General features: G+C 34.2%; 3 protein-coding genes across 7 annotated transcripts; 2 read left to right on the top strand and 1 right to left on the bottom strand.

Annotated features, from left to right (window-relative positions):
- The first annotated feature begins 4111 nt into the window (after positions 1-4111).
- LOC108330118 (uncharacterized) lies at positions 4112-7979 on the top strand. Its single transcript, XM_017564631.2, has 2 exons — positions 4112-4274; positions 7582-7979. The coding sequence occupies exons 1-2, from the start codon at positions 4152-4154 to the stop codon at positions 7675-7677; spliced, it is 219 nt and encodes a 72-aa protein (XP_017420120.1). The 5' UTR covers positions 4112-4151; the 3' UTR covers positions 7678-7979.
- Positions 7980-19848: 11869 nt separating this feature from the next.
- On the top strand, positions 19849-22873 carry LOC108330653 (growth-regulating factor 2). 5 transcript variants are annotated; one of them, XM_052877254.1, is made up of 4 exons: positions 19849-20419; positions 20649-20807; positions 21134-21575; positions 21920-22873. In XM_052877254.1, the coding sequence occupies exons 1-4, from the start codon at positions 20041-20043 to the stop codon at positions 22680-22682; spliced, it is 1743 nt and encodes a 580-aa protein (XP_052733214.1). In that variant the 5' UTR covers positions 19849-20040; the 3' UTR covers positions 22683-22873. The 5 variants fall into 5 exon arrangements, with proteins under 5 accessions (XP_052733214.1, XP_017420647.1, XP_017420649.1 ...); XM_017565158.2 differs by having other exon boundaries at positions 20649-20831; XM_017565159.2 differs by having other exon boundaries at positions 19852-20419; positions 20646-20807.
- A 5445-nt stretch (positions 22874-28318) lies between these two features.
- LOC108330274 (probable LRR receptor-like serine/threonine-protein kinase At3g47570) lies at positions 28319-31867 on the bottom strand. Its single transcript, XM_017564768.2, has 2 exons — positions 29290-31867; positions 28319-29142 (listed from the first exon to the last, which is right to left on the bottom strand). Exons 1-2 carry the CDS (start codon positions 31865-31867, stop codon positions 28742-28744), a joined length of 2979 nt encoding a protein of 992 aa, XP_017420257.1. The 3' UTR covers positions 28319-28741.
- Between the last annotated feature and the right edge of the window lie 22040 nt (positions 31868-53907).

Below are 53907 nucleotides of genomic sequence, written 5' to 3'. Positions count from 1 at the left end.
ATTTACATATTATTGACTAATTTTGATTTCTTAATAAACTTTTATTGATAAATTTTGTATTTCTAGTAATGGTTTATAGTTATATTATTTTATATTTATTAACTGCTTTATTAATTATTTAAAATATTTATTTTATAATGTAGTTTATCATTTTACAATTTATAAATTAAAAATGTATCCATTAAGATATTTTATTCTGATTAAGCATTAAGTGTGGATTTGAAATTGACATTTGTTAAGACATTGTAAAATTATCATATTCGATATATACAGTTGCTTTTGGAATTGAACATTCATCTATCAACTTAGGAGAGTTACTCCCTCCACCACTATACACTGCTTTATGTACCTCTCCATTCTCTTTTAGCTCTTCAGTAACCCATTCTCTTTTAGCCCTTCAGTGATATTTAATAACTGTTTTTATTTTTTTACCCAACAACCAACCACTTCATTAATGGTCCCCACTATTATATCAATGCACCTCCATAAATTAAAATAAAATTATGGATGAGAGATGGGAGGTCGGAGTAAACCGATCTGGAGAAAGAGAGATATTTAGAATTTTCGTAAAAAAAAGTTAAAAAGTAAAATGTTAAAATAAAAAGAGTAATTTTGTAATTAAAAAAAATTTAAAGAGGTGTAGGGAGTTGTTGGGGTGGTAGAGGGAGCACACACTCAACTTAAACAGACACAAGGAACTCTGAAATAAGCCCATGGACTTTGAAACTTTTTAAAATTGATTTTCTATATTTTTTATTTCTAGTTATAAAACCAACCCATTGCTTGCATGGTATGCAAAATGGAAGAGTGTTTCACCCTACACTTTCAACATCTCATTTGCACCTCTACAAATTTCATTTTTGACCTTCTAATATCTCATCCTCCACCTCTAACTTTTTCAAAAATTTTATTAACTTTAATAAATATATTTTCATTTTCTTCTCTTTCTTATTAAAAAACACTCTGTACCACCTTAAAAATAATTTAATTTAATTTAAAATTTAAATATTATTTAATATAATTTTATATTTTAATAATTATTAAAATATGATTTACATTATAATAATAGTTATATTAAAAATATAAAAATAAAATAATAATAATAAAATAATAATAATATAATTTGATTTAATATATTCAAATATATTAAATTATATTGAAATATTAAAAAAATTAAATAATTATTAAATTTTAGATAAAAACCAAAATTTTAAAAAACTTGTTTATCAAATATTAAAATCTGTAATAGTTTTGCTTTTTATTTAAAATTTAATAAATATTTAATTTACTTTAAAATTATAATATTATTTTTTATATTTTTATATTTTAATAATTATTAAAATATGATTTATATTTTTATAATAGTTATATTAAAAAAATTAAAATAATAATAAGTAAAATAAGAGTAATAATAATGAAACTAAAAATAATATTTAAAATCACATTTAACATTTAAGTATATTAAATTATATTAAAATATTAAATTAAATTCAATAATTATTAAAATTAGAAAAAAAACAAAATTTTGAAAAGATTTTGTTAATCGGATATAGAAATCCGATAAGTTAGGTTACGGATATCCAATAAATAATTGATTTTAAAATTTTACTTTTTATTTAATTTTTAATAATTATTTAATTTAATTTAATATTTTAATTTAATTTAATATATTTAAATATATTAAATATTTTATTTAATATACTTTTATTTGATATCTCATAAATAATCGTTTTTAAAATTTTTCTTTTTATTTAAATTTTAATAATTATTTAATTTAATTTTATATTTTAATATAATGTAATATATTTAAATGTATTAAATATTTTATTTAATATAATTTTATTTTTATTGTAACTATTTTATTTTTATATTTTTAATATAATTATTATTATTATATAAATCATATTTTAATAATTATTAAAATATAAAATTATATTAAATAATATTTAAATTTTAAATTAAATTATTATTAAGGTGGTGTAAAATGTTTTAAATAAGAAAGACAAGAAAGTTAAAAAAATATTATTAAAGTTAAAAGTAAAACTTTTGAAAAAATTGGAGGTGTATAGATAAGATATTTTTAAAAATGAAATTTTTGTAGGTGGAGGAGGAGATGTTGGAGATGAGGATGAAACACCCAAAATGGACAGAAAACCTCTATTCGTGAGCTGATCCAGCTTGTCAGAATAATGGGCCTCAACCTAGCATGGCTGTGTATTCCTCACTATACGTGTTCCGTTTTTTGTTTCCCCTAAAAAAGCATCATTTCTTTCCATTTAATACAAATCAGCCTTAAAGTACATGTTTTTGGAAGATTTCTTTTTCCCAGTATTAAGGATATTTGTTAATATTCTTGCAATATTAATTTTTTATCATGTGTTTTTAACTTTATATTTTTAAAAATAAAATATTATTTGTGGTAATTTTAATTAATAATATTTAAGACTCAATAAGCACGAATGTGTATAAAAAAAGTTTAATAGTGCATTTGCTTTCTAAGAGAATTTGAAGTGTTACAAAAGTATCTTGGATAAGAAATTTTTGAAAGAAATCAAATTTTTAGAATTTTATTAGATTAATTGGATTACTTAAAACTGAAAGGTTTTCAAATTTCACATAAAATGTAAGATTTTTAAATTTCTAATATGTTCAAATTCATATTTTTGGTCTTTAGGTCAATCTTTCTTACCATATTTTTTAACTTTTGATATTTTTTTAAAATAAAATATCATTTTATGGTGATTTTAATAAATGGAATAATATTTAAGACTCAGTAAGCAAGAATGTATAAAAAGAATTTAATAGCGTATTTGGATAAGATATTTTAAGAAGGTTATTTGTTTTTTTAGCGAATTTGAAGTGTTATGTAACATAATATCTTTTTCGGACATTTTTTTTTTTAAGAAATTGATTTTTTAGAATTTTATTAAAGTAATTGAGTTACTTAAAAATAAAATAATTTTAAATTTCACATAAAATATTTTATATTTTTAAATTTATATTTATAGTATTTGTAGTTTGGGTAAATCTGATTTAAGTAAACTCTTTTAACTTATCATGAGATCGACTCAATTTAGTTTGATATAGTTATGATAAGATATTTCAGTTTAACAAAGATCTTATATATATATATAATGAAAAAAATCTTAAAAAAAAAAAACAATATCAATGTGTAAAAGATTATTAATATTACTATTTTCTTAACAATTATTTGATTATTATTTGATATGATGTTTCAGTCTAACATAGATTTTACTTTATTTGACCAAATCTAACTTAATATCTTTAAATCTCATCTGGACTTAACCCAACATGAATTCATCTGAAACTAGATTCGATCGAACTTAACTTAAATATGAATCTAACTCATCTTGACTTGATCTAGATTTAAGTTAACTACGCTTAAGCTTGGGTTGATTCAACTCTGCGAGACTCAACTTGTCTTAACTTGGTTCAACTTTAGTCTACATTAACTTTGCTAAATTTGGACTCGAACTAATTTGATTCGACTTAGATTCGGGTCAACTTACCTCGATGGTGGCCTAAACCTAATTAGATTAAGCTACTATCAAATCGTCTCAATTTAATTTGAATTTGATTTAGGTTTGACCTAATATTATCTTACTTAGTTCTCATTAGAAAATTTTATTTGATATAAATTAAATATTATATATATATATAATGAAAAAAATCTTAAAAAATAAAAAAAAAAAGACAATGTAAAAAGATTATTAATATTACTATTTCTTAACAATTATTTGGTATTTAAATGTTTTTTTAATTTGATTATTGTTGAACTACTTTATCTAAATAAAAAATAAAATTCATTAAATTTAAGTTATTTTATAAATGTTTAAAAAGTAAAATAATTTTAAATAAAATGAATTCAAATTTAATATATTTAAATGTCTTAAAATTACATAAGTTGACAAATTAGAAAAATGTTTTGAGAAGTAAATTATATTTTTGATTAAAAGAGTAATCAACTGAGGAGAAGAAACTCCTTCGTCTAATGTAGTGAAGAGAAAACGACGTCGTTTAGATGCACGTGGTTTAATCTCATTCGGCGTCGTTTTAGCCAGCATCTTTGAAAGGGGTTATTATTTTTGTTACCTGTGAGGCTGTAACATAGAGAAGGAAATTGGGGCAAAATGGGGTATGTGATGAGAGTGAGATTGGCGTCGTTCTTCGCCGGGGCTGCAACTGCGTCGTTTGCGGGTCTCTACATCCTCCACAGGGATTACAAGGTGGCATACCAATCTTTTTCCCAACAGGTACTCGCAAATAACCTCGTCATTTTCTCCCTTTCTTTTAGTTATTATTATTTTGGAGTTTTCGATTTTTTTTCTCGGTTGATTTATGTTGCATTTAGTATTTTTGTTCCCCTAATAATGTCATTTGCGTGAGCTGTTAATCGAAAGCGCTTCTAGGTGTTGATTACATTATCGTTTTTGGAATTTTGGTTAGAAAGAGGGATACTATTGATATGATACGATGATGAGTTGATGACAATTATTGTGGAGATAAATGGGTTAGAAATGTCGCCAATGTTTGTAAAAAAATTTCAATTTGTATGGGCTTCTGTTTTCCACATAAATTTGTTTCCTTCTTGCCGTAATGTTAAAGTCTTCAACAATGGTTGCAGCGATACTGTTTTGTAGCTGATTTTTAAAGCTATTCTACTTATCATGAGCCACAAAATGGAGGGAAGGTGTCCATTTTGTTTCTTATTATTTAGATGATTGTATTTTGTCTTTTCATTGATGGAATGAGGACTGTGCAGAGGAAAGCGGGCTGCTTCATTTCTGTATCCTGCATTTGTATGAATTGAATTGAAAGGAGATTCGCCAAAAATTGGAAGGGAGAGATTTAGGTTGGTCTCCCTTATTCCTTCCTCTCCCTTGCCAACTTCTGTACAAGGATAAAGATCCCCACCCTCGTCTTTTAATTTGAGTTTTAGTCTTATTTTAGTTTTCACTCATTTTCACTTTCTTTCACTTAACTCAAACAACTTCATTTTCTACTCATTTCCTGTCTCTTTCTCTCTTACATCCTTTCCTTTCTTCAATCTTCGCCTTATATCATTCCATCCAAACAAAGGCTTATGTTCCATCAAGGATAATCTTCTGTTCCATTTCAATTTTAATAATACATCTTTTGTCTGACCTGACCTGAGCAGAGGTGGATTTGTGTTTATTCAATATAGTAAAACTATGTATGGAATTAATCTTCCTTGTATTGAATATATATAAGGGAACTCTATTTATAATAGAAGAAATATGAGCTAAACTTAAAATACAAATAAAGAATAATAACAAACTAAGTAAAGATAAAATATAAAGATATGATATTTTTATAAAGTATCTAAATATATCTAACACTCCCTCTGAAGTTGTGCATACAAATCGTATGTACTAAGTTTGTTACAAATATAATCAATTCTTTGTCCCTGTAAAGACTTAGTAAAAATATGTGCTTCTACCCTCGAGTGATACCAAATTGTTAATTTACGAAGACGACATAGAAGATGACATATCAGCGCAGAAGACTCCCTTGAACAACAAATCTGGGAGGTTGTTCCATATAAATCTCTTCTTGCAAATCGTCATTGATATCTAGTTGATAAAGAGGTCATTGTTGAAGAGTCATCATGGCTATAAATAAACTAACAAAAGACATCTTTCCCATTGGAGAAAACGTATATATGGACGGGTCAGACGCACCGGTGACAGAAGAGAGGTCAGAAGAGACAACAACGGAAGAAGCCAAAGATGAACAGGAGAGAGAAACCCTAAAGATTCAAGATTCTCCAATCAAGGCGCCTGAAAGAGCAAAGAGAACAACCTCGACGCTTTGAATCATTGCCTGGAGGAGATGGGATACGCCACCACGTGGAGTAGATCCACAACTTTGAAAGACGCTAAAAGCGCGTAGGAGCTCCGATGAAGGTGTCGTGGAAGGCATGGCGGTTGCCTAGCCAAGATGATCAAAACTGTGTGATTGCCGGTTGAAACTGGAACTACGACCACGACAGGTGCAATGACAAAGGCAACCAAAATTTTTTCCTAAAAGAACAAGGCTCTAGATACCATGTTCAATATAGTAAAAACTATGTATGAAATTAACCTCTCTTGTGTTGAGTATACACATAAGGTACTTTATTTATAATAGAAGAAATATGTATTAAGTCCAAAATACAAATAAGGAATAACAACACGCTAAGTAAAGACAAAAGATAAATATATGATATCTATATAAGATATCTAATAATCTAATATATCTAACAAGGTTTGTACACACTTAATTGGAATTTTGGATAATTGAGAGGCAGTCATGGTATGATGTTGATATTTACATGTTTACAGAATGAACAATAGAATAGATATCCAATATTTATATCTCGGTGCCTCGTGTAATAACCTAAGGCTTACTTTCTTAACACCAGATATGTTGGAAATGTTCAATAGGATTATTGTTTATTCCTTGGATGTCTACATGTATTTTATTTATTTTGCGGTTGCTTTTAGTTAGTTTGTTTAATGCAAAGACTGGTCTTGCTGTTGTAGGTTTGTTATGTGTATTTTCCTCCCAACGTTGACCTGTTTCTCCTTAGCCTTTTTAAACTATTATTAGGGTCTCATGAAATTCTCTGTCCGTGAATTTGTGAATAAACATTTATTGATATTTTTGTTCTCTACAAGATCTCCTCGACATCTCTAGTGCATTTCCATCAAGTGTTTTCCTGCCTTACCTTCTTGGATGTATGCAAACTGGTTTTATCAGTAATAACTTAGTCTTGTTTGTTGATAATTAGAACGGGATAAATTTTCTTTGGTGGTTCTTCTAAGGACTTTCAAATTAAATAGTGGATGAATATTGTTATATTCAATATAGCTTTTTGGAGGCATGTGGAAGTTTTTGCTTGAATGAGGAATACAATGGGAGCTGCAAACTACCATCATACTTTGTTGCTGTCTCGAATGAATGTCTCTTCTCTCATGGTTTTAAATTTTTGTTTATTATCAAATTTAGAAAATGCAGATGGTTTCTTTTCTAACTGTTCTTACGGTAGAACATTTTTTGCTGCAAATTTTATTTGGAATTTCTCTATTTGAATCTTAAATCCAAATTATGTCTACTCCTGGAATTGAGCCATATTGTTCCGTGCTATTTGGAAATAACACCGGTTTGGATAACTTTTTTTCGTAAACATTTCTAAGAAAACAAAGATAAGAAGGAAAAACAGAAGAAGCATATCTATAAGCTAAAATTAATTTATTCACAAAGATGTAGTTTTTTTTGTTTAAACTAGACTTCTAATTTATACATAAGCTAGTAAAAACTTATTTTATTTTCTGATACTAATATTTTTGAAGTGTTTACTGAGAAGTTTATAAAAATAAATCCATAATAGATTTGTCACACATTTGTAGTGATACCACGTATAATGGCAATCATCTCTTCACTCCATTTTCTTGCATGGGAAAGGAATGAGTTAGGTTTTGTTTGAAAAGTGGCATTGTAATTTTTACAACTCGTGTGCTGCTCCACTTGATAAACGAACTTTCCTTGCTTTTCCAGATGAATGGCCTCCACAATTCACTAGAAAGTCGAATTTCTGCCTTGGAAAAACTGAAACAAACGGAAACTTCTGAACAGGTTGAAGCACCAGAATAGACTCCAGACTGAGCATCCGTTACGGAAAAAAACTGATTCAATGTACTTACTATGAAAAGTGTCTTTTGGTTTGCTTTCCTCAGGAATAAGTTCAAGTTGACTCATTTTATGGCACCTCATCTCACTGACTTTTTCGTCTAAAGAATACGGATCTGTGTGCCACCAAATGTAGTGTGGATTATTTTTCGGCCATGAGCATTTAGCTTTCGCCGCGGTTGTACGTGGTAATTGAGTAATATTTGAGTGACTTGTTTTTATCTTTTTAAATATGAAAGTTGTGTTTTCTTTGTTGTTTCTATTCACTACATATAGCTTGAAAATAAACTTTATGTTCTGCTTAAAGAATATTTTGTGTAATAGTTTAACCACCATTCTAATACACAATATTGTAACGTACTATTCTGATAATCCTTAAATTAATGAAATTAAAAAGGTAAAACTGTGTTTGTTCCCATAAGTTGACATATGAAAAAAGAAAGATAAATTAAGTGGACTCCATCGTCCTTTCTCATACAGTTCTCCTATCTATCCCTGATTTAAGTCGGAGGTTCTTGGAGATCCACACGTACCCTTGGAAACACTATCAATGAGCACAAATAAGGTCCCAAAAATACATTAATGATTTTTTTCTTGTATTGGTGTATGTTGAATTTGATCTGTGATTTACATTGTTAAGAAGGTAACACAACTTCTGTGGATGAGTTTTCATGTTGTGCATGTGTTTGTTTGACACCAAGATCACGTTGTGCATAGCTTCTTTGGATGAAATATTGTTATTGATCGGCCCAGGGAAACAATATCATTTATGAGTGGAGCATGGTCGATTACCCTTTCTATCATAAGCGATTATGTTAAACTATTTTGCATCTCAATTTGATTATTGCACATATGAATTTAATAGAGTGATAGTTGGGATTAAAGTATTTACAATAGGGTGGAAGAGTTTAGGATTGAAAATATGAAAGTATTATTTATTTCATTTTGAGATAGAAGACCACTTCTGTAGTAGTTATTAAAATGTTGAGAATGCTCACCTTAAGACACCAATCCGTGGCTCAAAGATTGGGAATTAAAATGGTTCCGTACATGCAATGAAAAGTGACACTCAACGGATGCTCTGTCATTGTTCAACGTCAAATCATTCACAAAAATGGTTGCTCAATAGTGAAAAAGGACACTCAACAGTTTGAAGTTTCTAAACTTGCACAATTAAACTTGCACTCAACACCACACCTATACCTCTCAACGCCGTAACAGAAAGCAACCAACTCAAATATGTGATTTGGAGAATCAATGACATGTTCAAATGATCAAATTGGTATACTTGACTTAGTACTTTGTTCAAAAACAATTTTTAATGACATTGTGTGTATCAACTTATTCAAATGATGAGATCCTCAATTCTCTCAATCACCACAGTCTAAACACAAACCAAACACTCAAGTCAATCAATCAACCATATCATTCAATTTAGCACAAATAACAATCATATTCAATATACAAATTTAATTAGCAATATCCAACTAATGCACATTAAAACATTTAGCTTCCCTTACATGAAAGATTATTAACTACATCTCAAAGATCCCAAAAACACTCTTAAACATACAAATAGCTCAAATTTCTCTTGTGAACAGCTCAAAGACGTTCATGGCATATCATTAAAATCACTAATTAACAAATACTCAAAAAACGAGCACAAATACTACATGCAAGCTGAACAAACACCACATGTATAGGAAAGACCAACCAACCAAGAAGAAGACAAAAAATCAACTTACCCTATTAAAGAAACTATTATGATGATTTTGATAAATTCACCGATATAAAGAGATATTAAGGTCTCTGATTTTCAAAAGAATAAATAGTTTGTGAAATATGAGAAAGGATTTTTAAAAAGAATTTATAGAGAATATATGTCTTTAAAAATTATTTATATTTTAGACTTTTACTATAAAAATAATATAGTTTTATATTCTAATCACACTATTAATTATAAAACACAATTTTTTATATTATCACAAATTAAATATTTTAATATTTTAAAATGAAACAAACATAATTAGAAGAACAAATATGTTTATATCTAGTCTCATTTGGATTTAAAAATTTAAACATTTTTATACTCCATATCAATCAATTCAAAAGTTTTTCATTACAAACGGATTTATTATCATTAAACCAATATTTTATTAACATTAAACCAATTTGATCTCATCACTTACACTCTATTTGAATATATCAAAAGAAAAAAAAAGACAAAATTTAAAGACCTTAGCTATTTAATAATTGAAACAATACAAATTTAATAGAAAAAAAATTCCTTCTTCACATAAGACTGAAAATTTACGTAAAAGTAGAATCATAATTATTCACTATATATTTACAACATAATCGTGTTATACATTAAAACATGATTAATTTTGTTGTTAATTTTTAATAATATTTATGTATTTATTTATTATAATAAATTAAATTTATTATAATAGAAAAAAAAAGTTAAATGTATTTTTAGTCATTTAATTTACAGTAAAAATTAAAATCAGTATATTTTTGAAATTTCAATCCAATTTAGTTTCTCAATATTAGAGATGTATAAATTTAGTTTTTTCAACTAAACTTTTTTAAATTTATTTAACATTTTAAATATTTTTATGATAATATTTAAGTTGTTTAAATTATTAAATACATTTTTATTAAATAAAACTTAAAAATTTGGTTAAAAGAATTTAATTCACATATTTATAAAACTTGAATACTAAATTGATCAAAATTTTAAAAATGAATTAATTCTAATCTTTATTAGAAGTTAAGAAAAAAATTTAACAAAAAATAATAAAATGCAATCTTTTTCAATCAGATCTATTCCAGTTTTTCCTCACATTCAAACAAATAAATTTTAACCAGTGACAGAGCTTTGTAAACTTTGAAGCTACTTTAACCTTCCAGATCTTTTCTATATATTTATATATTAATATATAAAAATAGTTTATTTTAGTGTATTTTACAAATCATCTCAAAGTTTTGTAAACTCCTGCAAAACATTCTTTTAAAAGATCTGTCATTGATTTAATCTCTCTTTCCACCTCTTCCCTCCAATAAAAGAAAACATTAAACTTGAGTCGGTGCCTCTTACTAACTTGATTTCTGTGTAAATACACTAAGAATACGTGTACAATACACAGTACAGACCAAAGTCCAGATACAGGTTGGAATAAATTGAATAGAAGAATCCAACCAAATAAGTCAAGGGAAATGGGCCATTTCAACTCTTGTGTTCAATTAAGTGGGGCCCACACAATGCTTTGTCCCTATTCATGTCTTGTCCAACCCATTTCAAATGGGTCGCGGAGCCGAAATAGAAGTAAATGCTTTATTTATTTATAACACAATTATCAAATATTGGAACAGAATATCGTGAAAAAATCCCATATTTTGTAGCGAATAAAAATCCACAGAATATTACTAAAAATAATAAAGAGATTAATTTGAACGTAACAAAAAATAACAAGATAAAAATATAAAAGAACCCAACAAAATACAACTCGTTGAAGGAAAAGAGCATAACCTATGTAAGCCAGATATGCTCCATCTCTGAACATGGCAATTGCACAACACCGACACCAACTAAAACCATTTATGTATATTTGACATGGTTCAATAAAACATTTTATAAAAGAGAAAATAAAAATATAGTCTTAATCAATTTATGTATAAGTCAACTATAAGATATTGGACAAATTCATTTCTACAAATTGACTTATTTATAATTACTCCTTTTATGATAATTTTAGGCTAACTACTTTTCTTAACAAATATGTTTCCTAACCATACCAAATCACGAAATAATTTTTTTCTGTAAAATTAACAAATATGTTGATAATCTATTCTAATACTATATTAAAAAAAGTAAATTCAAATTTAATAAAAGTAAATTAACTTTAATTTCTACGAAGCTACTACACTATGATTTGATTTTGGCGTTTTTGAGCTGGTGTTTTAGTTGAGGCTAGGGTTTGGGTTCCAGGATGATGGGGAGGTTGTGGTGAGGGCTTATCTTTGACATTGATTGATTCGCCCTTGCAACTCTCATAGATGCTATATGTGGGAAGACTCACTTTCTTCACTACTCCAAATTTTAATTAATCTAAACTGATTTTTAACATTGACGTAAATATCTTCTCTATTCTATGTTAACTTTTGAAACACTTTCCTTCCATGCATAAATTATTGTTTGATATAAAAGTAATCATACATATTTGATTTAGAAATGAAAATATTTTAGAATGAAAAGAGGGAAAGAAATGATTTGAAGAGTTTTTTACGTTACACACATTGGGAAGGGAAAGAATATTAATCCATTTTCCTAGGAAAACAAAGAAAGAAAGGTGTGTGTGTGTGTGTGGATGGGCCATTGCATGGTGAGAAGAAGATGATAGAAATAGAAATGGTCCCTCCGTAGTGAAAAAGAAAAGCAAATTCTAAATTATGAAAAGGGAAAAGGCAAAAAGAAAAAGAAGAAATAATTCATTTCAGAAAATCATTGCTTAGTCGGTGTTTCCTTGACGGTGGTAGCTTTGGAATCAACAACGGACAAAAAATCAGCTGAGATCCCCACCACCCTCTACCCTATTTACTCTTTTTGCTTCCTCTATACAACACCTATCGTTACTCCTTTATAATTATAAAATAATACTTCATAAACAAATATTTAAATTCACAAATCTATAATACCGTCTTTTGATCTCAGAGATATTTCATTATAAAAAAGTAAAAGAGATAAGAAGTATATGGAAAAAGTGAGGTTGAGTAAAAACCAATAATTTTTATGTTGATAAATGAAGAATAGAGAGGAATGGAGGATAAGAATTCTATTAAAGGCAAAGGTTGTGTGCGTTTGGGATTGGGATTGTGTGCACGTGAAGGATAAGGGTTAGGTATTTAGAAAAGGGATTAAACAGGGAAGGGAAGGAATTTGGAGTGGAATTAAGGCAGTGTTTGGGAATGGGGTATGGTAGGAAGAAAAGTAAACGTGGATTAGTTAAAGTAGAGAGAGAATGTGTAGTTTGGAATGGTAAATGTTTGGAGAGAGTGATGTGACAGACCGCTTCTAATTCTATTCTACAGCTGTCTACCTCTTTCGCTTCTTCTTTTTACCTATTTTCACCTTCATAAAATATGTATTTGATACAGTGACCATATTCAACTCTTTAATTTATGCATGTCTAATTACATAAAATCAATTAGGTTAAATATTTCGGTTATAAGTCTGAGTCGCTAAATACCTTTATTATTTGTCTTTCTTCATCTTCCGATTTTGGTCTTTATGTCTCTTGTCCATTAGTCTGGGCGGATATACCTATTAAAGATACTTTGATGTCAAACTCAGTAATCGAACTGTCCGATTATCTAATACGACAATGACAATAATAAATTCATAGTAATTGCCTCTACCAACCTGTTATCTTTGACTTATATTTATAGTTTTCGAGCATGGGCTTAAGATTAGCGATATTTTAATCTCGGTCCAATCCTGGTCCAATACCCTTAAACGTGATTTACTTTAATCTCTTTAACATTAATCATTTATGCTTATGAGGCCGAACCGGCAAATTTGTCTTCTTTGTTGGTCGTTCGATCATGTCTTCATTATGAACTTGTGACGATCGTCCAGTCATATGATACATTAAATATTGGAGAATGATTTCTTAAATATAATGAGCTAATTACTTGAAATCAATTGGGTTAGTGACAGGAGAATTAAATTGTTTGTTAATGAGATTGTTACATAGATGAAGAGGAAATTGAAAGAGAATTGTCATGAGAAAATAAGGAAAAAAAGATAAGATATAAAGATAAAGAGAAAATGTTTGTTAAATATTCTAAAAGGCATGCTCGTACTATGATGAAATAAAAAGAGATATGGAGAAAAAGAAAATTAATGAAGAAAATAAAATAAAAGAGGAGATATCGAGAGAGAAAGATAATAAAGAGGAGTTGAAAGAAAAGAATAAAGAGAAGAAGTTTAGAGAAAAAGAAAATAAAGAGTATGAGATTAAATAAAAAGAAAATAAAGAGGAGTTTGAAAATTAGATTTAAGAAAAAAAATAACATAGAAGAAAAGAAAAAAGAAGAAATAAGTGAGAAAATAATAACTAATAAAGAGGGGTGGAAATGATAATAAAGATGATGTCTTTTATGATTATGATTGTGCAAGTATTATTACTTTGTCCATTCAACAATGTAGAGAAGAATTTCTTTATGAGATGTCTCAACAACAATGCATCACTTGGCATCAATCATGTATCCATTAATAAGCTGTTTTTGCAAGTATTTTTTTTTTCAGATAAAAACAATCAAAGGCAAATCTTTGATCTTAATATCATCATGTTTGTTTTTTGGAATAAGTGTATTCATGGCATTCAAGAACAAATGCACATGAAGAAGGAAGAAGGAATGATTTAATCTTTTTGTTTTGAATTTTTTTTTGTAATTTTTATCTTTTAATTAAATATAGGAAACAATGATTCATATAATGGGATTAAATATAACATTAGTGAATATTAAATATTAGTTATTGAGAATTATTATGGAATGTAATTTTTTTTGTCTAATTCATCCTATAAGAGGATAAACTTGTAATACAAATGAATATATGATATATGAATTTGATAGAAAATTGAATTTTCTATTTTTGAGAATTTTTTTAGAGTTTTTGGCTATAAAAACCCCAATTTTGATATTACTAAGGTGATTTGTGATGATCAACTCCATGACTTATCACTCACATTCTCATCTTTCTTGAGTGTAGCGTCAATATCTTTTCTAAATGTTAGAGTGAATGACATCAAATGGAGAAGTACTCTTTTTATGACTAATATGATAATATGCTCGATAGTGTTATGACAACTAACAAATATCACAATTAAAAGACTCAACAGACTTCTTAGCAAACAAATGGAGAAATAAGGACTTGATAGATTGAATGAAGGATGCCTAAGTCTTTTATGATGCAACCATATTTAGGAATTTGTCCACGTCTCAGATGTAGCTTGCTGACTCATGATTTTTGTTTTGCTTTGGTCATCAGACTCCAAAGATACAACCCACTATGCTCCTTAGTAGTTAAAATCGTCTTCACCTTGGCAAGGTTCTGAAAAACATAATAAGTTGAGAAAAATGTTATTGAACAATTTAAATCCTTTGTGTTTTTGCACAAATATAAGACTATTTGCTAATTGTGGAACATGTAAAACATCCCTTAATACAATAAATGTGTCCAAAATTATATTCCCAAAGTCGTATATAGGTATACACTAACCACTCGCAACTATAATAAGTTGTTCTCTATTTCATTTACCATATGAGTCGAATGACACACGAAAATGTGTCATATGATCAGTTGCTCCTGAAGCACGCTTAACCATGGAGTTCTTATGGGTCAGGCTACCGAAAAGTAAATGCATTTTGGTGATATGAGTAGTCAAATCAATTCCTTTAAGATATCCTTCAACTGTATAGTCCCATACCTACACAGTCTCCAGATCCCTCTCATTCCGGTGTATGTCCGATTCGTCCATGTACCCCTTCCACCCGAAGCTGCCAGGAGCCGCTCCTTGTCTGTGCCCCCTGCACCATGCCTCTTGCACCGGCGTCACTCCCCGCCCTCGTCTGTAACGCCCCGGCAACTCACAGGGACCATCGACTGCCCCCACAGATCACCACCAGGCTTTCCAGTGTGCTTTGTCCTCACTCGCACACTTTCTGGGAAAACTTCCCAGAAGGTCACCCATCCCAGAATTACTCCAAGCTAAGCACGCTTAACTATGGAGTTCTTATGAGTCAGGCTACCGAAAAGCAAATGCATTTTGGTGATATGAGTAGCCAAATCAATCCATTTAAGTTATCCTTCAACCGTATAGTCCCATACCTATACAGTCTCTAGATCCCTCTCATTCCGGTGTATGTCCGATTCGTCCATGTACCCCTTCCACCCGAAGCTGCCAGGAGCCGCTCCTTGTCTGTGCCCCCTGCACCATGCCTCTTGCACCGGCGTCACTCCCCGCCCTCGTCAGTGCCCGGATGTCACATCCGCTCCTTGTCTGTGCCCCCTGCACCATGCTTCTTGCACCAGCGTCACTCCCCGCCCTCGACTCCGTGCCCGGGTGTCACAGTACATGATCCAAATGGCTTACTCATTGATTTATCCATTACTTTCAAGTGCTCAAGTTTCGCTTTATAAGCTTTCATATCAAGATTTGGTGATGGTGAATGACTATATTGATTGATTGCTTCATGTTGGTAGTATGATTTACCCATCTTTGAACAGACCCTTTGCTGTTTCTCATGCGCTCGAGAACATTATTTCTTCCATGGAGTTTGAAGCATATATCCTTGGTATGTCCAGATCTTTTACAATATGAACAATAGTCTCCACGATTAATTTTTTCAAACCACTTTCCCCCAATATTTGTTCCTTTGTGGACTTCCTTTCTTGTTGTCATGGCAGAGCATGTGTTGGAGATCCCCCATCAAACATGACAATTCTCCGAGTTTCTTCTCCTTTTACCATAAAAAAAAACTTCTGATAGAGATAATAATTTTTCTCTTGATAAGATTTGTACCCGGATTGAGTCGTATTCATGATTCAGGCCATGAAGAAATTTGAAGATTCTTCCTTTTTCCATGGCTTCAAGATGTGCGAAGATATCTCCAAAGTCCATTTGAGATTATGTGATATTGTGATACGGAAAGAGAGTCATATTTTGTATTAAATATCCTGCTTTCAATATCATAGCATGCAGGAAAATATTATTTTAATGAAAAAGTACTCTATAAATCATCCTATATCTCTTTTGACAGAAGAATAAGACATATAATTTTGATTTATCTAAAGAATCATGGAATTTCACATCCAAGTCATAATTAGTGAATCTTTATTGTCTCAAATTGGAAAATAAGTATTGTCTAGTCCTGACCCTCTTCCATTAATGTGGTCTAGTCTTGAACGTCCATGAAGAATCCTTTGAATGTATTGGGTCAATTGTAAGAAATTACGACCATCAACTTATAGACACCCATGATATTTGGAAGATCATTAGGACTCAAAGAAATAATTTTTATTTCAGATATCACTTGAAATACAATCAGATGTCTTTGGTGACCTCATCCAAAAGGACGATGACGTGTGGGTTACACTAAAAAAAAGAAGAAGAACTTAAAATCCATATCTATTGAAATATAGACCAAATTGAAAGTCATCAACTCGTGAAACAGACTCAAGAGAGTTCAACGACCCTTCTGTGACAATGATAGCGAGTAAGTCTTATCAGAGCTAGGTACGTGGGCTACATGCTACCACAATAAGATGAAACAAATGCAGAGAAAAAAAGGAATGAGAAGAGAAAAAGAGAAGGAGTATGATATGTGTTGCGGTTAGGGTTTTTAACCCTCAATTTTTCAATAAAACTTGATCAAACATTGTGCTAGTCAAAGGAGGGTAGGACGATTTTTACATCAGTAACAAAATTTTCACGCTGGAGTATATTGGGCATTTAAGAAATATTTGAAAACGGAGGAAAAGATATTTGGAGTTGCAGGAAAAAATTTCCTTAAATAACGTCAATAGTTGAAACTTTTTACATTTAAAATGTTTGGAATCAATATAGATGAGTTTCTTTTTCATACATTAGAGATAAGAGGGAATACACTAAATTTATTCTCTCTATCTTGGTGTAAAGGAAAGATGATCAATACATTTTAAAAATTTATTAGTTAAAAATTAATTAAGTGGAATAAGTCAGATGATAGGTCCCACTTAAGGATAAATTTTAAAAATATTATAAATTATTAATAATTTTTAATTACTTACTGATATTTCTTTTAAAACAATGATAATTAGTTAAAACAGTTTTATATTAATTTTTTTATAAAGAGACACGGAAAGTATAACTAAATATATTAATTTTATAAAATAGGATATGTTGTTTTGGTTAATCCATTAGGTTTCAAGACCAATTCTATTCGTTTTCTTACTTTTAAAATTAATTTAATTTTAAAGAGAATAATCATTTGAATCATTCAAGCCAATGTGATCAGTTTAAGGTAGTTATTAGCCACACCGTAGTTACTTCACATGAATTATAGTCACATTATACGTTAGAGAAACATTAAAACCAAACATTTGTAAATTTAAAACGAGCAAAACTAATTCTTATGAAACTAGTTCTTATGTAAGAAAAAAATATGAAAGAATTTTTAACTTATATATATATATATATATATATATATATATATATATATATATATATATATATATATATATATATATATATATATATATATAATTTGCAATTTTTTATGGTAACAATCGTCATATTTACTCATAATCAAATCCTCACCAACTAAGATGAATCTAATTGTTAGCGGTGGAGAATTTAATTCATCTTAACTAAGGTCCCATATAGATTATCAAATTTAGGGAAAACAAAATAGATGAGCAGAATCCGGGAAAATTTCCATGCCTGAGTTTGGCAAAAATTTGAAGATCTAAAGATACTAAAGTCGCTGATTTTAAGTTTTAAAGGAAATAGAATGAATTAAAATTTGACAAGGATTAAATAAAAAACTCTCATTTTTTTGAAGATTAAAGACATTTAAATATAAAAATTATTATTATTATGGATTTGACAATCGTTCGAAGTTTCTCAGGAAGAAAAGTGATGTGAAGATTGGTTAGAAGGTGAATAAAAAGTTTGGGGGGTCAGTGAAGATGGGTTAGAAGGGGAGGGTCATGTGTGGGGTAACCTGTTCGATAAAATGCCACTGACAACATTAAAGATTTAGTTTCAAAAACCTGACTCTGGAGGATAATTTATTAGGCCCTGCTTCACTTTTTTATCAAGTATGGCCAAACAAGCCCCTCAAGAAGCCGAACTATTTTAACAAAATTTGGTGCCCCAAATTAGGACAAGTACTTTTCATTTTAAACATGAAGAAAAACAGGGCACTTCCCCTTCCCTCACTTTATCTCATACCTACCTGAATGGGGTCAGCATAGTATTCAATTATGACTAGTATTATTAATATTATATTTTAATAACAAATTCTTTTTCTTTATCATATTTTTTTTTCCTTTTATCATTTCCATTCATTAACCATTAACTCACACAGCCATACTATCTGCCTATTCCTTTTTTTCCTTTTTCTTTTTATTATATATGTTTTATGCAAGATTTTGCACCTGATATAATTCTCTTTGATTTGATGAATACCCATGTGGCTGTCCCATGTCACCATGCTGTAGCAAGTGCTTTTAGAACAAAATAATTAATTCAGAAGTCAAACATCAGACATAGACTTTACCTAGCAACTCAAAAATGTTTATTAGGGTATAAGAGGAAGAACGACACTTGTGGCAAGAATATCGGAGAATGCTCATCCAGCAACCTTGATTATTGATTATTGATATGTGTAATTTTTTAATGAAAACGATGATTATCGAATTCTTCTTTTTACACGTATTTGGGAATCGGAATGTAGTAGAACCATGATTTTAGAATTTAGCCTTGTCTTCCTTATTCTCGTGTAAGAGCTGTTAACGGAACGTGGCTAACAAAAGGTTGGCACTTCCGAAAAGAACTTTGATGACTGAAATATATGTTTTTGAATAAAAGTGGTATGATAAAAGGAGAAGAAATAGTATTTTACATTGGTGTGTAAATATTGAGAGGAAAAAAAAGATGGCAGAGAGTGGGCAAAGTGTAGCATGTGTAGGTGTAGGGTGTGTTTGTTATCTCGTTGTGTGGTACCTTGGTTTCAATATCCCAATAAACTCGATGTGGGATAAAAGTATCTATCTCCAGCGGGGTCTAGCCATACATGCAGAAAGGGATAGATACCACAATAATGATGATAGATAAAAACTTAAAAACGGACAACGAAGAGAGAGAAAGGGTGAAAAGAAAGAAACAAAAACGGGTCACCTTTTTACTAATTTGTCTGCTAGCGTGTGGTGCGAATGTTGGAAGCATGGAAGCAAAGCAAAGGCCGAGAATGGCGGCAACCCATAACTCAATCATAAATCCCACATCAACCTCACTCTTTCTCCATTACAACACCTGGCACTCGAGGAATACCATTTTTTATTTTTTATTATCTTCACTGTACCATTTACTGTTTACATAGATAGATAGACACAACCCAACGCAAGACATCCCAATGCCATAAACAGCACTTTCCTCCCTTACCTGAAAAGTTGTTTTTCTTATTCTTTTTTTTTCCTTCATGGCAAAGTGGTTCCGGAGTTTGAGCAAAACTGGTTGGTTTTAATTTATTTGACTTAACTTAATTATCGTATGAGTAATGGGTGAGTTTGGCGTTCCCCACATGAGAAAAAGAAGTAGCAGCGACAACAGTGGTGGTAGCTTTGTTGGGTTGGATGTGAGAGTGCAGAGCCCTGAAGCATTATTCCATAATAAGATGACGATGATGGCGCATCATAATCATCACCACCGTCCATTGTCATCACCCTTTGATAATGATTCCTGTGCTGGTGATGGCGATGGTCCCACGGCTTACATGTCTTTTACTAATCATATAAACCTTGTTAGTGGAGCTTCTGTTCTCGCTCCTGCTATTGATGGTGGCTGTGGTGCTCCTGCACCTGTAAGGACTTTGCAGCCTTTTGACATTTCTCCTTATACTTCTCCCACCACCACCTCTTCTACCTTCAAACTCTCAGGTTTGTGTTTTAATTACTCTGTCCCCCCTCATTGCTGTGTGTGCTAAGCTTAGGTTTCATTCCATCTTTCTCACTAATACATCCCAAAGATTGCGTCTTTTTACTAGAATAAAAAGAAAGTAAAGGTGGGTCAAAAGAGAGAGAGAGTGTGTGTAGGTGCTTTGGGGTTTCTGTCCTGTCTAAGACTCTGAACATACTTGTGTTGTGTCTTGGTTGTGTGTTACAGCAGGTGGGATGGCGGCTTCGTTTGGGTTCCCTTTCACAAGTGCACAATGGAGGGAGCTTGAAAGACAAGCCATGATATACAAGTACATGATGGCTTCTGTTCCTGTTCCACACGATCTTCTCATCCCTACTTCACTCACACCCTCTTCACGCTCTGCCTGCAGTATGAATGACCCTTTGCTTTCTCGTGCGTCTTAATTTCTAATTTTCTAGTCTCATTTTCATAGTTCACGCACAGACACTAGACAACAGCATGTTCCCGTGCCTTTTCTGCCTTTTCACTCCATCCCCATCTAAAGTTTGTGTCTTTGTTCTGTCTCTCTTTGCCTGCCCTCTCTCGACCACTCTTTACTCTTTGTATTTGTCTCAAAACTTCACCTTTTTTTTTTCAAATCACTGTGGCCCTTTTCATGACATGGGGGCTTGCTTTCACTGTTTCTTGAACTTTGCATTCCCTTTAGTTTTTTAATTTTACTTTTATTTTCACAGTGGATGGTGGTTTCAATCTGAGGTTGGCTAGTGGCACTGACCCGGAGCCAGGTAGGTGTAGAAGAACAGATGGTAAAAAATGGAGATGTTCAAGAGATGTGGCTCCAAACCACAAGTACTGTGAGCGCCATATGCACAGAGGGCGTCCCCGTTCAAGAAAGCCTGTGGAAGTTAACACCAAGACCGCCACTCCCACTAGCATCAATAACAATACCCACCAAATCAAGAGGCCTCGCCATGAGTGCAATCCTTTTCCTTCCATACCTGATGTAACCGTGGCCATTCCTAACCCCACATCTAGAAAACATGGACCTTCACCCCATTTTCTTGGCTCTTCCACCACACTGCCGTACCTTGAATCCCCCCTTTCTCTTGCTAACTTTGGTTACAAAGCTGCAAATTTGGACTCCATGGCTTCTGTTTCTGCAAATAAGGAACCCAGGTGAGTTCGAAGTTTGATTTTGCCTTGTCTTTATTTCTCGATTTGCGTTCTGATTTTAATTCTGATTCTGCTTCCCCGGACATGCTTTCCCTTCTCAGATCTTTTGTTTCTTTAGTCAAAAAACAAACAACAATGCAACGTTACTTAAAGTTTGTCCAAGGCCTTATACATTTTATTTTACCTTGATTCTTATTAAACTGAAGTATGGTTGTAGTTCTACAGTCCAGTCATTTTGTCTATTTTACTAGAGTAGCCGAGGAATGCTTCTCTATTGATATATTCGTGGGTGTTATGTTGTGATAAATTGGTGTTCTGTTACTGATCTGGTGAATTGAATGTGATAGGGGTTTGGACTGGATGCTGAATGGAGATCCTATTTCCCTGGGTGCTTCCGACTCAGAATGGCAGTCTCTGATGCATCACAAAGTTGGACTGAGCAGTGAGAGTTCTTGTAACAATCCCCAGCCTCAGTACTTGAATTCATTTACACTATACAACACTGGACTGGATCAACAGAACAGGCGCCACCCTTTGTTCCTGAATCCTCTGGTTGTTCCTATGGAAAATCTCCAACCGGAGAAGCCAAGAGGTTTCATTGATGCTTGGTCCAACACAGAAACTGGTGAAAACAATGCCCCCACCAACAGCAAGAACTCTGCTGCATCAATCGGTAAATTGACCCTTTCTTCTCTTGATCTATCAATGGGGGGTGGTGCTGTGAACGAAGATGTAGGTAATGTTAACATAGGGCTGGGCCTAATGGAGTCTATTGCAAACACACACACCGATACCAAAATCTCTCTGTCGAACTGGGTCAACCCTGCACCTTGGGTGGGTTCAACGCTTGGGGGTCCTCTAGCTGAAGTTCTAAGGTCAAGCACAGTGACTGCGACAACGAACGAAAGAACCTCAAACACACCCTCACCAGCCACCACACATGTGGAAAGTAACAGTCCTCTGGGAACAATGGTGTCGTCTCCATCTGGGGTGTTGCAGAAAACGCTTGTTTCATTGTCTGATAGCAGTAGCAATAGCAGCCCAAGGGTTGCATCATCAAGGGCGAATTCTGAGATGGCCCTGCTGAGGTTTCAAGGAAATGTAAATTAAATTAATTAGTGTTGATTTGAAATGGGGTAATATTATTATGTAATGTTGCATATTTGGGGAAGTGTGGTGTCGATTCGGATAGGTATAGGCCCTGTGTCCTATTGTGGAGGACGGTTTGTTATATACTGAAAAACCTCTGGTGAACAACCTGTGTTTCTGTTTATGTGATGAGGACTGGTTGCAGCTTTAAATTCTTGGTTCATGGAAACGTCATGATGTTACTTATCTCTACCACCCAGTGTATGAATCAATGCCATGCGGTTGTTTCTTGTGGGGTCCTTACCTCCTGACCCAACTTGTCGGAAAAGACATAAATCCAACTTTGACTATGTCAACCATGTACCTCTTCACCCTTCTCCCTCCTAAAATATCAACCACCGCCATTTTATTTCTGCTCTTCCATCTGCATCCAAATCTTATCCAACAAAAACTATTCTATATATCACTCTGAGTTAATTGTTTAAAATACCTCATTAGTCACATCTCTTATTAGCCAGTCGTTTCAAAATGTTATATTCACCTTTTGTATACATATAAATTACTTCGTTTCTGGCTCACACAACATTACTAGGAATATTCTAATTCTAAGAGATTAAACTTCATGATTTCTGGACATATAGGTATTGCAAAAGTTACTCATCTACAATTACATTATATAATTTTTAAATATTTTACATTAATTGTTAATTAATTTATATGATTTACAAATTAGTTTCAGATGCTTTTGATAATTACAATTTAGTCCTGTTATGGTCAATTTATGAAAATAGTATGTTATTTTAGTCAAACAATTTTAATATAATTTTATTTTAGAGTTTACGTAAATAATTTTAAGAGTAGCGCGTGTTTATTCAATTAACTCAAAAGGATTATTTAAATCTTTTACAGAAAGTAAAATTTACAAGTTATATTTTACTTTATGCTCAATTTTAATATCATAAGTTTATTTAATATTATTACGTCTTTTTAATTTTATTATTACATAAGAATATAAAAAGATAAAATCAATATTTGTGTTCATGGTTTTTCTTTTTATTTTTTGTACCTTTTAGAATAATATGTTCTTCTTTCTTGTGTTTATGAGGCTTGTAATTAATTAAATAATGTTTGATCATAATTTCAAATTTAAATTAGATTATACTATGAATAGTTAAAATTTGGAACCCAAAATAATTTTTTTAACTCAAGGATTTTTGATATATATATATATATATATATATATATATATATATATATATATATATATATATATATATATTAGCTTTAAAAAATATTTGACCATGGGTGTGAAACCCTAAATAATTAGCAGTAATAATTCCCTGTCACACCCAATTAATACACACTATAATCCATGCTTATCTCATTAAAAATCCACTCCCAACTCTGATTTTCACCTCTCTGCTGTGCACGGAAAACTGGGCCAAAATCATTTCTCTGGAAACATTAAAAACGCACCAATCTTTACATGCAAGCACGCCACGTGTTGCGGAAGAAGTTTCCAAATCAGAGTTTGGGTGCAGGTGTCGGCTTGAGACACGTTCGTTCAAACGAGCGTGAGATTTACAAAACCAGATTTTTCTGAAAAACTCTCTCACCTGCATCACTCATCTTCTTCCTCACGAAACACACCCATTCATCTTCTCCAACTTCTCTCTAAAACCAGTAAACTTCTCTCTACTGTAACCTCTCATTTTCTTCTCCAAATCCCATTTCAGAACCATAGGAACGTTTCCAGAGACGCGGACGTTAGTTTGGACCGAACAGAATTTGATTCTAAGCTGGTAAGTTCCTTCCTCTAGTAGTTCGTCCATTAGGGTTTCATTCTAAACCATGTCTTCAGTTCATGCATGGACTGTTTTTGAGCAATCTCTGGTTTTGGTGTTTAGATAAAGGGTTAGATTTAGTAGAAGGAACTTAAGTGGCTGTTGCGTATAGAAGAGCTGTAGTTGAACGTGTGGAAGTCATATTTTAGGGCGTACACTGCTATCCAGGTAAGGGAAGCTTATATGTTTAATTTATACTGTATGTTATATGATTTGAGTTGCATGTATGAAAAATATGAAGTTTGAGCTGTTATGGACGTTTACTGATATCTGATATGATTTCTGGGTTGTTGAACTGCATGTTGGTTTGATACGTATGAATGATGTATGAATATGGCAATGTATGAGTTGTTAATATGTTGATTGTTGAATGTGAATTAATCTGGAAGTGAAAGTTATAAAGTTCATAAATTGGAGAATCATTTAGAGTATAAAGTATAAGTTAAATGTGAAATCTGGAAATTTGTTAAGTTTGAGAAATCTGAGACTTAAATCATCCCCTTTGATAAATAACGCTCGTCACCGTACGGTCTTAGACCGTTCGGTTTTCCTTAAAATAACTTAGAATGGGATTCCTTCATTTGGAAAGAATTCTGCTCGTGAACGAGCGTCCCTAATTGAATGTTTGAGCGTTCGTTCAGCTCAGCTGTTTATAAATATTTGAAACTTTATGAATACGTAACGCTCGGTCTTATACCGAGCGTTCGTCCTAAAGAGCGCTCGGTTCCATATTGAGCGTTCGTCCTAAAGAGCGCTCGGTTTCGTATTGAGCGTTCGTCCTAAAGAGCGCTCGGCTTTTTTTTAAGCGTTCGTCATGATTTGTGCTCGGTCATATACCGAGCGTTCGCGTTAATAAAGTGTTCGGTCTTAAATCGAACGTTCGTCATTATCTTTAATTCCTTACCGAACGTAAATAGCGTTCGTCCAAACATTTGAAAAATCTATATTTGCGCGTCCAGTCTTTGACTGGTAGCCTATTCCTTTCGAATACAAAGTTCCTTATATATTCAAGTATTCTCTTTAATGTTTATTCATCTAAATTGAGATAATCTGACTTCTTGGCATTTAAAATTATTCTGGAGTTGATCTTTTATTCGGAAGTCTTTATGATTTTAAGAAGTTCTTTTAAATCCGGTTTTAACGTACGTCCTCTTCCTTCAGAAAGTTGAACGTCCGTCTTTTTTAGAGAGAGTGGAACAAAGAATGAAAATATTATAAACATGAAATGTCAAGATGTTCGAATACTGTATTAACTGATTATACGATTGTGGAATTTGAACGAGCGTTCCAAGGAGGAACGTCTCAGATGTGTTAAATATTGAATTTGGTAAAGTATGAACGTGGATAAGTTAAGCCTCGCGGTCCATCCTGATATTCCGTGATACTCCTCTTCAAGTAGAAGGGGGTAGTCATGTGTGGGAATGGCAGGAGGCCCTAGTCCTATTGAGTACTTTGGACAGATAGGGTTAACCTCGAGTGGCAGCTGTGAGATTAGATCAGTTACTACACCACTCGGGTGCAAGGACGCTTGTAACTACATGGTTCATACAGTCCGGACGGTCTGTCTTATATAAGTATTTCTATGATTATTATTTGATAAGTTACTTGTTGTATGTGTGAATTGAAATGTAAATGTATGTGTTAATTGTATAAATTAAAAATTATAAGCTTATCCTTGCATTTCCATTGTGTTGTCTCCTGTCTATGTACGTTCGTCTTGTCTTGCAATGATCATCCGTGTGGATGTGAGCAGATGGTGGTGCATCTCTTGAAGAAATGCTGGAAGAAGGAAATTTGGAAGATGCAAATTTGGTTGAGGTGGAAGTCAAGGCCGAGCCTTAGAGCGCTCGTTAGATTAGTGATGTAAATGGTAGAATAGTTGGACGTGCAGTTAAATGTTTTGTAAAATCGTTCGTCCTGTTTATCACTGAATTCTATTTTGAACGTACGTTCTTCTGTACTGACGCCGTTCGGCTTCTTTTTAAACCTGTGTTAATGAAAAGATTGTTTATGTTACTGTTAATTGTAATTAATTCTCAATTATGGTAATTACTGTATTTTGGGATGTTACAATGGGTGCATCTTATCCATAAGGTTTTGTGAATATGCTGACCTATAAAATTTTTTATGTGGATTTTTTGTTATGTGAACTTTTTAGTACTAATCTATGCAAGTTAGAGATAGACTTATTGGTTTACCATAATCTATAGAGTTTTTGTGGACATTCCTTTCTTATGAGCTTTTCTATGTAGACTTTTTATTTTGACCGAGGAAAGGGACCCCAGATTGATAAGTCTAAATATGTAAGCTTTACTAGTCATAGACTTGAAAACATCACTTAAATTCAATGTGTTATGATTAGGTTTTAATTTAAATTTCACATGTGTGTTTACTAAGTGTTTTCTTGTCACATCTTTTACTACTTTCCTTTAAATATGTTCTAACGAAAGTGAAATTTTTTCAGTTTTTCTATGTTGACTATTAATTCAACCCATCTCAAATGCATTTTTTTATGGTGTAGTATGACCAATATATTATCTCATTAATCCAATTAATGTCACATTCTAATCTCTATCACATTGTATTTAAAATGTGAAACTCAAATTAAAACCAAATTCTAGCTACATTTAAATTAATTTGGATGTATAATACTGATGTACAATCTAAATTCAACTCAAAATCATTATAATCACAAACTCAACTATCTATTCACAATTTTTAAGTTCATTCTAATGAAACATAATTTCTGAAAGAAAAAAATGCTCTCAGTTTCATTAAAAAAAAATACAAAATTTCTTATTCAAAGTAAAGTCACAAAACTAATATTTTTCCGACCCAATCCCTCATATTATACAGGTAGAGAATTACTAACACAAGTAGGTGTTTCAATTGAAGTCTTACATATGAAAACTAACTAAAAATCCAGAACAAATTAATATAAGTACACCCCTCTACTAGTAGAAGTCATATGAGTTACGATTCATTTTTTAAGTCTTTAACTTTCTTATAACCTTTGTAATTTCACTCAATCTTTAATTCAACTTTTTAATCTCTCATTAACTTTAATTATTGTTGATGTTGAGAGTCACAGAAAAAAATTAATTTTAAAGAGGTGAAGAGATCAAATAATAAAAAATTTTAAACAGATAGAACACTGTAGCTTTTATTTGATCGTATACCAAACAAGTTTAACATATATTATTCGTAAGAGAAGGGTATAATTTTGAAAATAAAAAACAGTACAATTTAAACGCTGCATAACGAGAGACTCGTGCAATTTATTAAGGGTGTTGCTCCCTTTACCACCACACCTTCCCTTCACCACCACACCTTTCTTCCTTCACCTTCCTTTTACTATTTTGTTCCACATTAAATTTTTTTTTTTTAGGGTTATTATTTTTTAATTTTACCCATTCACAACCTATTTCACTAATAACGTATTCTAGTACCGTACATGAGTAAAATACTTTTCTTTCATTTTAACATTATATTTCTTCCTTTTTTTCGTTGTTGTGAAATAAAGTTGCAAATGTTGGTGGTGGTGAAAAGAATTATCAAGCAGTCTCCTCTCGTGATGCAGTATCGCTCTCGTGGTGCAGTGCGTGTCGTGCTTCTTCGTATTCGAATAAACCTTGAAATAAAACCTTAAAATAAAAAACGTAACCTTTAAACGGAGGTGACATCCTTCAACGGATGTCAACATCCTTCAACGGATGTCACCTCCGTTTAAAGGTTATTTTTTTTATTTTAGAGTTTGTTTTATTAGGGGACATCCGTTGAAGGATGTCACCTCCGTTGATCTATACTTCCTCACGCTGGTTGATGCTCTGGATGTTCACACCACGACGGCTACGTTCCTTCACACCACGGCGGCAATGGAGGCTTTCAAACAAAAAAAAAACTGGGAAGAAAAAGGAATGAAAGTGCGGGAAGTGGGGAGGTGAAATGAAAATGGGGAAAGTGGAAGAGAATTCCATGGGTGGGTGGTGGGAAAGTAAAATTAGGGTTTCAAATTATTTAAAATAGGGTAAAAGTAAAAATCTGTTTAACTTAAGGATATAATTGTATTTAAAATAATCTGGGGAGGTGGAGGAAGTATAGGGTGGTGGTGGAGGGAGCAACACCCATTTATTAAATACTTATTTATCTAACTGTGATAAATGTTGTTTTTTGGGCCACATCAGTGACTAGCTCCATGGGTTGCTATAGTGATTGCATCTGGGCTTGAGGCCTACTTCAAAAAGACAGCATAGAGTGCTTTGTAGCTTGCAATTTTGATAAGGCCTTTCTCATGTTCCATCGTTCTTTGGGCTGATCAACTGTGCAACTCAGACCAACTCTTATCACATCAGCGATGCACTCCTCAGCTTTATGCAACCAATGTGTGTTGCTGTCTAAACCACTGCTATGATCATCACTGTTTGAGCTTTGTGTTGAATATTCATAATCTTCAATGAGCCTTCGATCAGCAACCTTCACTACTTCATTCTCATCCATGCTTGAGACAAATTTGTGGAGGCTTAACCCTTCTTTGAACATTTCATCAGTTGGTCTTTTACCTGTGAACATCTCTAGCAGTAGGATCCCAAAACTGTACACATCACCCTCAGTTGAAGCCTTACTTCCAAAACCATATTCTGAAACATATCACCCTAGTATTGTTAGAGCCAGATATAGGTGCGTGTATGTCAGTTATGCTCAAATAGCATGTAAAAGGAAACTATAAAGCAAAAGAAAAAAGAAACTCGATTATTGTTAATACAAAGCAAAGTGTTAATGTGTACCTGGGGCAATGTAGCCAATTGATCCTTTCAGTCCTAGAGTGCTACTCTGCTTCTCTGATGGGTTTTGACACAAAAACCTTGCCAATCCAAAATCTACAACATGTGCAGTCATATTTTCATCTAGAAGGACATTGGCAGGTTTCAGATCACAATGAGCTATAGGTGGATTGCAGTCATGGTGCAAGTAATCCAGAGCAGAAGCAACATCGATTGCAATGTTCAATCTTTGCATCAAGGTTAGAAGGGAGCCTGACTCTTCATCTCCTTGGTGTATTTTGAAGTCCAAGTTGCCATTGGGCATGAATTGCATGACTAGGGCCTTAAATTCCTCTCCTTTATAATCAAGGCTGGAGCAAGAAGTGATAACCTTTACTAGGTTCCGATGCCTGACATTTTTCAAAGCTTCACATTCCGCGTTGAAACTCTTAGACGCTTTGCTTTGTTGCAGATCCAGGACTTTGACAGCAAGGGTGACGGTTTCACCAGTGCTGAAGCTGAACACACCCTTGTACACGGAGCCAAAACCTCCTTTTCCAATTAAGTTTTCAGCTGCAAAATTGTTTGTAGCTATCCGAATATCACCATAAGTTATATTTTGAGACAACCCCCTGAAAGGGTCAGATGACACAAGGGTTTTCCTCTCCTTTCTTTTCTTCTTTATTGTCCAAAACAGAAAGAGCACTGAAATGAACAAAGCAGCAGCACCAACTATTGCAAGTATGGTAGGGAGTAAGATTTTTCTTTTCTTTTTGCCAACAACACAAGGGAGTACTCCCAAATTTTGTATAATTTCCTTGCTAAGGCTACAGAGTTGATTGTTACCTCGAAGATCAAACTTGGTAAGGTCCGTAAACAGACCTTTTGTAGGAATCTTCCCTTCCAAATGGTTGAAAGACAAATTTAATTTCTGTATAGACTCGAGCTGTCCTAAACTTTCAGGAATAGCACCAGTGAGACTGTTTAATGATAAATCCAAAGTCTCAAGGGATGATAAATTCCCAATTGTTGTTGGGATCGAACCATTGAATCTGTTTCTTGCCATTGTTAGCGACTTCAAGCTCAAACACCCCTCTATTTCCACAGGAATGTTCCCTGACATCTGGTTGTCAGAAATATACAAGTTCTCAAGCTGTTTCATGGTTCCCACCCTAGGAGGTAGCGGACCCTGCAGAGAGTTTCCTGCTAAATTCAAGGTTCTTAAGCTAGAAAGTTGAAAAATCTCGTCTGGTATGGTCCCACCAAGTCTATTCAATCGCAAGTCAAGATAATTTAAACTCTTGCATTGTCCAATACTTTGGTGAATTCTACCCGAGAGTTGGTTTATTCCCATTGCAAGGTTAAACAGATTTGTGAGATTGCCAAAAATGTCTGGAATGTCCCCAGACAATCTGTTGCTGTGTATAACAAGTTGCTGTAGATTATTGAGTGCTTCTATTTCTGATGGTAACTCTCCAGTGAAATAATTTTTTTCAAAAGACAAGGATATGAGATTTTGGAATTTCTTCATTCCTTGAGGAATGGTGCCAATAAAAAAGTTATCAGCAACACACAAATGTTGGAGATTTGATGACAGATTAGCAAAAGATTTTGGAAGCTCCCCAGTCAAGTGGTTTTCATGGATCCGGAGTTCCTGCAACTTGGTGGAGTTTCTAAGGCAATCAAAGAACTGGAAATTTAACAAAGTTGTGGAAGAGAGAGAATTATTACCAAGAATGAGGCGGGTAAGGTTTTTTAAGTTGTAGAATAGAGGTATGGGTCCAGTAAATTTATTGTTGGCAAGGTCAATCACTTGAAGATGTGAGGCATTGGATATGGAATTCGGAATTATCCCTTCAAACATATTAGATGCCAGGTATAGACTCTTTAAATTTGGAAGAAATTTGCCAAAATTTTGTGGTAACTCACCCTTAAGATGGTTCACTGTCACGGATAAAAAGACTAAGGAAGACATGTTGAAGATAGAAGTGGGAAACTTGCCAGAGAAATGGTTTTCTGAGATTTGAAGAGAGGAAAGATTGCGGAGATTACCAAGTTCAGTTGGAATCTCCCCCTCCAAATGGTTTCTTGCCAAGGAAAGATTCTCAAGAGAAGAGAGATTGGCAAATGATGGGGGAATCTGACCAGTGAGATTATTGACAGAAAAGTCTAAACTTTGTAGACGGTGGAGATAACCAAGTTGTGATGGAATTGTACCACTGAGATTGTTGTTAGATAAGTGAATGACATTGAGAAGTGAGAGATGGGAAAAGTGTTTGGGAATTTGGCCATGAAAAGTGTTGCCGGAAAGGTCAAGTGAGTGTAGGAAAGTGAGGTTGGAAAGGTGAGGGGAGAGTTTGCCAGAGAGGAAAAGTCCTGGTAGATTGAGAGATTGGACCCTGTTTCCAACTTTGGAGCATGTGACACCGTACCAGGTGCAGTGATTGGAGTGTATAGACCACCCAGAGAGAGCATTTTTTGGGTCAGTGACTTGAGATTTGAAAGAAAGAAGGGCTTCTCTGTCTGTGTTACTGTTGCATGAGATGGCATGAAACTGATGAAATAGGAAACAAGAGAGCAAGAGAAATGGAACGTAGGTCATCATGAAAGTTGGCTTACATGTTCATTTGCATGCAAGGCAAGTATTTATAAACCAAATCCTGGTTTGGATCTTTAATGCAAGTAAAGGGATGTTGCTTTGAACCAGTCATACTAAAGGACACCACATTTTGACTTTTTGATAGTTTTTGGAGTGGCAAAAGGGTGCATCTCAATGAGTGGAACATAAACTATGATGAGTATTCAGTGACTTTTGTTACATGTTTAAGTGCAATTTAATGAGCATGCGACTAAATGTTTAAATGGTGATGGTAAATCTCTAGCCAAGGGTTCAATTATAAAAAACATGACCAAACAAATTTAAGAAGTCATTAGTAAAGAGTGAAGCCAGACTCTGTTTTTTGGGTCACCATGGAACGTAATTAAGTAGAGGAGAAATAGTTTGAACATTGTATTTTAGGCAAAGTAATGTAAGGTTTTTGGTCAATAGGCCAATAAAAAGGTCAACAACACCCATTGTTGACTCAAGGGATGTTTTCTAGGAGTTATTAAGAATAAAAATTTTAATCTAGTTTGACTAGAATGGATGAGACCTACTATCTTTGAATAATATTGCCATGCATCATGCTTTTGTTGGAGAAGATTTTTCATAAGTTGAAAATTACATTTAACTCTAGGAATGAAGGGGATTTTTCTAAGTTAATGATCGCATATCCTCCTCCTAATAGAGAGAATTTTAATCTTGGTCTCTAAGCTAGTCAAATTTGTATTTTTTGAAATTTTCTTCTACAAATTGGAGATACTCCAAACCTGTAGATATAGATGTCTCTCCCTTGTATTCTCACTTTGAGATTAATAATTAAATGTTGTCCATTTGTTGATCCATTCTTATCTTATTTTTAAGTCATAGTTAAAGGATCCTATGTGGTCGCCTCTAGTCACCTTTCTTAATTGGCCTAACTTTTATTAAGAAGTATCAAACATCACCCTACCTTTACCTTAATCACCAAAAGTGTGACCTATCTCATCCGTTTTTCACCATTGTTTTTATAGTATCTTTTCACCATAATTTCTCTTCTTCTTGAACTATTCGTTTAAGAAGGAAACTATGATAATAGTTTTATGGAATTAGTTATGACAACTACTGTTAACTAATATTCCCAATTAATATCAGTTATATGTAAAAAGAGTTTGTGAGAAATTATATTTTTTTATCTATTTATTTATTATATGAATTAAATATGATTTTTATTTATATATTATTATTTAAAAAATTGTATTTATATATTTTTAATTATGTTTTTTGAAAAGTCATCTGAAATATTTATATAAATTTTATGAAATACATAGATGAAATAAATATTTACTTATATAATAAATATAATATAATATTTATATAACTTTTAAGAAATACATATATGAAATTAATATATATTTACTTTATAAAACTGAACATAATTTTAAAAATAGTTTAAACTCTGAAAACATATTTATCTCTTTACTTATTTATTTCAGTCTATTAATACTCTGGTAATATTCCAATTAATACTTTGCTCTCAGCGATCATTTGACTTATTTTATTGATGAGTTGCGTGCTGATATTTCAATTGTGAAATTTGCAGTTCTTTGAAACTCTTTAGTCCAAACTGTTTTTTTTCCAGCCGCCGTCGAGAGGAATAATTTGTACTGCAAACTGCCCGCAATCTTCGGTTTAGAAAATGATGGATTAAATATAACTTTTTCTTATGGGAAATGATACTTGAACAACATCTTTTAACAACATTTTGACTCCATTAACGTGTCGCATTCTGATTCGTCCATGTGGAAAAAATTAAAATAACTTTAAATGACATGGAAATGCAAGGTTTGGGGTTGCAGAAGTTTTCATTTCGCGGCTTTCATTTTTTTAAGGGTTTCTTCAAACCTTGCAGATCTCATTTGGGAGAGAGAACCCACGAGAGAGAGAACGCCCCCCACCCACCCACAAACCTCCCTTGACCACAATCGACCGTTCACCGACAAAGGATCGTTCACCGAACTGCCGCCGTTCACCGAACTGCCGCCGTTCACCGGAGTTGTGTCCGCCATCGTTCTGCCCGAAGGTTCCGCCATTTCGAAGCACCGTTCAATGCCGAAACCACCATTGACATGGGTTTTAAAGCTTCCCTTCGTTTGTTTCGCTATAACCTCCGTTTGGAAGCAGTGTCGTTGGTGAAAACCACCATTGAAGACGAAAAAACATAGTTTGTAAGTTTCCGTGGTTCGTTTTGATTTCCTTTTCTTGTTGTTGTTCGGTGATTTTCACTTATTTTAAATATTTGATTTTTTTTTGTCATTTCGGGATTGTTGTATTTTTTGGGTGCAAAGTTACAAAAATTTTACACACGAAATACTTTTAATTGTTATGCAGGTGATCTCAATGAAACATACTTTGTAGGAAATGTTGATGAAGATTCTCGCCAAGTAGTAAAATACACTTATGAGTTCTTGGAGAAGGAAATATTCATTGGTATATATCCATTTGATATCAATTATAGCAGTCATAAATTTCTTGCTTGTTATGTCTTATGTGTATTATAAATTTTCTTATTCATAAATAAAAACTACATATGATCTTAAAATTGTTGATTTAGCCATTCTCTTAAATCCCAAATTTTAAGGTAATAAAGCACCCTGTCATTAACATAATCAATTAGGACATAAGAACATGTTGAGTAAGTAGTGAATCATACCATATGAGCTACTCGGTATGTTGTAGATAAGCATGTATTGAAACTATTAATAGTTGATGTTTATGGATGACCATACAAGTATGCATTTTGCATTCGGATTATATTGTGCTTATTTGGTTTGAAATATTAAAATGTATATATATTCACTTCAAATTGAAGCTCAAGTGAAGAGGAAGAAAAGGAAATATCAAAAAGTTTGAGGCACAATGGGAGCCACAAAGCTGATTCTGACTGCATAGCTACTTCTTGGGAAGAAGAGCAAAAGACCAAGTGTTGTTTAAGGTAACACACACAACCTTTCAATATATTGTATCTCTAACACATTCTTTGTAAACCATTTTCCAAATTATAAACAAGTGAACTGAATATTGAAATGCATAAGTAAATTATGTGATTTCTAATAAATTTGTTAATATTTTCTTTATGTTGTTTACATCTGATAATGTGTGTGTAGGTATCAGATAGAAGAAGCAAAAATCCGAGCTTGAGTAAACCTCCAAAGTGCTAAAGCAGAGGCCAGGTCAAGAAAGCTCGAGGTATTTCATTGTCATTAATAAACTATATGTTGTGTAACTAGTATGAAGAGAATACTATAAAAAAGGATAATAAAAATACTATAAAAAGGATGAAGAGTATAAAATTAATGGATAATAAAAAAGGATGAAGAGAAAAAAATACTATAAAAAGTGCTTAATTAATAAATAACTAGTATGAAAATGATATTCTAAGCCATAAATGTACTACTACCATAATATAAGTAGTATGAAAAAGGTATCTTAAGCCATAGCTGTAATAGCTGAATTGTTGAATGCTAAACCAAATGAGTTTAATTCCACTCCTCCTAAATTTATTATTAGTAGTACATGTTAAACTTCAATCTCGACATAAAGTCCAATTAAACTTTTTACGGTTAATATTAATCATATTTTCTTTGCATACTGAACAAAATCTGATTTTAGCTTTATAAAGGTATTTCTAGAATGTATTTTTCCAAACTTCTAAACCAAAGCATTTAGTTTTGTGTTTTTATATGATATTTGTTAATTGTTTGTGTTTAAAGGTTATTATGTGGCACCTACTGCTGTCTGATATCATGTCATGTGAGACTCTCAATTTTTTAATCTAAAAAAGATGTTATTTATTTGTCCTAAATAGAATGTTAGAGATTAAACATCATTTTATTTCTTGGAGGGATAAGAATGAACAATACACTCAAAAATTTCGAAATGAAAGCTACATTTGTTATAACTTTGCACGTGTTCATTGTGGTTAATGTTTATCCTATATCACGTATAATTATATAATTATTTTTTGAATAACATTACCCTTAGGTAGTTACCACATGGATTGAATTATAATGTTATAGGGAGATTAATGAAGAAGCACATGAGCAAACTTTATCTACTGTTGTTACATGTACGATATTGGCAACTGCAGGACCTCGACGATCCCATGTTCTTCCTACTCTATACAAGGTGATTGCTTCACTCATTAAATATTTTAAAAGTCATGTTTGCAAAGGTCAAATTTCATCAACAATGCTCAAAGTTGAAGATTTATCCAATATTGCAGAAGGTATTTGTTGGAAGTTGGTCTACTGCTTCAACAACAATGAAGAATGAAACAAGCAGAAGCCATTTTCATGTTCAAGGATGTGCTTACCTGTTGCATGTAGATGTTTGTTAAGTAATTGTTAATGAAAGACAATGATTTGTTATTGTTTTTTTTTTTATCATTTTTTATGTGAATGTTGTATGAATTTAAACTTGCAAGTTTGGTTTTGACACCATTTTGTGACATCAAACTCAACGTACAACACCCGGGTAACAAAATTCCCAAGGTTGTTGAATTGGATTGATATGAATATCGGGAGAAGTTAATCAAAAGTGCTTTGGCTAAGGCATCGGTGAGTTGTTGGTGATTTGATGAATGTGTTGGTGCCATGTATTTTATATTTGGTGTTTTATGTAATGAAATTTGTTAATGACATTGCAGGTTGTTGTTGATGTTGGTGTGTCCAAAGAAGAGCTTTGTTATGATATGGTTGATTTGGTACTTCCTTTTTTGAAATGAATAGATTATCGATTTGGTACTTCATTTTTGAAGACCGCAATTGATTACAAAGGCATTAAATTTGATTAAATTATTCGTGATACAACATCGTTGCATGACCAAGGAACAATATTTATTAAAACTCATGGTGCAGAAACAATAATGGTAGCAAAGACAAAATAAGTGGGTACTTCAGGCAAATATTTTGTACAAGGAGGTCAACTATGAAGATGACACTCACTTTGGAGTGCCTAATTCATTTCTAATCATTTTTTCAACTTAAAACTGATGTGGAACCAATTACTATGCCATTTATATAGAGTTGCATGGCCAAGGAACAATATTTATTAAAACTCATGGTGCAGAAACAACAATGGTAGCAAAGACAAAATAAGTGGGTACTTCAGGCAAATATTTTGTACAAGGAGGTCAACTACGAAGATGACACTCACTTTGGAGTGCCTAATTCATTTCTAATCATTTTTTCAACTTAAAACTGATGTGGAACCAATTACTATGCCATTTATATAGAGTTGCATGGCCAAGGAACAATATTTATTAAAACTCATGGTGCAGAAACAACAATGGTAGCAAAGACAAAATAAGTGGGTACTTCAGGCAACTATTTTGTACAAGGAGGTCAACTAGGAAGATGCACTCACTTTGGAGTGCCTAATTCATTTCTAATCATTTTTTCAACTTAAAACTGATGTGGAACCAATTAATATGCCATTTATATAGAGTTTCATGGCCAAGGAACAATATTTATTAAAACTCATGGTGCAGAAACAACAATGGTAGCAAAGACAAAATAAGTGGGTACTTCAGGCAACTATTTTGTACAAGGAGGTCAACTACGAAGATGACACTCACTTTGGAGTGCCTAATTCATTTCTAATCATTTTTTCAACTTAAAACTGATGTGGAACCAATTAATATGCCATTTATATAGAGTTTCATGGCCAAGGAACAATATTTATTAAAACTCATGGTGCAGAAACAACAATGGTAGCAAAGACAAAATAAGTGGGTACTTCAGGCAAATATTTTGTACAAGGAGGTCAACTACGAAGATGACACTCACTTTGGAGTGCCTAATTTATTTCTAATCATTTTTTCAACTTAAAATTGATGTGAACCAATTACTATGCCATTTATATAGAGTTTCATGGCCAAGGAACAATATTTATTAAAACTCATGGTGCAAAAACAACAATGATAGCAAAGGCAAAATAAGTGGGTACTTCAGGCAAAGATTTTGCACTGGGAGGTGAACTATGAAGATGACACCCATTTGGAGTGCCTAATTTATATCTAATCATTTTTGCAACTTAAAACTGTTGTGGAATCAATTATTATTTCAGGCAAAGGTTTATTCTTCGAACTTAATGGACATCCAACTCATGTTAATGCATTCATTGACATTTAACCCAATTTATTTTCATCATTTTTTTCTACATAAAAGATTTCATAAATACTCACATCCAAATTTAGTGGGGATTGCAATATAAACATTTAAAACATTGATCATTTTGATCTTCAAATTTCATGAACAATAAATGTAATCACTCATTTTCTTTCAACATTTTTAACAACAAATATATACATTCAGTCCTCATTAATACATATCGAAAAAGTTCTAAACAAACCATTAATAAAGTTGCAAAAATCCCTATTCAGCAACATCTACTCAATGCCTAAATCCTGCAACACTTCATCCCTGCGCACATTGTGCACATCCAAAATCTAATCACAAACATATTTCTCCCTAACCTGTTACAGTTCCTCCTGCAAAGAAAAAAATGCACAACATATCAATAAAATGCACAATTTCAATCAAAGCTCCAAAACATTATCATTTTTAAAATGTGATCCATCACTACCAAACCAAACATAATACAAAACCATAGTAAAATTAACCCAACAACAACTCAAAAAACCAAACATAATACAAAACCATAGTCTAAATAACCCAATATCAACCACAAACCCAATGAATTCCTACTTTCCAACAAAAATCCGCATGAACCGTTAAATGTTTTATACACCTTCATGTCACACTAAACCATACGAGGAAAAACACTCAAATAATACAACAATCCATAAATGCCTAAAATAATTTAAACACCGAACACAAAAAATGCATTACCCAAAAGAACGGAGCCAACCTTCAAAAAACACCTTCAATGGCAGTTTCCAACTTCGATGGTTCCTTGACGCGTAAAGGCGGCGCCTACAAAGTTGTCTTCACCAATGACAGTCCGACCAACTTCAACGGCGACAGTCCGACCACACTTCAATGAAGACGAACGCTTCTAGGTGGCTGAGACAGAAAATGCTACAACAAACACGTGAACAATGACACTCCGACAAACAAAGGACCGCGACACTTCATTAAAAGTTGCTCTAAAGCAACATAACAGGCAAGTGAATTAAACAATATGGTCCTCAAAGATACAATAACAAGAAACTATACAAATTTACACAAAAAATATAGTTTATTAATGACAATTAAATACCTCGACCTTTCTTGACCTGGCCTCTGCTTTAGCACTTTGGAGGTTTACTCAAGTTCGAATTTTTGCTTCTTCTATTTGATACCTACAAACACATTATCATATGTAAACAACATAAAGAAAATATTAACAAATTTATTAGAAATAAAAAAATTTACTTATGCATTTCAATATTTAGTTCACTTGTTCATCATTTGCTCCCAAAAAATACAACAATCCCGAAATGATAAAAAAAATTGAAATATTTAAAATAAGTGAAAATCACCGAACAACAACAAGAAAAGAAAATCAAAACGAACCACGGAAACTTACAAACTATGTTTTTTCGTCTTCAATGGTGGTTTTCACCAACGATAGTGCTTCCAAACGGAGGTTGTAGCGAAACAAACGACGGGAAGCTTTAAAACCCATGTCAATGGTGGTTTCGGCGTTGAACGATGCTTCGAAATGGCGGAACCTTCGGGCAGAACGATGGCGGACACAACTCTGGTGAACAACGACAGTTCGGTGAACAGTCCTTTGTCGGTGAATGGTTGATTGTGGTCAAGGGAGGTTTGTGGGTGGGTGGGGGACGTTCTCTCTCGTGGGTTCTCTCTCCCAAATGAGACCTGCAAGGTTTGAAACCCTTAAAAAAATGAAAGCCGCGAAATGAAAACTTCTGCAACCCCAAACCTTGTATTTCCATGTCATTTAAAGTTATTTTAATTTTTTCCACATGGACGAATCAGAATACGACACGTTAGTGGAGTCAAAATGTTGTTAAAAGATGTTGTTCAAGTATCATTTCCCTTTTCTTATATCATTATATATATATATATATATATATATATATATATATATATATATATATATATATATATATATATATATTTATGAATTTTAAACACAAATACATAACCACTAATCTTTAAATATAATTTTAAGATTAAATATTGTAGTCATTAATCTTTATAGATGTTTCACTCTTCCTTGAAATAATACTCTATCAAACATTATTTTCATTTTCTATTTTCTGGATGTTTTCCAAAAAAGATATATATAACTGGATCGCAATCACCGGTTAATTTGAAAGAAATTCACGCGTATTTATGTCATAAAAAAATAGTTTAAGATAATAAGAAAAAGAAAATTCTATACTAGTGTTAAATTAATTTTTAGATCACGACAGTAACGTGTATTTAATTTTTTATTTATTATTATAAAAATTAGAATTTGGAAATTAAAAAGTAGGACTATTCATTTGTGAACGTTTTCATCGTTTAGATAAATATATTATTATAAATTTATTAAAATGTTACTCATAAATGCCAATATATTCTCTAAATAAAATAAATGATATGGTTATTAACATTCATTGTTTCATTTATAAAAAATAAATATATTATATATCTATATTTATCTCTCTCTCTCTATATATATTAGTGTTGTGAAAATGAATTGTAACCACAAACCAATCTGGTTTACCATAGGTTAGAGCCGAATTGGATTTTTAAAGAAAATGTAATTTTTTTATGCGGGCTAGTTTTTAACCCAGCTCCTGGCTCATTTGTGTTGAACCCATGGTGAGCCGGGTTGACTCTTCAACCTAACTAATTTAATTATTTATTATTTTATATTTCAATATTATTATAGTTAGCTGTTATTTTATTATATTGTAGATAGGGATAAAGAAAAAAATGTTTTAAGAGAGAAAAATATTATAGATTTATCTATTCAAGACACTAGTGTTATAAATGGACAAGTGATACAAAAATTATCAACGTTAAAAACTTATTTGTTCGTCTTTTATGCTTGTTTTTGGATGCTCAGATTGTATGATGCCAGCCAACATGTTTAACCCAGTAACTCGTAGTGGGTCGAGTTAGATTCAAATTTTTTCAACTTACTAATAAGTAAGCTGGGTTAAGTTGACGACGATTATTTAATTTAGAGTTGATTCTTTAACTTATAAAGAATAAATACATTATCTCTCTCTCCTCTCTCTATTTAAATAAATTAAGATAGTTATATAATATTTAAAAACTATTGTTTAATGAAAATATTTTTAAGAATTTTCAAAATAAAAATATTTAATAGATTTTTTAACTTCACGTTTCATTAAATTTGTTATATCTAGTTATCTAGCTATCTATCTTCTTGTCCAACTACCCACCTTCTTAGTTATCTACCTAACTAACTATTTATCTATTTATTTATTTACTTAACCAATTATCTAGCTACCTACCTTTTTAGTTATTTATTTAACTAATTAACTATCTATGTAATTATTTATCCATATGTATATCTATCTATATATGTCTCTTTAGTTGTTTATCTCTCAATAAATTAAGTTAGAACATCTATTTCCTCAATGGGTTACATGTTTAATATTAGAAATATTTCTCTATAAAAAAAAAATTCAACAATGAGAAAAATACCTAAAACTCACTCTAATTTATACAACATATTAGTTCTATACCTACTAAAACTTTAATTCATACAACATATTAGTTTTATTGAAAATCAATTTTATATGAATCACTATTATCGTAAAAGTATACATATAAATTATTGTAATATTCACAAATCTAACGAATCATGTTGGGGGCGGGGGACTGAGTGAATGGTTGTTATTGAAAAAATTTATTAAATTTTTGTTCAATCCAATTGACCAATGAAATTTCAAAAACTGTTACATGATGAACATTTTAATTGATTTCAAACTAGAATCAACGGATTAAAATCATGGACAGATAGTAGTACACTTTTCACGTTACTCAAGTTGCAAAAAATTAAAACACTTACACAAAATACAAATCAATCAAAAACACAATCAATGAAGTATTTGTTCAATTGTGTATGTACAATTGAGCATAACATCTTTAATGTGCCAAATCAAAAATCTTGATTAAAAATAAAAGAAATACAAGAACTTTAACAATTAACAAAAGAAGATATCAGGACACATTAATGTTTATACTGCTTCACTCTTACAAAGTACATCCAGTTAACTATGTAACCTGAGAACAACTTTTCACAAAAAACAAGAAACACAATCTTACAATTATTTCTTGCAACATCAAACTTACTTCTTGAAACCACAAGAAGCTTCCTACCCTGCAACATCCTGTTGCAACCTGGACACTCTCCAAAAACACAAAACACAACACAATACAAGGCAAGAAATAATCAAATATGAAAAACTCTCCTTCGCTTTCTCAAGATACGTAATCTTGCCTAAAGAACCAAGGTGTAAGAGCAATAACTATCGCACACAATCACAAATACCTCTAGATAGAGAACAAAGGATTCTCAATTAAAAAGTGTTTCGTGAAATTATTAAATGTGTTTATCAAAAGTCTGCACTTTTCATTGAGCCAAAGTTCTAATTTAAAGACATGTAAGCTGATATATTTAATAGATTGAATTTAACTACCTGTACGGACCGGACGCCAAATAGGCTGGACGTCCACATAACTACAATGGACCAAACACGCTACCGGGCGGTCCAGCGAGGAAAAGAGGGTCCGGTATTTGCTGGTAGAAGCGAATACCTCATACAACGTGCTGCTAGGCCGACCATGCCTTAATGCGTTCGGAGAAATCGTGTCTACCCCCCACCTTACAATGAAATACCCCTCCGATAAGGGAACCATATGCACTGTTCGGGCAGATCAAAAGACGGCTCGAAAATGCTACGCCGCTGGTCTAAAGCTTTATACCCGACAATGAAAGAGGAGGGCGACCGGCTCCGAAGTGGCCATGGCCGACCTCGATCCGAGGACGAACACGGAAGATCGGTTGGAACCTATGGGAGAGACCCAACCCATCCAAATAGGGAAGGATTCTTCCCAGACGACTACCATGGCGCGGGGTTTGGAGCCCGGAGTAGAGGAGGAGCTTAGGTCGCTCCTGTGGAAGAACAGGGACCTGTTCGCATGGACGGCGGCCGACATGCCGAGGATCCACCCCTCGATGATGTCCCATAAGTTGGCACTGTTCAGGGGGGCCCGTCCGGTGGCACAGAAGAAGCGGCGGATGGGCGAGGAGAAGAGAAAAGCCGTCGAAGAGGAGGTGGGAAAGCTGAAGGAGGCAGGCTTTGTCAGGGAAGTCACCTACACCACCTGGCTAGCCAACGTGGTAATGGTAAAAAAGACCAACGGGAAGTGGCGCATGTGCACCGACTACACCGATTTGAACAAGGCCTGTCCAAAGGACTCTTACCCCCTGCCGAGTATAGACGCGTTGGTCGACGGCGCCTCCGGACATCGGATGTTGAGCTTCTTAGACGCCTATTCTGGGTATAATCAGATTCCGATGTACGGACCCAACCGGAAGAAGACGACCTTCATCACTGAGAGGGCCAACTTCTATTACGAGGTAATGCCCTTCGGCTTGAAGAACACCGGGGCCACCTATCAGCGATTGATGGACCGGATCTTCAGAGAGCAAATCGGTAGATGTATGGACGTGTACGTGGACGAAATGGTCGTCCGTTCGGCGGACGGTGTTAGTCACGTGTGGGACCTGGAGGAGGTCTTTCATCAAGTCAGGAAGTTTGGGATGCGCCTGAACCCGGCCAAGTGTACACTTGGAGTAGCTGCTGGAAAATTCCTGGGCTTCATGCTTACGTCTAGAGGGATTGAGGCTAATCCCGACAAGTGTGAGGCAGTATTGCAGATGCAAAGCCCAGCCACCATTAAAGAGGTCCAAAGGCTCGTCAGTCATCTTACAACATTGTCACGATTCATCCCAAAGCTGGCCGAGAGAGTCAAACCCGTCCTGCGGAAGATGAAGAAGGGAGCCGGCTCCGCATGGGACGCCAAGTGCGAACAAGCATTTCAGGATGTCAAGACCATCCTACTTAACCCGCCCGTAATGAACCGCCCTGTACCGGGAGAAGATCTACATGTCTTCCTGGGCGTGTCGGAGTCCGCCATCAGCGCCGTGTTGATGCAGGAACGGCCCCATCTGAGGCTGGTGTACTTTGTCAGCCGCACTCTCCTAGATGCAGAAACTCGCTATCAACAAGTGGAGAAGGTAGCGCTGGCTTTGCTAAATGCGTCAAGAAGGCTCCGGCCGTATTTCCAAAGTCACCAGGTGATCGTTAGAACTGATTTCCCCATCTCCAAAATCCTTAGGAAATCAGACCTGGCGGGGTGCATGGTGGCATGGGCAGTAGAACTGTCAGAGTTCGGCCTGCGATACGAACCAAGAGGGTCGGTCAAGGGCCAGCACTTAGCGGATTTCACGGCCGAGTTACCCCCAACCAACCAGGACGAGTGGAGTTTATACGTGGACGGGGCGTCCGGTAGGTCGATCAGCGGGGCCAGTGTAGTGTTAAAGGGCCCCAACGGATTCCTATTGGAGCATTCCTGTATATTCAGGTTCAAGGTCTCCAATAATCAAGCTGAATACGAAGCCCTGGTCGCCAGCTTAGAGTTGGCAAGAGACATGAGGCGAGGAGGATCACCTGCCGGACGGATTCCCAACTAGTCGTCGGCCAGATGAATGGTGACTTCCAGGTGAAAGAAGAACAATTAATGCGATACTTCCATCGCGCAACGGACGCCAAATAGGCCGGACGTCCACGTAACCACAATGGACCAAACACGCTACCCTTCTGCTTACCATCAGGAAGGGTTGGGCACGCCAGCCGGACGCCCATACGTCCGCAACCACGCCGGTACGTCCACGATCACGCAACCTTGCCGCTTGCCATCCGGATGAACAGTAGCTCACACGAAGCCGGCCAACAATACCACCAGCTATTCGGACTCTATAGGGGCCGGCCGGTCGAAAGACCAAACCCTGGTCGAAAGGCCAAACTCCGGGAGACTGGCCGGTCACGTCGCTAATTAACCAGGTTTAAGGTAAGTAGTGGTTAAGATCTATTGGGCTCAGTTTGGGCCGTGATTAACTTTTCACTAATCCCAAGCCCATAGTAAAAACTATAAATACAGATCCAGGGTGAGTGGTAGAGGTGTGACATTTATTGTGCATTTATTACTGTTCGATAGAGAAAGCCATTGCTCTCAAACTGACTTTGGCATCGGAGAATCTTTCGCAGGTCTCCCACCCGTACACGGAGAAGGAAATTAAGGAATGGGGACGGAGGACCGGACATACGGAGTACGAGTAGAGAAGGACGTAAAGACATTGGACGACGCAGCCCCTCACATCCGAAACACTACCAATAATTTGATTTCACTTAACTAGTGAAATAAATTGATTGTTAGTTAATTCAACTCATTGATATGTTCATCACATTTCTATTTCGAGATTACAATTAATTTGTTAAAATCCTTTTTAACAAATTAATAGGCTCCGACCTAAATACAATTGAACCACCAACAAGTCTTCTACCATTGATCTTCAAGATGTCTTCAAGTGTTGTTCTTGGATTCGTCAAATCAAATCATGATAGATGCTTTATGATAACAGTATGTACCAACAAAACAATCATTTGACATTTCCAAAAATACATTAAAACTTCAAATAAATCACCAAATATCAAAGTTAATATTTTAGATATAATTGTGTAAACAGGATAGGGATGTAAATGTCAGGGAAACATATTTTGATAGGATAAACATCTATGAATCTACTATACTGGTGATACCCCTTATGAAATTAATAACATTTTTATTTTTGTTGCTGATTAAAAAAGCTTAAAACCTTAAAACTTTTAAAAAATAGTTTCTGTTCTTCTTCTTTGTATATTGGTCAACTCTGATATTTACTCATTGTGAGACTTAAGCTACTTGAATTTAAATCATTATACGACTTTTATTGTTCAAACATTAAAATGGCAAGATAAACATCTATGACAAGATAAACATCTATGATATTTTGAGAGGATAAACATCTATATGACTCTACCAGTGATACCCCTTATGAAATTAATAACACTATATTGTTTTTGTTGCTGATTAAAAAAGCTTAAAACTTTAAATTTGAAGGAATTGATTTTGTTTTCTTCTTCCTTGTATATTGTTCAACACTTATTTATTCAATATGAGACTTAATCTACTTAAATTTAAATCATTATACAAATTTTATTGTTCAAACATCGAAATGATCATTGGTTAACCAAACTTTAAGAAAAAGAGAACATACTTCTCTTTGAATCTAATTCTTATAAGTAACTTCAGCATTGAAACTCCTTATTTGAGTGATCTATGATCACTTTAAGGTAGTGTTGCGAACCAAATCTTTTATTTCAATTATAAAAGATAACTACTTTTCAATCTAAAAATAATTTCTCCATGTACTGATGAGTTTATATATCACTAGTAAAAATAGAGCGTTTAACTTCGCACAATAGGCTTCGGGTTAAGTAAAACCGAAGCATATACGCTTATTACCTCAGTCCATAGCACAACCGCAATATATAGCTCTTATTACCTCGGTTAAAGGTCTAACCGAATCATATAGTCTGTCAAAATCACCTTTTTCCCTGTCACCTGACCTGCTCTGTGATGTCTGTCACGAGTCCTATGACATCGGTTGCTCCAAAACCGGTGTGGAAATGCTTTTATGCTTCGGGTGGAAGAGAACCGAGGCCCTATAAGGTGATTTCAGAGTTTATTTTTATTTTTTTTAAACCCGTATAGGCTTCGGGTGGAAGAGAACCGAGGCCTATAGTCAAAATTTTTCATTTCTCCTCTTCAATGCGCGCTCTCTTTCTTCTGCCCTCCATTTTCTTCTGCTTCATTCGTCGCTCCCTTTCATCTTCGTCTCCCTCACCATTGTCGCTGCCTCCAGTGCTTCGCTTGACGAGTCCACGCTACTACCTCCATTGCACTGGCCTGCCTGCTGCACCGTCCCTGAACCACCGTCGCTACATTGCCCTCCACGCTCCACACCAACTGCATGTGTGGTCAAGACAGTGTTTCGCTGCCATCGAACCACTGCCTCACCGTCGCCCCTCCCTGCTGCTGCTCCCTTACCGCCACGGCCTCTCCGTTGTTGCCTTGCCGTCGCCTGGTCAAGACCGTGTTGCCGTCGTTCGTCGAGCTCCAGATCCGCTCCAGATCCACTCCAGATCCGCTCCAGATCCGCTCTAGATCCACTCCAGATCTGCCTCCGCCGCTGCTGGCTCCGTCGCTCTCGATCCACCGGTTCAGATCGCCATCGCCAAGCTGCTCCAGATCGGCGAGCCGTCCGTCGTTGCTGCCTCCGCCATTCTTCCCCTCTATATCTTCATCTTCATTCACCGCTCCAGATCCACCGCGAGCCACCACTGCTGCCTCTTCCGTCCGTCGTTGCTGCCTCTTCATATTTTGTAGATTTTGGCATTGTTCTTGACGCCAGTCCAGTGAAGAAATTTTGTAGATTTTTGCATATGTTAGGTCTGAATTGATCTTGGATTGGGATTGAGATTTTTCGGTTGTTTGAAAAACAATGACTTCCACCACTGAAACAATTTCTGGTTGCTGAGGTTGTTGAGAACTGAACAATTTCTGGTTGTTGAGGACTGAAACAATTTCTGGATGAACAATTTCTGGTTGTTGAGGACTGAAACAATTTCTGGACGCTGGTTGCGTACTGAAACGGGTTGCATCTGAAAAAAAAAAAACGATACTACCTCGGTTATTTAAGAACCGAGGCATATTCATATCTGATTTTATCTCAGTCCATGACCGAGGCATAAAATCTGGTCTTTTTACCTCGCCCGCATATGCCTCGGTTACAGAACCGATGCCAATAATGAAAAATAACCGGTGCCTTTTATTCTTATTGTACTAGTGTATGTTTTAAGTCAATTAGATTAAAAACTTTCAACATGGTTAATTAATAAAATATTTAATATTTTAATATCAAACTATACATATTCGAATAATCAAAACCAAATGAAAACAACATTAACATAATTTTACTAAGCAAAACTCAAGAATTTCATAATCTCAATATATTTATCAATAGCATACATGTCTAATATCACTTATATCATAAATATATAATCAATATCAAAATAATTCTCATTTCTTCATCAAAACCTCAGTAATCTAATTTTTGATTAATATCAAAGTTATATACTATAACAATCCATACTGATTCATTCTAATAAAGTCTTATCCAATTAAATATCCACTCTTAAAATTATCAAATTACTCTTTGCATGAATATGTAAGCCTTCTTTACCTTAATTCCCATTATCTAAAAAAAACTTATAAACCGAAAATAATTAAGAAAATCTTAACTTGCTCCTGTGAAATCTAAGTCACACAGATAGATTAATAAAGAAAAACTATTAAATGATTTTAGTTTTAGTTTATATTTTAAACTTTGATTTTTCATAAGTTCAAATCTTTTTGAAATTCATGATATCAGTTTTTAATAGTAAATAACGTTAGTGTTTTTTTAACATAAGAAACAAAATGCTATGTCATTACCCGGATTTAAAACACATTCATTATGATTTGCGACATGGGGAAAATGAAGAATGAAACATGAATTTTTCATTTAACACGTATGCAATTATGTTAAAAATCACAAAGGTAACTTTTGGTCACTGGAAACATGACATGAATTCAGTGATTTTTGGACAGAAAAGTCACCTAACTTTACACTTAAAAGAATGGTCAATTGATTATTTTTTAACTGTCTTTTTTAATAATAAATAGAATATGTTTTGATAACTTTTTCTCCCAAAAGTAATTGAATTCGTCTTCCACCCAAGGATGCACAAAGTTAAATATTAACTATTTGATCACTGATTAACTGAACTTGTAGTGCAGTTATATACTTTAATAAATAAAAGGTTACAATAAAAAACCTGTCTCAATTAACAAATATTATATATCTTATATAACACACAGGAAAGGTTAGAATACAATATCAGGTTACAATACACCATTCTTTTACACTAGTGCAGTTAAAGAAAACGACACCGGTTATTTTCGTTTGTAGTCACCGGTTCTGCAACTGAGATATATACAGACGAAGTAAAAAAAATAGGCTTTTTGCCTCGGTTCTGAACCGAGTCAAAAGGGTTCAGATTCTGCCTTGGTTCAGAGACAACTGAGGCAGTAGAGTTTTTTAATTTTTTTAATCTCAACCGAGATCACTTGTTGGTTCCTTATTCTGTTATGCTTTTCTATGCTCTTTTGCTTTCTCTTTTCCTTCTCTTTGTGCCTTAAACTTCTCTCTCTTTTTTAATCTCAAGCAGTGTAATTTTATTTCATCCATGTTTTTACACAAGTGGGGGAAAAATTACTTTTGACAAATTCAGATGATTGCTCCAGTCTAAGAAGGGGGAAATAGGAAGCGGAGAGAGAGCTCAGTTCCCTGACGGAGGTGCAATCGGAGCTCTCCAATAGGCTTCAAATATGGACACTGGCCAAGACGTGGGCGGAGACGCAACTCGAGAGGGCGGTAGGGGAGAGAACGAAGATGGTGAGGGAGATCGAGGAGCTAAGGCGCTAGAGAGACACGCTTAACCGAAGGATCGAGTTCTGCAAGCAGAAGGATGCAATTGGAATGGAGGCTAGGCTCACCGACACGCGGTGCACCTTCCGCGAGTTTGGAGCAATGTTTACCGGGGATGCTTCAACCACTCCATTGTTGCCATCAAGATGCTCCCTTCTTTCACTTTCTTCTTTCCCAACGAGCAATCAGAAGCCCCGCAGAGTAAACTAAGATGCAGAACCCCCAATTCAAGAGGCGAATCCAAACCACAAACACTATCCATTTCGCCAGCCATCTGCAGAGAAATAAAACCAAAAACCAAAAACCAAAAACACAGATCCAGCGCCTAACTGCCACCACGCCGCTGCCGCCGCGTCCTCGCCGCTCCATGAGAAAAGAGTTTCCGCCATCGTAGCTGCCATCGCAGCACCGTCGCGGGCTCTCTCGTCGCACCGTCGCGGGCTCTCTTGTTGCACCGTCGCGGGCTCTCTCGCCGCATCATCACGAGCTCTTTCGCCACACCGTCGCAGGCTCTCTCGTCGCACCGTCGCGGGCTCTCTCGCTGCACCGCCGCGGGCTCTCGCCGCCATCGCACATCGTCGAGGAAAAGGAGAAGAGGAGAGGTGCTAGGTTTTTGGGGAAAAGTTTCCTCGTTCGCTGCCAAGAGGCTAGGTTTTCCTGGCTTTAAGGTTCCATTAGAAAGGCTTATATGCCCGGTCCATCTACCAATCGAGGCAGTATCTTTGCTACGTGAGGTTTATGCCTCGGTTCACCCTGCCAACTGAGGAAGTATTATCTTTAGACATCGGTTGCTTAACAACCGAGGCATATAATGTTTTCCAAATTACGAGACTACCACCGCGTTTTGATACGCTTCGGTTCCAGAAAAATCGAAGCGTAATGTGCGAGTTAAAAATGAAATTTTTTACTAGTGTTGTAACATCCCAAAAATACAGTGTAAAACCATATAATAGAATGATCATATATAATAATATTACAGTTCAGTTATTACAAAAGATAGGACGTACCGTTATGGCCGAATGACCTTACAGAATAACGAGAAAGTTAAAACTGTACAAATAAGCAATCTAGACCGAACGGTTTACAAAAGAAAAAGGTAAAACATGATCGATCAGTCATCGTACATTTAAACTGACTACTGACCGAACGGTTCTACTGTTCGGTCTTAACTTCTACCTCGACCAAACTTTCTTCTTCTAGCGCTTCTTCCAGCAGCTCTTCTCGTTCTGCTCACATCCACACGGATGATCATTGCGACAGGACAATAACCAAACGTACAAAACGAACAAGACAGGAAAATATGGTAAGCTTATGTAATTTAATTCATGTATCAGCATATATTTCACACAATCAATTAAACCAGATAAAATCATTAACTCTTTCATGCAAAGCCTAATACTAAACTCTGAGTGTCCGGACTGTATGAATTCTGTGTAGCTACGACGTTCGTGCACCCGAGTGATGTAGTAACTGGGATACCCTCAACAGCTGCAACCCGAGGTTAGTCCTATCTGTCCAAATTAACCATAAGGACTAGGACCTCCTGCCATTCCCACACATGACTTACCCTTCTCTACGTGAGAACGAGTAATCACGGAATATCAGGATGAACCGCCAGCTTAGCGTGCCCACATTCATACTTTACCAATTTCCAATATCCATTCATGAGATATTCCTCCCCGGAATACTCTTTCATAATCAAAGCCATTTCATCCATATCATATTCCATCATCTTTCATCATTAAAACTTCAACTTAACCAATTTGAATAAAGATCCCGTAGGATACCAAATACCGAACGTTAGTTTTTAACCCAGAACGAGACTGAAAACTTGGAGTGAGACCGAGATGTCTCCAACTCAAAACTAATCAAATCGAGAGAGTTACTCACTTGTTGTGAAAGGGACCGAATACAATAATACTTCTCAGAGACCAATAGAATCGAACGTTATTTTCCAAGTGAGCCAATTTAATGAACTGACTCTTGAGATTTCAAACCGAACACCGTAAAGCCTAGGCCGAGTACTAAGACTCTAGGCCGAAACCAATAAAGACAGATACTGTGGGACATCAAATAATAGCACTTGACGGAATCATATGAAGAAACCGAACGCCAATAAATACTTAGCTTCTTAATGAGTTAAACATCAAGGAAACCGAATGCCAGTCGAAGACCGGGCACTGTAGAGAGCGAACGCTATTGAGTTTGGACGAACGCTCTTATTATAAAGATAGATTACGGAGATAAGAACTAGCGCCTGGTGTAAGACCGAGCACTTACTTAGTACGAGCGCTTGGTGTAAGACCGAGCACTACTTAGTACAAGCGCTTGGTGTAAGACCGAGCACTACGTAATTTATAGAATAAAGGCTTGATAAATATAAGATATCATTTAACTAATGTTCAAGAACGAACGAAATATACAAATACATATAGATATACTGAAGTTTATAATCAAATACCAAGGAATGAATATCCTTGGTTGAACGCTTAAGTATAAATATTACAAAACGAAACGAAGACGCTAGTCTTCAACTAGAACTCTCTCCAAATGAAAGAATCCAGTTCCAGCCGAGTCCACAAGAAAACCGAACACTATATTGAACGAGCGCTGGTCTAATACCAAACACTTATTAAGAACGAACGCTACTGAGAACGAACGTTGGTATAATTGAATGATCAATACTGACTCTCGACAACATCCCTACCCATTTCATGGCTTTCATTAGTCATCAATACTTTTAAACGACATACCATATTTCATCATCAACCAAATCATCAAACACAATATCATTCCAGTTCCTCATACAGTCAACAATGCAGTAACAACCATTTTTCATATTCATTCAAAAATCAACGAACATGCATCCATACAAAACAAGAATCTAAATCAAATTATATAAGCTTCCCTTACCTCTAAGCGTGACCGAACGTTCACAGAGGCAGAATACGGGTTCACCACTATGGTTTCTTCTACCCTTAAAGCTCATCGATTTCAAAACTATACCAGAGTAAAGACCAACACACTATCAGAATTAAATATGGAAATGTGATCAACTCAAGCAGCCGAAAACTAGGCTTGCATTCACAGAAAAACCACTCGGCTAAAAGAGATGAACTTACCAGTCCAGAATCCGAAACTGATCGGTTCAAACGGACGCCCTCGACGCCGGGAAAGTAGAAATGGTGTCTGAGTGGTAATCGGAGGAAGGAAAGATGAGGATTTCTTAGAGAGAAGTAAGAGCTTTTTAGAGAGAAGGAGGAGAAAATGGTTTCAGAGATTTGGAGAAGAAGGTAAGCATGCAAAAGTGGCGTGAACTTTTGAAAACCCAAAATTTTACTCCTACCGTCATTAGCGAACGGCCAACCTCCTACTACCACCTGTTTTCCACTCTCTGATTTCCAGCTCTCTTCCTTAACATTTGGCTTCCACTATGCAGGGGTTTTTAGTGGTTTTGAATGGGTTCTGACAAGTGTCACATTAAAATTCAACACATTACAATAGTTTGTAAAAACCTTGATACACTTACAATAGCTCATACGCACACCAGTTATAATTAATCATTTTCAGAAATATTATAGATGTGTAATATCAATTTTGATCTCTAGTTTTATTAGTTGTGTCTCCTATTTTTGAATTGTTCAGAGTAGTACCATGTTTTGTAAAAATAGATCAACTTGGTTCTTTTTCCTGATGGCGTTAAAAATGCTAACCGTGTAATTTCCACCTTAGCCAATAGTGAATGACCTATCCAATTATTCATTAAGTGGCAAACCCACATCAATTGATATGACAATTTCCTTAATTTCCCCCTTCCCTAATGCAGAAAGAATTTGTTGAAGATCTCCATCTAAAATCTCAATGCAGCAAATATGCAGGACTTTAAGTAAAGAAAAATCAACCAAAGAAAGGGCTTTCAATGTCACCGCAACACCCCATGGCCGCCCCAACCAGTGCCTCCCCGTCGCAACTTGAGCAACCACCATCAATGTCTTCAGTCCAAGAATAGATACGAAAAAGATAAAAAGCCAAAACCCCAATTCGTAGTCATCATCTTCCAAGCAAAATCTAGAATCCTAATACAAACCCTAGCCTCAAATTGCAATACCAAACTAGAAAAGAAAAATCAAGAACACAAAAGTAAGAACTCCAAAAATCCAACTCAACAACCTGCAAACCACAAATTCCAGATTCGAAAATTAAGAAAGAAAGATTAGAAAAATCCTAAATTGCAAGATCATGAACACCAAAACCCAAAATGCGAAATTAACCTAAGAAAAGGAAACCCAATTCGCAAAGAAAGAAAAGAACCCCAAAATGTGAAATCAACCCTGATTCAAAACTCTTATCTAAAATCCCTAAAATTTGCA

This window comes from Vigna angularis, chromosome 4 (assembly GCF_016808095.1).
Source record: "Vigna angularis cultivar LongXiaoDou No.4 chromosome 4, ASM1680809v1, whole genome shotgun sequence".
Classification (NCBI taxonomy): Eukaryota; Viridiplantae; Streptophyta; class Magnoliopsida; order Fabales; family Fabaceae; genus Vigna; species Vigna angularis.
Note: the sequence above shows the minus strand (reverse complement) of the source record. Positions and strands in the feature narration are given on the sequence as shown.

Excerpts from the sequence above, each read along its gene's own strand:
- LOC108330274 (XM_017564768.2), bottom strand. The coding sequence starts at position 31,867 with ATGACCTACGTTCCATTTCTCTTGCTCTCTTGTTTCCTATTTCATCAG. Across the intron at positions 29,143-29,289 it reads AATTGGCTACATTGCCCCAG|AATATGGTTTTGGAAGTAAG; the intron begins GTACACATTAAC and ends GATATGTTTCAG.
- LOC108330653 (XM_017565157.2), top strand. The coding sequence starts at position 20,041 with ATGGGTGAGTTTGGCGTTCCCCACATGAGAAAAAGAAGTAGCAGCGAC. Across the intron at positions 20,420-20,645 it reads TTCTACCTTCAAACTCTCAG|CAGGTGGGATGGCGGCTTCG; the intron begins GTTTGTGTTTTA and ends TGTGTGTTACAG. Across the intron at positions 21,576-21,919 it reads TCTGCAAATAAGGAACCCAG|GGGTTTGGACTGGATGCTGA; the intron begins GTGAGTTCGAAG and ends TGAATGTGATAG.
- LOC108330118 (XM_017564631.2), top strand. The coding sequence starts at position 4,152 with ATGGGGTATGTGATGAGAGTGAGATTGGCGTCGTTCTTCGCCGGGGCT. Across the intron at positions 4,275-7,581 it reads ACCAATCTTTTTCCCAACAG|ATGAATGGCCTCCACAATTC; the intron begins GTACTCGCAAAT and ends TTGCTTTTCCAG.